Source organism: Pelobates fuscus, chromosome 9, assembly GCF_036172605.1.
Source record: "Pelobates fuscus isolate aPelFus1 chromosome 9, aPelFus1.pri, whole genome shotgun sequence".
Classification (NCBI taxonomy): Eukaryota; Metazoa; Chordata; class Amphibia; order Anura; family Pelobatidae; genus Pelobates; species Pelobates fuscus.
Window position 1 is genome coordinate 164,349,357 of NC_086325.1, and position 65,221 is coordinate 164,414,577.

The 65,221-nt window shown below is 39.5% G+C and overlaps 2 protein-coding genes across 2 annotated transcripts; both read right to left on the reverse strand.

Moving 5' to 3' along the window:
• Window positions 1-7,245: 7,245 nt before the first annotated feature.
• Window positions 7,246-35,635, reverse strand: MAN1B1 (mannosidase alpha class 1B member 1). Its single transcript, XM_063432958.1, has 13 exons — window positions 35,340-35,635; window positions 23,535-23,643; window positions 18,357-18,487; window positions 18,153-18,274; window positions 17,892-18,001; window positions 17,263-17,448; window positions 16,629-16,777; window positions 15,876-16,064; window positions 15,599-15,789; window positions 12,637-12,757; window positions 10,422-10,622; window positions 9,923-10,054; window positions 7,246-9,569 (listed from the first exon to the last, which is right to left on the reverse strand). Exons 1-13 carry the CDS (start codon window positions 35,445-35,447, stop codon window positions 9,369-9,371), a joined length of 1,950 nt encoding a protein of 649 aa, XP_063289028.1. The 5' UTR covers window positions 35,448-35,635; the 3' UTR covers window positions 7,246-9,368.
• Window positions 35,636-37,486: 1,851 nt separating this feature from the next.
• On the reverse strand, window positions 37,487-51,279 carry UAP1L1 (UDP-N-acetylglucosamine pyrophosphorylase 1 like 1). Its single transcript, XM_063432959.1, has 9 exons — window positions 50,773-51,279; window positions 44,629-44,833; window positions 43,674-43,849; window positions 42,970-43,142; window positions 42,475-42,668; window positions 41,880-42,020; window positions 40,090-40,275; window positions 39,353-39,419; window positions 37,487-37,746 (listed from the first exon to the last, which is right to left on the reverse strand). The coding sequence occupies exons 1-9, from the start codon at window positions 51,068-51,070 to the stop codon at window positions 37,663-37,665; spliced, it is 1,524 nt and encodes a 507-aa protein (XP_063289029.1). The 5' UTR covers window positions 51,071-51,279; the 3' UTR covers window positions 37,487-37,662.
• Between the last annotated feature and the right edge of the window lie 13,942 nt (window positions 51,280-65,221).

Consider the following 65,221-nt stretch of genomic DNA (forward strand, 5'->3'; position numbering starts at 1 on the left):
CAATGACGCCCAGAACTGTAATTAGCGAGCCAGGAACTCTTGTACCGGGCTGGAATTATCCTTCTGGCACCAGAGGGGTTAAACTTTCAATGCTAAACACTGCGCATACAGACTCCAAATCATTGAAGTGGTCATGGTGTTTAGAGTAACCCTTTAAAATCAGGTAACACTAACATGCTGAGATTCCTCGTGGTGAAACCTCTACAGAAAATATAATGTTAAAATCAGGTAACAATTGCAAACTTTATAATGTATTTTCTAAGGGTTAGCATTGTATATTTGAGTGGTGAAATGTATGAACGTAGAGGTAATCTCAAGGTTTGCTGTGGAAACCACTTTTTTTTTTAATGTGTCTACGTCGCCAAAATTTATTATCAGGCGTTCCCACACACTTATCACACTGTTTCAGGTTCCCAAAATGGACAATTGCTATTAAGCAGTGAAAGGTTTATTTATCATGAAACAAAAACGTACGGATGGCTTGCTGACCCGTAGCCAGCCCCAGCCATAATCTGGCATGGGAGATATATTTCCACAAAACGTGCAGTTACCTTTTGGGTAAAGTCTATCCCAGTCAGGTGACAAAATATTGACAGAAACCAGAGTTAAACTGTTAACTGGCTTCTGTAGCCATGTGTATCGCCAGGAATGTGACCGCTTTTGTTACATCTTGAATTTCCTTTTCTGTTTGTTGACAATGGACACAGAGCACGTTGCCTTCCACTCAATATCCGAGAGACCAAACAAACAAAACTCAACTCTGTAAGAGCAGAATTTGTGTAGCTGCCATTAAAATATTCAGAATCTTTAAATCACACCACAGTCCTGAGGAAACTGAGGAAACCCAAGACAATGCAGATTTATTCAATAAATAATAATAAAAAAAAAAAACATTTTAGTCCAAACAAGAAAAGCCAGGATGGCAAATTTTTGTCCAACTCAGCAATTGTCTCACTTTGGATATTTTTTGCCTAAATTTCCAATCCCCTTATCAATTCTCCGCAGTTCCCCATCTAGTGCTTAAACCAGTTATTTGAAACAGTGATTTGGCGATGGCCCTCATCCCAGTTAGCAGGTGAGGGGCATTTTGTGCATCCTATTACTTATCTTACTAATAACCTATATCCCATCCCCCTTATTGGAAGATGTCCTAGGAATTTTACATAGGGGCAATTTCATTCCCTTATTAGGTTTTACAGCAGGAGTGTCCCCAGACAGAAGTGGATCTACTTTACGGTTTATGGTACCGTCATAAATTGTCCTCCTAGTCAAAAATGTCCCAGGGCTTTACTGTTAATGACAGCGGCTACTGGAAGGAAAGCTATCCTTGCCAACTGGTTTGAGTTGGATCTTCACGTTTGCTGTTTACACTCGCGTATAACAGTTTTTTACAATGATTAGGTGGAGATGACCCACAATAAGGATAGGAAGGTCAAACAATGTTTTGCTTAGTGGTCGCCTATTATCCCACATGTCCAGGAGGGGCCCGAGATGTCTTGCGCAAATCTTTTCAATTTACATCTCGGTATCTAGAAAATTTGGGGTGTGGACCCCTAAACCAGGGGGTGCAGTTTCTTTTACTTTAAGAAAGTTTCTGGTCAATATGTCGGGATTTGTATTCATTTTGAGGATGCCCTATTTTACTTCCTGTTTTGGCTTTATGACTTACTGATGTAACACTTCCGGGGGCAGAGGGCGGTAAATTAACATTTGAGGTGTATTTCTGGACCATGAAAATAAAATCCCAAATAGGGAAAGAAATATTTCAAGTTACATAGTTCCCATCCTAGAGGTACATTCTGGGATCTCTGTACAGGCACTGTAGAGTGTAGAGTGTAGACTGCTTTTATTAAATAGGTCACGTAAAACCGGGGTCACTAATGCATCACCTGCTAATTCCAGGTATGAAATTTAGGTTCCTGTGAAAAAAGTTAAAGTAGGTCTGTCACTTTGCATGTTTTGCTATTACATTAAAGTAACACTATAGGGTCATGAACACAAACATGTATTTCTGACCCTATAGTGTTTAAATCACCATCTAGTCCTCCAAACCTCCCCCTTTAATAGAGTAAAATCTTACCTTTACTTCAGTATGCTGGTGCTGGCTCTGCCCATGATCTGCCTGCTTGGCTGATATCATCAGTGATGTTGATCTGAGCCAATCACAATGCTTTCACATAGGAAAGCATTGGATTGGCTGAGCTTGTCAATGAGGCAAGTCAGGGGCAGAGCCAGCACAAGCCAAACACAGCCCTGGCCAATCAGCATCTCCTCATAGAGATACATTGAATCAATGCATTTCTATGAGGAAAGTTCAGTGTCTGCATGCAGAGGGAGGAGACACTGAATGTCGGTCACACTGTGCAGCACTGCCCCAGGAAGAATCTCTAGCAGCCATCTGAGGAGTGGCCAGTGGAGTGATCACTAGGCTGTAATGTAAACACTGCATTTTCTCTGAACAAAACTGTGTTTACTACAAAAAGTCTGAAGGGAATGATTCTACTCACCAGAACAAATGAAATAAGCTGTAGTTATTCTGGGACTATAGCGTCCCATCAGTCTATTTGTGTCCCTCTATTTAAATATGTTTATTTTTCTGAAATCCACCTTAATTTTTTTTTTAGTTATACATTAGATAATGTAGGGACTAATTTTTCTCATGGGGAGTGTGATCTTTGGCAATGGGCAGAGATTATGCAATGTCCCACTATGGTGGCTTAGCGAATTAACCCACAATCCACCAGCCAGAAGAATGCCGTAGAAAGGCAAACTGCAGGCATCATGAACAGAGAGGAGAAAAATGGAGACGCCCAGGTATCATGACCTGGCAAAAAAAAAAAGGAAAGACAATAAATATAAATAAAGGCGGCAGCGATGAGGGAATGTAATCATTGAGATACAAAGGGCGTTAGGAAAGCAAAACTTAAAAATAAAAAGCCATGACAGTGCAACTTTAAGAACCACGAATATATATAAAAACCATTATAAATTGGAAGCTTGTTTGGGCATCAAATGTTTTGTTAGAATTGATCTTTAACCTATTGTACAGCGCTGTGGAATAGGTTGGCGTTATATAAATATTTGTAATTCATATGCTCAAACTCAAGAACTGGAAGACAGGGAAATGCTTACAGAGACATTTAATGAGACAGGTTGGAATTTACAATAAATCATGTGTTTGTCATTTCAAAATATTGTTACAGTATATTGGGATTTAAGCAGTTTTAAAGAAAAATAAATGACAGGAGACAATCTGCAGTGATGTTTCTTGTCAAAGAGAAAGTATTTCACAGGAACGTGAACCCTTATAAGCACACGTAATGGAATGAATCTTTTGATTATTGATGAGCTTTAACCCAATTTTTGGAAGAACGCAAAAAAGACAAAATAAGCGAAAACTTCACAGCTAACCTTAGATGGCAGTGACTGGTTTTTATTTAATTAAAATCACCCCAAGAAACGCACAAAGAAACAGAAAACCAATTATCGCTGATTTTCAGAATGTGTGTTACGTACAAATGTCTTTGAATTCCAATTCACGCATTCTCTACAGGAGAATCCCTGCCGTAAAGGAAAAAGCCTTCTTCAGCTGAATTTTATACACTCCATATCGGCGTTTGCCTGTGCTAACCATTTTTAAAGAACCATGGTTGCATTTCGGAAAGTTACCCTGTTGCTTTAACTGGACTGAAAGTTGAATAATTCTCGGTGTATATGTAATTGGAAGGCAGCACAGTTACACATACACAGAGTAAGGCAGAACACGGAGGACAGTTGGGACACAGGCACCTGGAAACCAAATCCTTTTGGGCAAGATTACAATCCCAAGGCATTGCTGTCATTTAAATGTCACTGAGTAAACCCAAAGGGCAGTTACAGTAAACTGCATACTGTAGGTTACACTGAATAGGTGTGTCCGATTTATTACAATGAATTAACACAAGACAAAACACACTCCACAGGGGTGAGATTTATTACACAGTTACAAAACTCAGTGTACACCAACTTCTCCGTTCCTTTAAGTCACAAAATACAGATTGTAGGAAAACTAGCCATCTCATTAAAGGGACACTGTCGGCACTCAGACCACTTCAGCCCATTGAAGTGGTCTTGGTGTCAACTCCATGCACCCTGAGCATGTAATTATTGCAGTTTTTATAAAGTGCAATAAGTACCTTGCAGGATTAAGTACTCCTCTAGTGGCTGTCTACCAGATGCTTAGACGCTATGCATAAGGACCTCCAGCGTCGCCAGAAATCACATAGGGAAGCATTGAATAATGCTTTCCTATGGGGAGATCTTAATGCAAGCTGCAACTATTGTTATTAATATATCTCAACTACTACTATTCCCAAACTCTGAATTATAGGAACAATGTAGGCTAAAGAGCCAAACTGTGACTACAGTAGAGTTGGAGAATTTATCCAAAATCAGCTACTTTAGCCTAATGAGTAACATTTGGATTTGAATTCAGTACAATTTGCAGTTTAGTGGATAACCCTGATTATAAGAGATTATAAATCGATGTTGTGTTGACATAAATTGTTCTGGAAGGGAATACCACTGTGGCTGAAGAGAAGTCGGAAGCCATTTCTAATCCGCTTACTGTATGCTGTATCTCGACCCCACCATGTAAACCCCCGTTGGCATGTTCCCTATCAAATACCATTGCGGTTAAATGTGTATGAAGTTAACCAGTGACATGAATATAAATTACTTGCGGGTTTACTATCAAAGGATTTAGTAAGGGAACGGTGGAAAACTGACAGTTGTGAGTTCTAGCTGAAAGTATTGGGAATTGGAGAAAGACTTCAATTTGGCGACTTGGCGTATAATCTGCATCTAGTTTGTAATTTCTCCCTAATCTCCCCATATCTGCAAATAAAACCTGACAGTTGGAGAAACCGTGCCCTAGAGCAGCAATTTCTTACTTTTTTAAAGCACGTTTTGTAAAAAAAAAAAAAAAAAAAAAAACATATCGTTAGTCGAGCATCATGGGAAATGTAGTTATTCTAACATCTGCACTATGAGGATTAACGATGACTGCCACAGTTAATTACATGGTACATGTATAACTTCAGACATGTTCATTACACATACTCAGTTGCACTTTAAAAACAATGTACAGTATATATATATATATATATATATATATATATACATTAAGCCCCACAAAATAAATGCCAGTTTTGTTTTTCATTCAAAGATATTTTTTTTTAAGGCCCCAAGAGTCAAAGGTTAACAATGCATTCAATTTTAGGTGATAGGTCGGACCAGTACCGAGCAGATTTCTGTGGGAGGAAGTCGACCAGGGAGCTGAAGAAGACAAATCTGCTCTAAAAAGCTAAATAATAACAATTGACACATTGTTCTATAACAATCAATAACTAATACATGCATATGTCTAAAATTATTTCATTTTAGATAATTGCCAAGAAATATTGCTAGAATGTGGGAGCCAATTTTGAATATTCCACTAACTGGAGATACTATCATGAGGTTGCACAGTGAACACGCATACATTATTAGTAAAAGGAAGCCATGGTTTTTAACCCCTTAAGGACACATTATATGTCATGATTCCCTTTATTCCAGAAGTTTGGTCCTTAAGGGATTAAAACAGTTAAAACCTTAGAGTACGGGAACATACCTGCACCCAAAATGCACCTTATAGAGAGTCTCTTGTAATACATGCATTTATTAGTAAGCTGTTTTAGAACAAAATCATTTCGTCATGACAGGTGCATTTTAAATTACTAGGACGCTAAAAGCCTAACTGTGCTAGAGGGAACGACAAAGCATGTAAGAACTCATCTATTATCCCTCTAGCACTTTAGGAACGTAGAAATACTAACCCCAATAAGCTCGCATACGATGTATATTAATAGGGAGCTGTTACAATGTGCCCATCCCAAAGATGCCCATTAAACCGATAATTGATCAATTAATGATAAAGCCACATTAGAGTCAGGAAAAGTTTGCTTAGAATGTTTTTTCTTTAAGCTCTATACATCTATAACCGGTTTAATGAAGGGTGTGCTAGTTCTTTCCCCCCCCAGGGAAGTTATGTATGTTATATTTATATATACACAGACACACACAATGGAGGGATCTGGATAAGTGTTGAAGGCTGTTCAAGAAAGCCTATCTAGGTCAGAATCTTGATAGGAGGCCAAAATGTTGAGCCCAACTTTAAAAGAACTACAGACCGCATGATGCTTTGTCAGCCAGTAGTGTACAACAGCCTGGGAAAGGCAACATTTGGGTCTCCACTGGGTTACACACACACAAAAATAATGACAATGTTCACCAGTCAATCCTGTCTCAATATATGGAAAAACTGGTGAGTATAAGTGCTCAATATCTATAATTAGCAGCAAATCACCAACAAGGGGTTCTCTCCACCCTTGTGAAGTGGATAGTCAAGAGAACAGACATGAGGTGATCAGCGCTTAAGATTATATAAACATACGATACAGATGATATTCTTAGTATGTGAATCTATAAGTACAAAGCAAGACACAGATTATGGTGCAGTACAGTACATGTTTGTGAAGGGAATACAAATGGGCAAAAGTGCACACTCACACTTGTTAGAGCAGTCTCGGCTCTATTATGAAGGCCTGGACGGAATAACCCCCGTCTATGGAGGTCACCCTGGGCAATGTCCTGCTCTGGTATGAAGAACTGGAGGTGGAACAATCCCCACCTAGAGATATATGCTGGAACCGGAAGGATGATGAGGGCTGTATAAAGGATGTACTCCACAGGTAATGATGTATAAAATAATAGGTTTATTAAATAAAAAGCTGGAAACAACAGCTCTATAAGTAAAAACAAATAAACTGTGGATAAAAGAAGTCCTCACTTCTCAGAAGTGGCTGCCAGTGAGGACTTTTTATCCACAGTTTATTTGTTTTTACTTATAGAGCTGTTGTTTCCAGCTTTTTATTTAATAAACCTATTATTTTATACATCATTACCTGTGGAGTACATCCTTCATACAGCCCTCATCATCCTTCCGGTTCCAGCATATATCTCTAGGTGGGGATTGTTCCACCTCCAGTTCTTCATTGCCCTGGGTGACCTACCATAGACGGGGATTATTCCGTCCAGGCCTTCATAATAGAGCTGAGACTGCTCTAACAAGTGTGAGTGTGCACTTTTGCCCATTTGTATTCCCTTCACAAACATGTACTGTACTGCACCATAATCTGTGTCTTGCTTTGTACTTATAGATTCATATACTAAGAATATCATCTGTATCGTATGTTTATATAATCGTATGTGCTGATCACCTCCTGTCTGTAATCCGGTCTCAATGACGGCTAATCGACTGGTTTTTAACCACTTAAGGACCAACGATGCAATAAGTCCATTATAACAAACCAGACTTTAAAATTCTATTTCAAACTTGAATGTCGCACTTAACAAAAACAGGAATAAAAGATGCAAACAAGATTGCCATCATAGGATATGCAGGAATTAAAATAAAAACCAGTCACTACAGGAATAATGCAGTCAGAGTGCAAACACAGCAAAAAGAACTGACTGCATCTTACTCTAGAACTCCCCCGGTGACCATTGATGGAACTACAAGTAAAAAAAAAAAAACTCTTCAGCTCAAAGCAGCACAAAGGGACGACCACTCCCCATATTTGACACCAATGTCTCTGACCACTCAAAGCAGCTGCAAATTCTCCACTTTAAAACCAATACTGGCCCTTTGAAATGAAGCGCAAAGCTATGAAATTGTACTGTCTAGCTACCAATGCTCAATGCTTAAATTTCAGAACCAATGTCTATAAAATATACAAAATATACACAAAAGAGAAAAATAAATTCACTTCACAAAGCCTTAGCCCCTGCTGAACGTGAAATAAAATTTGATATATATTTATATATATATATTTCACAAAGTATATATTATTTTAAAATCATATTCATAATTACCCGATTATAAGAAAAAAACATTAACACATCCATTAAAAAATAAAATAAAGTGTTCCGATGGCCAGACTGCAAGCATCGTACACAAGATGCTCATGGCCCACACACATATGACATAGCAATGGGTTCAGTTTGTCTGTTCCTGTGCCTCCATCATCAAAAAGGTTCAAATTAATCAACAGAAAAGATCAAAATTCAGATTTAACATCATCCACGCAGTCTGTCTTTATTTTACACAGTAGAACCTGGAAAAATGATCAAGGGCTGGATATAAATCAGTCGTGTATGTGGAATTAATTTTCTAACACTGCGGAAACTGAACATACTTATAGATTCATCCGGGTCAGATCGGATTTAATTCGCACTCCAGATAATTCCTGGAACAAAGAATAATAATAAAACGCCCACAAATCCCTGTATTCAATTCTTCAGACACCAGGTTCTTTAATCAATGACTAGCAGAGAGAGAAAGCGCTAGGGCCTGATGACATGTTTCCCCAGTGTTGTTACAGAAATGTGGTGCCTTATGAACTTGTCTGGGTGCCATACACACACGTTTCACAATGTGTGGACTACCAGCTAGGATGGTAGAAGTACAACTGCTGGCAGAAAAAAAGGGGATAATTCTACATTACACATGGAAACGTATTTACATTCCCAAAGAGTGTTTGTGGCAGGTTAATGAGATGTGCAGTAACAGACGTTGTAGAAGTTATTCACAGTGTTCCCATTTAAGATAAGCGGGACGGCTACAGGTCCTGGACAGGAGAGTCAGGGTGTGGATCAGGCCAGTGCCGAAGGTCTATTGCCCTTCAGTGCTTGATTATCCGAAAGCACGGCGTTGGCCCCAGTTGATATGACATCGTTCAGAGGGCTCAGATAAAGCTAATCATTTTCCTAATCCCTCTATCCCTGAGTTGAACCTCATCATAAAAGTTTCTGAAGGCTGGCAGCTCTGATACGTTACCCGACGGTACAGTAGAGACCGTTTTCACGTTGGTCAATTCTTGAAACTTAACTGCTCTTGGTCAGCAGGCAGATGTTGGGAGAAAAGAAGTAAATTCAAATATCTGGTGATGATTCTTCTCCTGTAAATAGCTGCCCCATGGAAGAGCCCTCTATAAATGCTCAGATAAGGGCCACAGTGGAGCCTTGTACTGAGCACCGGATAAAAGACTTTTAGTCTGGTCAGCCACATTTGCATGGAGCAGATTCAATATTTTGCCTACTGTAATATAAATATGAAAAGAAAAATCTTAAATCATGAATCATGATTCTGTCAGTGATCGACCAGCAGCTGAAACAGAAGCCAGGGCTCCTAGAGAGATCACCGGTGGGACTACCTGGATTCTCCTTTCTTATGTAGCTTGTCACTGACCAAAAGCTTTCTAATTAATCAGAGAAGACCACAACATTTGCTAAGATGCCCAGATGGGCAGTGGATGAGCCTCTGTATTAAAGACAAACTTGTCCAAGTTGAGTAGGTCCACATCATCTGAGAAGAGCAGGAAAAAATACTTGAGTGTCTCTCCGAGAAAGAAGCTTTCCATCTTGTCTCGAGGTTCAGGGCTGCCGGTATTCTGCACATTGTTAATAGAGGTGAAACCGCCGGACGATACCTGAAAAGAAAAATCAAGTTTAGCCATATCAAAGTAAATTAAAGTTTTGTTATTTAAAAACAACAAACTCTCCTGTTTTCAAGTGAAAGAAAAATTAAATGGGAGAAAAGTGATTAGCATGAGGCAAAACATATTCTTGGTTATAGATTGCCATCAAATCCAAATACAATTCATTAATTTAGCAAAGAAGATATTACTGGCTGCCGAATGTCAGCCCTTCAAGAGGGATATTTACTCTCAACTGCCAGTTTTAACAGTTTAACACGTCGAGGGGTAGAAAGAAATTAAAAAAGTACCATAAAAACAAAAACGCAAAAATAGAGCCTAACGTGGCCTGTCACAATTTGCGTTACCCTTGTATATTTGTTGAAGCTCTGTAGGATATCCCAGCCCCAGTCCTGATATTTGGTGTTACCAGTGAACCGATACAGATAGAAAAGGCTCTCCACCGTCTCTGGCCTCAGGAGATTGTGCCGGTCGGCAGGCTGTGGGAATAAAGGTTAAGAATTTACAGAGAAAATGGCTGCATCACAATTCAATAACTATGTTAAAGGGGCAAACACACAGAGGGAGAACATTCACATTCTTAGAACATTAAATGACACTTAGGAAACAAATCCACTGCTCCAGCAAAGGAAGGGGAGGATGGAAGGAGAAGAAGAGATACCAATAGTAATCAAAAACACCATCGGGGAAAGGCTACATACCCTCCCGGCACCTAAAAAATAAATAAAAAAAGAACACAAACCAAACAAATGTAACAAAATATTACACATTTAGTAAATCTAATCTATTCCAATGAGCAATGTTCACTCATTTATACCCTTACTCAGGGCTCATGCTGCAGGATACCTTTACATCAATGTCCTTTCCTCCCTTCAGCTGATCATGTATGTGGAAGTGAGATATTTCAGGACTCAGGCCAGTCTCCATTTGCTTGTACATCTGGTAACAGGTGTCCATTAGAGCAATAGCTATATCCATGTGACCAGCAGTCAAGCCGTTGTGGGCCCCCAGAGCCAGGGTTCCAGGCAGAAAGCACACTAGGTGATCCTGTGAAGATAAATGGTGAGGACCACGATTATAATATGAATTATTAATATTGCATCACATCCTGCAGCAAGTTCTGCCTAGACACCCGGCAGCCAATACTATCCCTTCCTACTGGTTTTCAATTGGAGTGCTCCCATAAAACCCTGCTCACTAGGGCAGGGGAAGGCAACCTTTGGCACTCCAAATGCTGTGGACTACATCTCCCCTGATGCTTTGCCAGTATTATGGCTGCAAGAGCATTATGGGAGATGCTGTCCAGAACATCTAGAGTGCTGGCAGTTCCCTATTATGGGATATGTATTTTGAATTGTGTATGGAACTTCTGCTCAGGCGGATTATTTATAGATTTTATTTTCACAGAAAACACAGAATCCGTTTAAAGGGTTACACCAAGCACCATAACAACTACAGCCTGCTTTACAGGTTATGATGCCAGGGGTATCATTCATGGTCCGATTCCTGGTAATAAGGCAAACTGTGTAGCTATGGTATGCCCAACTACCTGGGTTCCTAGTGGGCTATAGTGATACTTGGTGGAGCTTCTGCAGAAGTTGGGGCTGTCACCATTATTTGTCTGAGAGCATCAGCTGACCGCTGACAGCCAATAACGGATCTTCTGTTTAATTAAAGTTACACAGAAATTATATTAGCCGGCCAAGTTACACTTCCTGCAGAAGAGGGGTTACCCTCCGTATGTGCTGCGTACTCCAGGCATCCAATTCGAATCACTGGAGCTGTCCTGGTGCTTGGAGCAAACCTTTAAGGAAGTGAGAACTTTCATGCCACGGACAAGGGACAGCGAAACAACTTACACTGTAACACGTGCAAGGAACCTACATTGTTGTAGTGTCAGAGTGCCCCTTGAAGATAAAACATCCTCTGAGTGTGAAAACAAATTCCCATTTTACTAGAGTTGCGCCTTCCACCCCAGAGTTTTGGGGAATTCTGCTCAATCCAAGTGAGGTTAGAGTCCATAACTCTGACTCCCCTCGATGTGAAGTCATGAAGGATATTTAATAAATAAATGAATACAAGTGGTTCTGTTTTAGATCAGGGATATAATTCTGCATATAATAATACTAGTTCGTGCCTTTTTAATAACACCTCTGCATGCTTTAGTTTCTACAATGATGTACTGCAAGCATGTCAAACTTGCGGCCCACGGGCCGAGTTTGCCATGCTTACTAAAGCAGAGTAGACACCTGCTCTCCCCACATTGCAGGTGCCTACTTTGCCAAAATTACCTGGCCGGAGAGGATGCCGAAATTTGACGTCATTCCGGCACCCGGCATCACTAAACTGCGCGCGTGAGGAGCAGGAAGACTGAGCTCCTGAGAGAAGATCAGGAGCAATAAATAAAATGATGTGAGTGTGTGCAAGATTGTGTAAATGTGTGTCTGTCAGTGAGTGAGAGTGAGTGTGTGTGTCAGAGAGTGACTGTGTGTCTGTCAGTGTGTGTTGGTCAGTGTTGCGATGGCCAGGGCTGGACAGTGGGGTACCTGGAGGTGCAGGGAGGCACGCAACACCACGTCACATTCCAACGTGACGTCAACATGCTCCACCCTCACAGGTTTTCAAGGAGTAGTGGTAGAATCCGTTTGGCACAGGATGCGGACGGCGCCATTGGGTGTATACCAGAGGCTGGACTCCAGAGTCGCATACTGGCAGCGGCAATGTGAGTTGAGTCTCCTTGTTGGCTAATATTGTTTTTGGGTTTAACAAGGGCTGGGGCTGGGGTTTAGTATAAAGGGGGGAACAGGGATTTAGTACAGAGGGGGGGGGGGGGGACTGTGAATTAGTACAGAGCGGTGGGGGTACTGGGATTTAGTACAGTGGGGGGGAGAAAGAAAGAAACCAAAAGAAAATCATTTAAAGTTTGAAACTAAATGTGTTGCCATCAATTGATAGACAGTGGATGAGACTAATACCAGGCAACATAAAAGTCAATAAATTAATTGCCAATAACCATTAATAGTAATTATATATTGAACAGATAAACAAAGCAGCATCTTACCATCTTGGGACTGAAATGTCCATGTGACAGCTCGCCAACAAACGTCAGCTGATTAGGTGAAGATTTTCGGAGGAGATTTTTCTTCACTCCCTCAATGGCCTGGTTATAATCTTCCAAAAACCTACGGCAAATCACAAAACAGGTCAAGCCATTTTACTCGTTAAGTGCCAACAGGCAGTCTATCAAAGCAGGTGTAATCGCTAGTTTAGCTGTATTCTGCAAAGAAATCCTCTAGGCACCAAAACACTGTTAGCTTGTTTAAGTGGTTTTGGTTTATAGATAATGCCCCTACATTTTAACTGCTCATTAATCTACCATTTAGGAGTTAATCACTTTCAGGCACAGCCTCCAAACACACCTTTATTTAGAATTTCTTATCTCCTGCTGTGTTAATAGCCGGTTAATGCCTGCAGCAGACTACTGGATTTGATTAAAGTTCAATAAATAGAGCAAGATATAAGAACTTCTAAAGTAAACACACTGGACTGTAAGATCTGATTGAAAACATTTTTTTTTCTCATGTAGGCTGTGTGAGTCACAGCCAGGGGAGGTGTGACTAGGACTGCATAAACAGAAATAAAAGTGATGTAACTCCTAAATAATAATGGATAATGGAGCAGATGATGGAGCAGGGAAACTGCATGAGCATAGTCTATACACCAAAACTGCCTTATTAAGCTAAAGTTGTTTACAGTGTCCCTTTAATCTGTTAAGGGCCAATGACTTTCAATAACATGATTCTTTGAGAATCCCCACTCACATAGAATGTACCATTTATGTTACATTATTGGGCTTTGAAGGCAAATAGATAGTACATTTGATGATGGCTATATTATGGCTATGGCAGTTTAGCGTAAAAGATATTTGGAATTTTATCCCCCCCTACAGACGCTCTATTGTCAGTGAATGAAGATCTGTGTCTTTCCCTAAGCAGTGCAAATCAGGTTGCCACTGATCCAAATACCGTATATACTCGAGTATAAGCCGACCCGAATATAAGCCGAGGCCCCTAATTTTATCCCAAAAAACTGGGAAAACTTATTGACTCGAGTATAAGACTAGGGTGGGAAATGCAGCAGCTACTGGTAAATTTCTAAATAAAATTAGATCCTAAAAAAAATATATTAATTGAATATTTATTTACAGTGTGTGTATAATGAATGCAGTGTGTGCGTATGTGTGTGTGTATGAGTGCAGCGTGTGTGTATGAGTGCAGCGTGTGTGCGAGTGCAGTGTGTGTGCGAGTGCAGTGTGTGTGCGAGTGCAGTGTGTGTGCGAGTGCAGTGTGTGTGCGAGTGCAGTGTGTGTGCGAGTGCAGTGTGTGTGTGCATGAATGCAGTGTGTGTGTATGAATGCAGTGTGTGAATGTAGTGTGTGCAGGGCCGGTGCAAGGATATTTGCCGCCGTAGGCAAAAAACATTTTGCCGCCCCCTCCGACCCATATGTCCTGACTTCCCCTCCTCCTCCCTCAGTGGTCCTTACCTCCCCACCCCCGTGTTCCTTCACCCCCCCCCCAGTGGTCCTGACTCACCCCTCCCCTAGTGGTCCTTACCCTCCCCTCCCCTAGTGGTCCTTATCCCACCCCCTCCCTCTCATAGTGGTCCTTATCCCCCCCCATCCCTCCCATAGTGGTCCATATCCCCCCCCATCCCTCCCATAGTGGTCCATATCCCCCCCCATCCCTCCCATAGTGGTCCATATCCCCCCCCATCCCTCCCATAGTGGTCCTTATACCCCCCCTCCCTCCCATAGTGGTCCTTATACCCCCCCCCCTCCCATAGTGGTCCTTATCCCCCCCTCTCCCTCCCATAGTGGTCCTTATCCCCCCCTCTCCCTCCCATAGTGGTCCTTATACCCCCCCTCCCTCCCATAGTGGTCCTTATACCCCCCCTCCCTCCCATAGTGGTCCTTATCCCCCCCCCTCCCTCCCATAGTGGTCCTTATCCCCCCCCCTCCCTCCCATAGTGGTCCTTATACCCCCCCTCCCTCCCATAGTGGTCCTTATACCCCCCCTCCCTCCCATAGTGGTCCTTATCCCACCCCCTCCCTCCCATAGTGGTCCTTATCCCCCCCTCCCTCCCATAGTGGTCCTTATCCCCCCCCCCCTCCCATAGTGGTCCTTATACCCCCCTCCCTCCCATAGTTGTCCTTATACCTCTTTTTTTTTGTTATTATTAATTTTTTATTATTATTTCTTATTTTTTTTTCGTCCCCCCTCCCTGCTTGATACATAGCAGGGAGGGGGGCTCCTTCCCTGGTGGTCCAGTGGCAGTTCAGTGAGGGGAGAGGGGGGCTGGCAGAGCTGTACTTACCTTTCCTGCAGCTCCTGTCAGCTCTCTCCTCCTCCGCGCCGTCCGTGCAGCTCCCTCTGTCAGCTCACAGTGTAAGTCTCGCGAGAGCCGCGGCTCTCGCGAGACTTACACTGGGAGCTGACCGAGGTGCTGAACGGACGGCGCGGAGGAGGAGAGAGCTGACAGGAGCTGCAGGAAAGGTAAGTACAGCTCTGCCAGCCCCCCTCTCCCCCAGTCTGTATTATGGCAATGCAAATTGCCATAATACAGACTCTGACTCGAGTATAGGCCGAGTTGGGGTTTTTCAGCCCAAAAAATGGGCTGAAAAACTCGGCTTATACTCGAGTATATACGGTAGTTACATAGACTGACAGTCCAGGGAACACAGCAGCTTACACCGGAGGAAGCAATTAACTAAAAATACCAATATCATTTACATTACAACAAGTAATACATAAAAACACATTGCAGTGGGAATATAAGCAATATATAAGATACTTGTACATATACAAGTCAGTAGAATCTGCCCAGTGGCTGCTTTTAACATTCACAAGCCATTTCAGGTGTATGGTATACACACAGTGTTTTAAAGACATCAATGAAGAAAAATAATGAGGGCCAAAGGGTTTCCTACAGAACATGTCTAATAATTGAATTATTTAAGAACATACGTGTTCTCTTTCTTCCCACTCTGGATCCACTGCTTGAGCAAATATTCATAGTAACTATCAGCACGGGCTCCTAAAGTAAAGACCCCAGGGTGAGTGAACTGCCCAGTGTTAGTGTTGATGAACATGGGCACCAAGCCATCTCGTTTCCCGGAGAGATTGTGGACATGCTGAGTTACTTGATCGACAGCTTTCTGGAAGGGATTGGAAATAAAGAATGTCATCTGCTGGCCTGGTCCAGAAAAAAAGTTATGCTGTTGTAAGGAACAAATCTCATTACCTGGTACCGGTCATCTCCTGTAACGCGGGACAACTCCCTAAACTCCAGCTGGACACTGGTCACCTCAGCCACCGTGCTGTCAGATGTCCAACGTGGCGCATGAGCCGTACCTCGCCCAATATTCACATCAGAGAAAGGGATCTTGGAAGGGGTGTTAAAAGCAGGAAGCAGGCGGGTACCAATGTCTTTCTAGGAATAGAAACATGGAACTTCAATCTGGACAACAGGCAAGTTAACCAAGACGTTCAGAATATTCCAAGACAAAATCACTAGATATAAGATAACGAGTAGACAAAGCAATGTATTGCTTGGAAAGCTTCAAGGGACATTTTATTATATAAAAAATAAATAAAAAAATCCAACCACTTTTTAGTAAATATAGTCCCAACGAATCTGTATTCGCTGGAGGTGTAAATCAAGTAATCCCTTGCTCTAGGTGACCATGTATTATGCCTCCTGCCTGCACACCGCTCCCATCACACACACATACACACACACATTTTGTGCTCTCACTCACCTACAACTACCGTCACACACATACAGACCCAGCATGCACTTGCAGCTGTATGCATGGAAGAAGATGAGTAACAGTAACGGACGGGAGATGTGAAAGGCAGAGGAAGGCAAACTGGAAAGTTGATTCAAAGCAGTGGAAATCCTGGCACTGGCCCCGACTGGGACAAAATTCATGGCTGAACAGAAGATAAACAATTAGTTTTTTCTGTAACAGTGTTGCACGGAGAGAGAACGCACCGCTTTGTCTAAGAACATTGGGTCCTGTGTCAGGTGATACGTGCTCAGCAAACTTCCAAGGATCCGGATTGTGCTTTCAAACAGGTTAACATCTACATTTTTATTGAAGTCTAGCTTGGTGGCAACCCACTCCTTCGCTTCTTCAAACTCTGCAAAACAGGTAATTTTAGAGCATGAAATGCCTTGACATTTACTCCATTATCAGCTGTGATAAAATGAGTGGACATACTATTTTAACATAGGATCTGTATAGACTGGATTGATATGATAAAATTAATCCATCACTAATGCTTTGTTAACAATCAAGCTATCCAATGCTAAATTTTAGCCCCATCATGGAACCTTTATAAATTACCAACCTTCTGTCTGCAATTTTGTCTGATATTAAAAGTGATGTTTTATCCCAGCAATTATAACCCTTCTCAGTCAGCAAAAAAATTAAATCCCCAAATAAATCTGCATCGAGTTTGCGACTATGTATATTGTAGCCTTAGGTTTTTTGGTTTTTTTTTTTTTTTTTGCTTAAGCTGCAAATGTCTAAAGAAAAAATGCCAAATAATTGCTAAACATTAAGAACTGTGATTTCCACAATGCTTTACCGATGGAAGCGTGAAGCACATGCAGGGTAAATTACCTTCTTTTAATCCCATGATCCACATGGTGTCCAACGCATCTATGAGGGTGAGCCCCAGGCCGAACCATTCATTGTAAGATTTGGAGATTGGCTTCAGTTCATCATGACCCCAGGCAAATGCTTTGTACCCCTTCCAGGCATGGCGGAATGCCTCGATTACTGCCTCCTGCCGTTCATTAATAGGCACTAAAAAAAGATTGTGCATTTAAGGCATTTTTTATAAAAGCACCTACAGGATCCCCATGCCAGTACTTTAACATATATTACAGAGTAGACCAATACATTTATACTGGCTGGAATACCTTCCAACAGTCCCAACCTGTCATGATAAATGGGTCCCTGTCACACTGTCTGCAGATGTGGGACACCAGAGAAATGGGACAGCATTGGGGGGTCTGTCAAAGCAGCAAAGCGCTAGGCATCACTGACACCAGGAATACTAATAGAACATCGCCTATATCACATTATGGAGGCTTTTGGACAGCTTTGTGTAGCACTTTGTAAGCGTATTGGATACTATTATAGAACGGGAAACAACAATTTCACACATCAGATTAGGAACATGTGTATGGAGAGACAAAGAGTCGACAAATATCAAATGGGCAATCAATACCAATTCCAAATAGTACCTGGCTCTTTTTGGTCCCCGCCATCCTGCAGCTCCACTTTAGATGGTTCTTGTTGCTTATTGGAAGATGGTTCAGTAATTTGGTCTGGTTCGATCACTGCTCCTCGCCAGCTAAACGCACAGAACACCAAACAAATTATTTCAAGATAATAACCATCTTGCTGCATACGTTCACAAATACATATTTTAAGCAAAGTCTTCAAGTCAACCTCTTCAAGCATGTGTACTATGCCAACAACATATTGTTGTGCAATGACGTTACCTGATGACTGGCTGGTTGTTGTACGCTTGCTCCGGCCTCAGCTCATTGTCTTCTGGTTTTTGACCCTGTGGAGGTGGTGTTTTCAAGATGGGGGGACCTCGCTTGTTTGGCCTTTTAGGTTTCTAAACAAAACATCAAAATGGTTCGTTTACCTTTCAGCCATCACAAGTAAAAGATAAAAGGAATATCTATGCTGGCAGATACCTGTACAGGGGGCTTTGGTAACATCTGCTCTCGCTCCTTTTCTCTCTGAGGTACCGGTAGAACAGCGTTATTAGCAGGATGCAACCCTGGCGGCTCTTCTTCATCACGGGCCTCCATTTGTTTTGTCAGAGCTACACAAACATACCGGAACATCAGTTACATATTGGAAATGAGTAGGCCAATCTTTAGATACATATCTATACGATGACTGAGAATAAACGGATTATACAAATTACATTTATTGCATACTGACTAATAATGAATGGACTATTCCCTACATGGCCAGAGGGTAGACCTCGGGTGTTGCCGAACTACAACTCCCATGATGCTCTGGCAGTGTTACAATGGTCAGCGTATCAAGGGGTTTGTAGGTTTGCATCTACCTTTTAATTATGGCATGAAAGAAAGAAAACTTAAACACACACACACATATATATATATATATATATATATATATATTAAAAAAAATATTTTAATGCGAAAACAATATACTTTACATTATGTGCAGGGCATACTCACTGACTGACATTTTGACCCCTCTAGGTCTTATACACACTGATCAGCCACAGCATTAAAACTACCTGTCTGATATCATGTAGGTCCCCCTCGTACTGCCAATACAGGTCTGCTGCGTCAATGTGTCCTGTGGTATCTGACACAAAGACATTAGCAGCAGATCCATTAACCACTTAACAACCACATGACGGTCTGTGCTCAACAACCACGTGACGGTCTGTGCTGTCATGTAGTGCAAGGCTTTAATGTGACGGTCAAGTAATACAGTTGCAAGAAAAAGTATGTGAACCCTTTGGAATGATATGGATTTCTGCACAAATTGGTCCTAAAATGTGATCTGATCATCATCTAAGTCACAACAATGGACAATCACAGTCTGCTTAAACTAATAACACACAAAGAATGAAATGTTGCCATGTTTTTATTGAACACACCATGTAACAGTCTGTTGCCAACCATAAGCACAAGAGACTGATGATGAAATAGGAAATGTAAATGTGTTAAAAATGGTAGAAAAAAAAATTTTGTATATGGTTTATTTACTTAACACCAAACTGTAGTGAATATAAAAATGAACTGTAAAATTTAGACAATATCGGATCGTGAAGAATTTTATAACATGACAGGTCTCTCTTTACTAGAGAAAAACAACCAATTAGAAAAAAGTAAGGAACCTTAAAGTCCCCTCCCAACCAAATATGTCCTCTTTCTTTGCTGCTCCACATCAAGCACAGGTCAGAGTACCACTGCCTCCTATTGCTGTATGGGTGGTTGTGGGATATACATTTTGTTAGGATTGATTTTATGATTTGATGTCATGTATTTTGCCTTATTCTGGTATTTCTTTATTGCCTGCTTTGTCTAACCCCCTTTTCTGTGGGGTCTGTAGGGGTGCATTCCTCCACCCCTTTCCCTCTGCTTTCCCTACTCTCCCTTGCTGTCCTGCAGTTTGGTTTTCGTTCCATTTTTTCTAGTGGTCGGCGGGGAGCGTTTCAGTGCCGTCTCCCGTTCTATTCCGACTGCCGGGACCACCTGACTCCCTCCCACGCTCACCGAGCCACTGGAAAGCCGTTTAAGCTTTCGCGACCGTGGGCGGGATGACCGGCCACGTGGGAGTGATGGCTCCCGGCCTCTATTGGCTTCCCCACTCTGCAGGGCCCCTCTGTCTGGGCACCCGTGGGGAGGCATGTTACACACCCCGTTTTCCACTCACGGTTTCTTAGTGACTTTCCAATATTTGAATCCCTGTTTATACACAGATGCTGCAAGGGGTTGCTTATGGTGTCTCACACTGTCTTCAGTGTTACTTAGTTACTCAGAAGAGTGTAATGTTTTAGGGAACCCAGGGGTTGTTCTGTGTTTTCTTCCCTGGGTCATTGTTTTTGGCCTACTATCTCAGAGATCACACCCCACACCCCTTTTTTCTTACCTGTTGTGCCTGCAATTCCTGGCATGCTTTTTCTACACCAGTTTTAGCCTGCTTTATCTGTGCATCACTGATGGGCCTGACTTGTCTGTGCCCCTTGACTTGGCCTGCTCTGTCTGTGCCATTGCCTCTGGATGCCTGGCCCAACGGTTACATACTCACGCTTGTGCTATCCAACTTGCCTCTGCCATTATATGGGGTGCTGCCCAGATTGCTCAGCTAGTGACACTTGTCCTTTGTGTCCCTTGGTGTTGCATTGCCTATGTCTCCCAATTATGGAGCCCTCTACTCAGGAGCAGAGTTTACAGGCAATGATCAATGCAGCGGTGGCTGCCTCTGTGGTCAAAGCCTTGGCTAGGGCTATCCCTCAAACACAACTGGAGTGGGGCTCTGGAGGAACCCCTCACACGGCAGACGACTCGGCTGAGTCAGACCAAGTGCACAGAAGCGCTAGTGCAAGATCAGGCAAGTGCACAGAAACGCTATTGGAAGGGTGAAGGCCCTGAACCACGCTTCCAGAGGGTAAGGCTCCGGCGAAGCGACAAGGCCCGGTGCTGACGGACTCACCTGCCCGACGATGTCGCCTCTCAGGCGCTGGGGAGGAGGTCTCCATACCTCCCCCGACCATGGCCATCCTAGATGAATGGCGAGCAGACCAGTCCTCAGAGGAGGATGTTTGGGCAAAGACTATGAAGACGACTCCGGGTGACACTGTGGTAGCGTCCACGCCAGGAGCGACACCTCTCCTAGTGGATGTCAACGTCTTCAGACGCTATGGGCGAACCCGTTTCAACCCTCGATCCATTTGGCACCCCAGATCCTCCGAATGGTTTCTACCCGACCACCTAGTACAGTTCGTGCACTACTGGTTCCGCAAGCCTCTGGATTGGGAAGTCCGCAGGAAACTACGGGCGGAATGTCCCCGACCTGTTCTCCCAGACATGGTTTCCATGACCCTGGAGTTCGACCCTCCTGGTCGCCACATATAAGATGCGCACCGGACGAGACCCTAAGTAAGAGGTCGAGCGCAGCCTCCGTCTTGCGCAGGACGAAGTGCTGGACATGCTGGGCCCCCTAACCAGGATTCTCATGCTGGAAGACAAGGCCTATTCGCAGGGTGCAGCCCTAGACCCTGCTTCCATACGGGACTAGGCCCTGCGCTCTATTTGCCTGCTGGGCAATACTAATGTAGCACTCCTTCCGTGCATGGACAACAAACTTCTGACTTGGGGTCGAAGGAATTGGGTCCCCTGGCTAAGGGTCTTCTCTTCAGGGAACCTTTCATAAAGGAGCTTCCTAAACATGTGAATTTATTCACCTCCCTGAGCAAAGCACAGACCTTCATGAAGAGGGTCTTTCGCCCTCAGACTTCTCGGGTTTTTGGCAGGGCTGGACGACAGCGGGGTCGTATCTCCAGCCACTTCTGGCCATCTGGTCACCGAGGATCCCATGGGCCCTGCTCCTTTCCAACCTACCAACCACGGTCCTTCAACTCCCAGAGATCGGACAGAGGTAGAGGAAGTCGAGCCCGAGGACGTACAAGGCTGTCTTCAGGTGAGAACAAATACTACCTATTGAACTAGCCGGAGAGAGAGGAAGTGTTAGCCTACTCAGGCATGGATGTACTATGTGTGTCATTGAAGTATGTTGAGTGTACCAAGGATGGATTCCCATTTATTAAGTATGGATATGACTGGACCGTCGAAATAGGGATGTGATTAGGAGGCATAGGACGCAAGGTCATGATTGGGATTATTGTTAGAATTACAAACTGATTATAAGTTATCTCTTGATTTAATATGTAAATGGGCCTTTTGAAACTAATCAGGAAGTGTTTCCCAATCCCGATACCCGAGCTATTTACTTACAAGTGCGGGTTTTATAAGTCACTAATGCTGTCAACGTGAGGGGATGACATGTCTACACAGTCATGGCCCTCACTCAGAGTATCCCCAGATGTGCTTTTTTCCTCAAATATGAGTTTTTGCCACTGGGGTTTTTGACCTGGTCCCAGTTCACTTGGTGGACTGGTAATCCAAGACCCTGGTCCAAAGAGGGGGATAGATATTATTCCCGGTTTGACTATATGAGCTTACATTATGAATTATAATAATAATAATATTCCCGTTGTTGGGAATAATACACTTTGCCTATATTGACCCAAGGCTCAAGATACAGATAACATGATGTTTAGTCTGTTTAAAAATGGTTAACATGTCAGCTGTTTGAAATATTTAACTTGTACGCTTAAAAGATGTATTCAACAGATAATTGAAAAAGCTGAAATCAACAGCTCGAACTCCTCTTAAAGGGAAAACCTACGGCACAGAGCAAATGGGGGGAAATCGAGGTGAAGAAATAATGAAAGTCCCGCAGACGTGATTAGCACGTCTGAATATACCTCCTTTTGTTTCTCTGCCGCAAGCCTCCCATGGATATTTACCGTAAGATAGATCATGATATGATCTAAGAGGGGAATTGTAGATACAAATATCCATTTTGCCATCTATCCTAGCAGTTCATATAAGGGTTAATTTGAACCAAGAATAAATTTGCCATTTTATCTCCTATTCTTGGAAATAGGATTTATATAAAATCCTAGTTACGGGAAAAGTACTGATTTCGAAATAACTTGTTAATTGTCCAAGATATCGGTATTTGTAAATATCTGGTTTTAATCAAATATGTAATGCGTTATATAACGAAAGATTACAACTAGAAACAGCTGTTTATAACTTGTGAAAAACAAATTTCGTAATTAATGCTCATGACCCCCACCGACATGAAAATGGGGTATAAATGCTACTGACGTTTAATTAAACATTGAATTGGTTATTGAACAAGTCTGTGCTATTCATTTCCAATTTCCAGAGCTCTGAATGATTTGGCAAATATCCATCATCCACAAAGGGTCCAGGGGGGATTTAATCCCCAACAGTTGGGAGGGGTCGTTTATGGTTCCTTACTTTTTTCTGATTGGTTGTTTTTCTCTGTGTTAATGTGCTGCTGTGGAGTTCTAGTAAAAATAGTCTTAAGCAAACATTCGCCTCCTGTCATTAATAAAATTAAGATTATAGTTACACTAAAGCTAGTATAATCTTCAATTCTCTAACCAAGCTATTGTAGCTTAAATTTTAATTTGGCTTAAAATTATTTTCAAATAAACCCTAGAGTCTGTTATAGGATGGTAAAGAAAGCTTCGCAATAACACATTATGAATAATCTGCGTTACATACTTCTCCAGTACTCTCCCAGATTGGAAAATGACATCACGGCGGTGACGGCAAACACAGCGCACATTAAAAGGATGATCAGGCGCTGTAACCTCGATAGCTGCTTCCATTTCTAAGAAGGAAGGAGAGAGGTGCATTATTGGCAAGCAAACGGCAAGGGTCATTCAGAGTTTAACACAAAGCTCATAGCAGCTTCCTCTATAATCGCATTTCTCATGGACACTTGTAATAGTTGGGTTTCTTATTTGTTTTTGGTTATTTTCCCATTTTTTTTATAGTAAAGTCCTGCAGAATGTGTTGGCTGGGTATACAAATGCCAATAACAATGTAAGAATTGGTGTAATTACAATGCTAGTGGAATCTATGGTGCCATTCCCTCTCAGTGCCAGCAGGGGGCAGAGAAATACACATCAGATACCCCTCCATCGGCTGACGTCGGCAGAGTCCGACACATTGCCAAGGGTAAGGTAAGGGTCAGGTAAGAATCAAGAGTTTTTGGAACGTTTAGGCTATAACTTTCGTTGCTACGCTTATATTTGCAAATATGAAAAACAATAAAAAAAATAACAATTTAACAGTAAAAATCCTATGAACATAACTGTCCTTAACATATCAACCAATCACAGCGTAGAATGTTCTTCCCCTTTCTTTGCTGCTAAGTGATAAATATAATTACCTCTACTATTTTAAATATTCTATTAACTTTAATATTTCTATTTCACATATATCTGGCTCTGTTATTTATTTATTTTTGTAAGTCCGTCCTAATTGCGGGTACTCTTCAGCAAAAATTAATTTATTTTTGTTCTTTCATTTTTTTTCTCTCTTTCACAAATTTTATTGTTCAATAATTATTTTTTATTTACATAATACTAGTTTCCGGTCGTTAATAAAATTGTGAAAACAAGGGGCTGGCTGCACTCACCTAAACATGCATAAATAGGGTGCTGCTGGGAGCCAGTAAGTACAATAAAAATCAAGCGCACTGCCCTATTCACTAAACAGCAACTTTGATGCTGACAAATTTTGTTAAATATATATTGCTTACTCATCTATATAACAAAATTTGTCAGCAAAGTTGATGTTTAGTTAATAAAATTGTGACTTTTCATCCCCAAAGTTAGAAAAATCTGGAATTTCAAATGAGTCTGACTAGTATTTATATGTACTGATTGCAGTCCCACTGCTTGTGTGTCAAATTGCCGTTTTAAGCCTTCTAAAAGATGAACAACAGATCTAAGTAGTATGTGTCAAAAGTTCAGCTTGATCAACTTCAGTAATATGAGTAGCACCCGGGTTTATCCCTAAACTCTAAATTATAGATAACCGAAATTCAAATTGCAAAATCTAGGCTAAAAACAGGCACATTTGCCATTTGGGTTTTAATTGAGACAGTCAAAATATTTATTGAATGTTTGTATTTATTGAATACCTACATGCAACTATGAAAAAAGATAGTGTGTGTGCAGACAGCAGCCTATTTGCATAATTATACCAGGGAGCGCCTGGATTATTACGTGAGAAAAGGCAAAACTACAAAAAAACTAAAATATCTAACGTGGGAGTGGAAAGTCTACTTATAGCGGTCATGCAATGGCGTTCCTTTCCTACAAGCTAGACAAACTACATTTCAGTAAAGTCATACAATAATTACCTTTAAATCAAACATTAGCACAAAGCACCAACATATCTAACCACTAAACAAGCATTATTGAAATACAGACCTCAGCCATGTCTCACAGAGGCTGCTCAGACAGTAAAATGTGTTTTTTTCGTTTTCACCAGTTATAACTCAACATCCACCTGATCCCCCCCCCTCTCCTCCCCCCCATGAGATGTAAATATAGTATTTGCCTCCTGCCTCAGGTGGGATTCCCTGGTAATCTTATACTCCCTGTGCTTAGGGGAACGAACCACTCCTGTGCTACATACAAAAATAAATTTCACCTGAAGAAATACAGATCAGTGTTTATATGTACCATTTCTATCAACTATTATTATTATAGCTTATTTAGTTTGGACCAAAAATTAAAGGGACACTATAGTCACCAGAACACCTACAGCTTGTTGAATTTGTTCTGGTGAGTAGAATCGTGGTGTTTTTAACACAATAGGATCAAGAATACATGTTTGTTTTTCTGACACTATAGTGTTCCTTTAAATTTGAAAATAACTTTAACCCCTTAAGGACCGGACTGTTTTTGCGATGTTGTACATTTGCGACCAGGCATCTTTTTACACTTTTGTGGTGTTTGTGTTTAGCTGTAATTTTCCGCTCTCTCATTTACTGTTCCCATACAAATTATATTTTTTTTTTTTCATGACAAAAGGGGCTTTCTTTACATACCATTATTTATATAATCTCATGCAATTTAATTTTTAAAAAATGAAAAAATATGATGAAAAATTGAAAAAAATACATGTTTTTTGACTTTTATGTAAAAAATCTTTTACTCATCTACAAAAGCGAATGAAAAAAAAACTGCTAAATAGATTCAAAATTTTGTCCTGAGTTTAAAAATACCCAGTGTTTACATGCTTTTTGCTATTTTTTTTGCATGTTATAGGGCTATAGGTACAAGTAGGATATTGCGGTTTCAAAACCTATATTTTTAAAATGTATCAATAGTGACATTGTAACACTATTATCTGTCATAAATCGCTAAATAACCCCCCACATGTACATATTTTTTTTAAAGTAGACAACCCAGGGTATTCAATATGGGGTATGTCCAAACTTTTTTAGTAGCCACTTAGTCACAAACACTGGCCAAAGTTAGCGTTCATATTTGTTTGTGTGTGAAAAAAGTAAAAAACTAAATTGAACGCTAATTTTTGCCAGTGTTTGTGACTAAGTGGTTACTAAAAAAGACTGGACATACCCCATTTGCAATACCTTGGGTTGTCTTCTTTTGCAAATGGTATGCCATCATGGGGGTAATTCTCATTCCTGAGCTACCATACGCTCTCAAAGGCATCGTAACCAACCTGGCCATTTTCAATGTAAAAATATGACCCATATATTTGACCCTGTAACTTTCAAAAACGCTATAAAACCTGTACATGGGGGGTACTGTTATACTCAGGAGACTTTGCTGAACACAAATATTAGTGTTTCAAAACTGGAAAATGTATCACAACAATTATATCATCAGTAAAAGTGCTGTTTGTGTGTGAAAAATGCAAAAAAAAGTCACTTTCACTGACAATATCATCGCTGTGATATGTTTTACTGTTTTGAATCACTAATATTTGTGTTCAGCGAAGTCTCCCGAGTAAAACAGTACCCCCCATGTACAGGTTTTAGGGTGTCGTAGAACGTTACAGGGTAAAATACAGTGATAGCAAATTAAATTCTCTGGACTTTCGGCCTGGGTTGGCAGGCAGGTCCCTTAAATTGCAATCAATAAAATAACTTAATTATGTAAAAATATTACATAAATACGCAGGTAGAATTTAAATATATATGCATATTTATATATTTGAAGTCTACGTGTATATTTATATAATTTTGTATATGGACATATGAATAGTTCGTATTCTTTTTATTTATTTATATATACATAGATATATATACAATTTCATTCTAAGGGTATTTTGAAATAAATACATATATATTAATATCAAAATACAATTAGAATAAAATTTCGTATAGACATAATTTTTATTAAATTTTTATTATTATTTTTAATTTTTTAAGTTTAATTTAAATTACTTATTATTTGTAGTTTATAATAATATATATACAATATATATAGTTATTATATATATTATATATATACACGTGTGTAATTTAATTATAAGTGTATTTTTATATTAATATATGTACATATTAATATAAAAATACACTTAGTATGACATTATATATATGATATTTAGACGTATATTATATATATATATATATATATATATAATATACGTCTATATATCATATATATATATATATATACACATATATAATTATTATTTTTATTTATTAACTTTAAACTTTAATTTTTTTTTTTTATGATTTTACACTAAGCAGGGAGACTGCCTGTCAGCACAGACAGTCCCCCTGCAGGCAGAGACTAGGACACCTATTGTGACCATGTGGTCGCCCTGTTGAGCGATCACATGGCCACAGGGGTCCTAATCCGCCATGGGGAGACTGTCTGGGCTGCAGGCAGTCTCCCCACAACGGGAGCACCGCCGATCGCCGCCGGGGGAACGACGGCGATCGGGTAAGTACATTGGACCGTTAGGACGGTTCAGGACCGTCCTCGGTCGGCAATGCAAAAATGCCGATGACGGTCCTGAACCGTCCTCGGTCCTTAAGGGGTTAAAGGAACACTATAGTCACCAAAACAACATTAGCTTGAATGAAGCGGTTTTTGGGTATAGATCATGTCCCTGTTTCACTTCTCAATTCACTGCCATTTAGAAGTTAAATCACTTTTGTTTCTGTCAGGGGCGTACCTAGAGCACTTGGGGCACCTCCCCCTTCCCAAATGTAAAAAAACACCCACACAATTTTTAAAATATTTTCTTTTTTTATAATGTATTGCACAAATTTGTAACGTCATAAAACCCCTGTCCTGCCTTCCCTTCTACAAACCCCTGTACTGCCCCCTTCTATAAAACTCCTACACCCCCCTACCACAAATCCCATGCTCAGCCCCCCTTATACAAGACTCCTGCCACCTTTTACAAAATCCCTGCACTCCCACACAGTTACAGGCATACAGTCACACACAGTTACAGGCATACAATCACACACACACAGTCAGAGACAGACAATCACAAATACACACACAGTTACAGGCAGCATCACACAATCACAAGCAGTCACACACACATAGTTACATCCAGATAGTCACACATACAGTTACAGGCAGACAGTCACACACACACACACACACACACACAGACAGTTACAGGCAGTCACACATAGTTGCAGCCAGACAGTCATGCACATAGTTACAGGCAGACAGTTACATATACATTTACACACACAGTCACGGGCAGATCGTCTCACACACACACACACACAGTCACATGCAGACAATCACATATACAGTCACAGGCAGACTCTCACACACACACACAGTTAGAGGCAGACTGTCTCACACACACAGTTACAGGCAGACAGTCACACATACACACACCGTTACAGGCAGATGGTCAGACATAAACACACCGTTACAGGCAGATGGTCAGACATAAACACACCGTTACAGGCAGATGGTCAGACATAAACACACCGTTACAGGCAGACTGTCACACACAGTTACAGGCAGACATATTATTATTATTATTGACATTTATATAGTGCCAACGGATTCTGTAGCGCTTTACAATATTATTTGAGAAGAATTTAACTATAAATAGGACAATTACAAGAAAACTTACAGAAACTATAGCTTGAAGAGGGCCCTGCTTAAAGGACCACTCTAGGCACCCAGACCACTTCAGCTTAATGAAGTGGTCTGGGTGCCAGGTCCAGCTAGGGTTAACTAATTGTTTTATAAACATAGCAGTTTCAGAGAAACTGCTATGTTTATCAATTAGTTAAGCCTTCCCCTTTTTCCTCTAGTGGCTGTCTAACTGACAGCCACTAGAGGCGCTTGCGTGATTCTCACTGTGAAAATCACAGTGAGAGCACGCAAGCGTCCATAGGAAAGCATTATGAATGCTTTCCTATGTGACCGGCTGAATGCGCGCGCAGCTCTTGCCGCGCGTGCGCATTCAGCCGACGGGGAGGAGAAGAGGCGGATCGGAGGAGGAGAGCTCTCCGCCCAGCGCTGGAAAAAGGTAAGATTTAACCCCTTTCCCCTTTCCAGATCCGGGCGGGAGGGGGTCCCTGAGGGTGGGGGCACCCTCAGGGCACTCTAGTGCCAGGAAAACGAGTATGCTTTCCTGGCACTAGAGTGGTCCTTTAAACGAGCTTACAGTCTATACACACAGTTACAGGCAGACGGTCACACACATGCAGTTACAGGCAGACGGTCAGACATATATACACACACCCTCACATGCAGACAGTCCCACACACACCCTCACATGCAGACAGTCCCACACACACACAGGCCAACAGTCCCACACATATACAAACACAGTTACAGGCAGACAAACACACATACACTCACACAGTTACAGACAGGCAGGCAGACAGACACACACACACCCTCACATGCAAACAGGAAAACACACACACTGTCTTTCCCTCTCTCACTTACTTACAGTATGGGCTGGAGGAGGAGTGGATTCTCTTAAGTCCCTCCCTGAAGTCTGCTAGTTGGGGAAGCAGGGACTCCTTGCTTCCCCTCCATGTGCAGCAGTAACAGCAGAGTTAAGCTCGGCTCCCGCTGTCAATTTGACACTTTCCTTTTGTGCGGCCAGTTTTGAATTGGCTGCATTGCTGGTCTCTGCATGTGTGAACTGTGTTGGCCACCCGGCGCCCCAGCTGCCATATCAATTATATCAAAATATTGTACTGGTTCTGTACTGGTTCGGTTTATTCTATGCCCAGGTTCTGTACTGGCTGTGCGGTGGAGGTGGCCTCCTGCCCAAGGACAGCCCCCGTGCCCAATTTCCATGGATGTATTTGCCCTTTGTGCCCAGTCTACACAAGGCAGTTACACCCCAGTGCCATAGCCATAGAGCAATATTAATCTTTAGCACCCTGACAGTGCTGCAATATTAACCCTTAGCACCCTGGCAGTGCTGCAATATTAACCCTTAGCACCCTGGCAGTGCTGTAATATGACTCCCTAGCGCCCTGGCACTGCTGTAATATTAACCCTTAGCACCCTGGCAGTGCTGTAATATGACACCAACACAAAGAGAACACACCGCTGAGGTGGTAAATAGTGCAGACAAACTGGTTAAATGTTGCCACTCTAAAAGAGAACTCATGCTCCAAAAAAAAACCACACACAATATATATGAGGGTGTCATATCCCAGTTAAAATAAATGCATACCAATTAAACAAAGTTAAATGCGCAAATACAGATGGGAAAAAGAGCGGAAAAGAAAATCAAGACATACATTTATTACACAACATAAATAAACAAACAATAACACTCACAAGCAAAAATGCACACAAATATGAAATATGTGTAAAGCGAGCATATCAGCCTTTAGAGGCTAAAAAGTTCCACCTCCAATGTCCAGGAATCCGGTCTGCAACTTCAAGGGTTGCGACTTTCAAGAATTTCCTGTTCCTATTTAATGTACACTAGCTCTGGGCAGTGACTGTGATAAATAACCAGCTCAACGCGTTTCGCCCCCACAATCCACCATTCAATGTGCTCCCGTTATTCATGCCTTGATTTTCTTGTCTGCTCTTTTTCTTTTCTATATTTTTGCCCATTTAACCTGACCTAATAAGTATGTATTTATTTTAACTGAGATTTGGGGCCCGCATGTACATTGTAAGTACTGTAATATTAACCCCTAGTGGCAGTGCTGTGGGTTTAACCTCTTGCTATCACACAGTACAGAGCAGAAGGTAGATAAGGATAAGGATATAGGACTCTGTTACAGATACTATGTATCCCATGGAACCAGCTCCTCTCTGAGTTCTCACCGCCAGCTGGACTTCTTCCTCCGGCTCCTTATAATCAAACAGTGCAGGAAGTGGCTGTAATATGCTATATATATTATTATTACATCTTACCCTCCAGCAGGTTCGCCTCCCCCAGCTCTTGCTGTTATTATATATTACATTATATTATTATTATTATTATTTTTATTATTATATCTCACCCTCCAGCAAGTTCTCCTCCCCCAGCTCTGGCTGTTATTATATATTAATTATTATTATTATTATTATATCTCACCCTCCAGCAGGTTCTCTTCCCCCAGCTCTTGCTGTTATTATATATTACATTATATTATTATTATTATTATTATTATATCTCACCCTCCAGCAGGTTCTCCTCCTCCAGCTCTTGCAGTTATTATACATTACATTATATTATTATTATTATTTTATCTCACCCTCCAGCAGGTTCTCCTCCTCCAGCTCTTGCTGTTATTATATATTACATTATATTATTATTATTATTATTATTATTTTATCTCACCCTCCGGCAGGTTCTCCTCCTCCAGCTCTTGCAGTTATTATATATTACATTATATTATTATTATTATTATTTGATCTCACCCTCCAGCAGGTTCTCCTCCTCCAGCTCTTGCAGTTATTATTTATTACATTATTATTATTATTATATCTCACCCTCCAGCAGGTTCTCCTCCTCCAGCGCTTGCTTTTATTATATATTACATTATATTATTATTATTATTATTATATCTCACCCTCCAGCAGGTTCTCCTCCTCCAGCTCTTGTTGCTAATATATATTACATTATATTATTATTATTATTATTATTATTATATCTCACCCTCCAACAGGTTCTCCTCCGCCAGCTCTTGCAGTTATTATATATTACATTATATTATTATTATTATATCTCACCCTCCAGCAGGTTCTCCTCCTCCAGCTCTTGCTGTTATTATATATTACATTATATTATTATTATTATTATTATTATTATTATATCTCACCCTCCAGCAGGTTCTCCTCCGCCAGCTCTTGCAGTTATTATATATTACATTATATTATTATTATTATTATTATTATTATATCTCACCCTCCAGCAGGTTCTCCTCCTCCAGCTCTTGCTGTTATTATATATTACATTATATTATTATTATTATTATATCTCACCCTCCAGCAGGTTCTCCCCCAGCTCTTGCTGTTATATTACATTATATTATTATTATTATATCCCACCCTCCAGCAGGTTCTCCTCCTCCAGCTCTTGCAGTTATTATATATTACATTATATTATTATTATTATTATTATTATATCTCACCCTCCAGCAGGTTCTCCTCCTCCAGCTCTTGCTGTTATTATATATTACATTATATTATTATTATTATTATATCTCACCCTCCAGCAGGTTCTCCTCCCCCAGCTCTTGCTGTTATTATATATTACATTATTATTATTATTATTATTATTATTATTATTATAGCTCACCCTCCAGCTCTTGCTGTTATTATATATTACATTATATTATTATTATTATATCTCACCCTCCAGCAGGTTCTCCTCCCCCAGCTCTTGCTGTTATTATATATTACATTATATTATTATTGTTATTATAGCTCACCCTCCAGCAGGTTCTCCTCCTCCAGCTCTTGCTGTTATTATATATTACATTATATTATTATTATTATTATTGTATCTCACCCTCCAGCAGGTTCTCCTCCCCCAGCTCTTGCTGTTATTATATATTATTACATTATATTATTATTATATCTCACCCTCCAGCAGGTTCTCCTCCTCCAGCTCTTGCTGTTATTATATATTAGATTATATTAATATTATTATTATTATTGTATCTCACCCTCCAGCAGGTTCTCCTCCCCCAGCTCTTGCTGTTATTATATATTATTACATTATATTATTATTATATCTCACCCTCCAGCAGGTTCTCCTCCCCCAGCTCTTGCTGTTATTATATATTACATTATATTATTATTATTATTATATCTCACCCTCCAGCAGGTTCTCCTCCCCCAGCTCTTGCTGTTATTATATATTATTACATTATATTATTATTATTATATCTCACCCTCCAGCAGGTTCTCCTCCTCCAGCTCTTGCTGTTATTATATATTACATTATATTATTATTATTATTATATCTCACCCTCCAGCAGGTTCTCCTCCCCCAGCTCTTGCTGTTATTATATATTACATTATATTATTATTATTATATCTCACCCTCCAGCAGGTTCTCCTCCTCCAGCTCTTGCTGTTATTATATATTACATTATATTATTATTATTATTATATCTCACCCTCCAGCAGGTTCTCCTCCCCCAGCTCTTGCTGTTATTATATATTACATTATATTATTATTATTATTATTATTATATCTCACCCTCCAGCAGGTTCTCCTCCTCCAGCTCTTGCTGTTATTATATATTACATTATATTATTATTATTATTATATCTCACCCTCCAGCAGGTTCTCCTCCCCCAGCTCTTGCTGTTATTATATATTACATTATATTATTATTATTATTATATCTCACCCTCCAGCAGGTTCTCCTCCTCCAGCTCTTGCTGTTATTATATATTACATTATATTATTATTATTATTATTATTATATCTCACCCTCCAGCAGGTTCTCCTCCCCCAGCTCTTGCTGTTATTATATATTACATTATATTATTATTATTATTATTATTATATCTCACCCTCCAGCAGGTTCTCCTCCTCCAGCTCTTGCTGTTATTATATATTACATTATATTATTATTATTATTATTATATCTCACCCTCCAGCAGGTTCTCCTCCTCCAGCTCTTGCTGTTATGATATATTACATTATATTATTATTATTATTATATCTCACCCTCCAGCAGGTTCTCCTCCTCCAGCTCTTGCTGTTATTATATATTACATTATATTATTATTATTATATCTCACCCTCCAGCAGGTTCTCCTCCTCCAGCTCTTGCTGTTATTATATATTACATTATTATTATTATATCTCACCCTCCAGCAGGTTCTCCTCCTCCAGCTCTTGCTGTTATTATATATTACATTATTATTATTATTATTATTATTATTATATCTCACCCTCCAGCAGGTTCTCCTCCTCCAGCTCTTGCTGTTATTATATATTACATTATTATTATTATTATTATTATTATATCTCACCCTCCAGCAGGTTCTCCTCCTCCAGCTCTTGCTGTTATTATATATTACATTATTATTATTATTATTATTATTATATCTCACCCTCCAGCAGGTTCTCCTCCTCCAGCTCTTGCTGTTATTATATATTACATTATTATTATTATTATTATTATTATATCTCACCCTCCAGCAGGTTCTCCTCCTCCAGCTCTTGCTGTTATTATATATTACATTATATTATTATTATTATTATTATATCTCACCCTCCAGCAGGTTCTCCTCCTCCAGCTCTTGCTGTTATTATATATTACATTATATTATTATTATTATATCTCACCCTCCAGCAGGTTCTCCTCCTCCAGCTCTTGCTGTTATTATATATTACATTATATTATTATTATTATTATATCTCACCCTCCAGCAGGTTCTCCTCCTCCAGCTCTTGCTGTTATTATATATTACATTATATTATTATTATAATATCTCACCCTCCAGCAGGTTCTCCTCCTCCAGCTCTTGCTGTTGTTGTATATTACATTATATTATTATTATTATAATATCTCACCCTCCAGCAGGTTCTCCTCCTCCAGCTCTTGCTGTTATTATATATTACATTATATTATTATTATATCTCACCCTCCAGCAGGTTCTCACCCTCCAGCTCTTGCAGTTATTATATATTACATTATATTATTATTATTATTATTATTATTATTATATCTCACCCTCCAGCAGGTTCTCCTCCTCCAGCTCTTGCTGTTATTATATATTACATTATATTATTATTATTATTATTATATCTCACCCTCCAGCAGGTTCTCCTCCTCCAGCTCTTGCTGTTATTATATATTACATTATATTATTATTATTATTTTATCTCACCCTCCAGCAGGTTCTCCTCCTCCAGCTCTTGCTGTTATTATATATTACATTATATTATTATTATTATTATTATATCTCACCCTCCAGCAGGTTCTCCTCCTCCAGCTCTTGCTATTATATATTACATTATATTATTATTATTATTATTATATCTCACCCTCCAGCAGGTTCTCCTCCCCCAGCTCTTGCTGTTATTATATATTATATTATTATTATTATATCTCACCCTCCAGCAGGTTCTCCTCCTCCAGCTCTTGCTGTTGTTGTATCCGCCTCCCCCGTCCGGTTGGATCAGGGTGACCGACATAAAGTCCCGGCGTTGCGGGGAGTACATGGCACCGGGCTGCTATCCTTTCCCCATAGCAGGAAGAGCGAGCGGGCGGGAGGCGGAGCGGTAAATCCAGCCCGCGGCTGCGGCCTAGCCCTCCCTGTAAACAAGCTGCCAAAGTCCATGCGGCCGCACCGCGCATGCGCAGCACCACAGAGCAACCCCCGGAGCGGGAGAGAGCGGCCGTCAGGGTGTGATAGAGAGGCGACTCTCTCTCGGAGACCAAAGGAATGAGCTGTCACTAACTGGGCGGCCATCTTTGATTTGGGCATTATCCTCCTTCCAACCAAAATCATGTGACCACCTGCCGCGGCCATGATTGATTAGGGATTCCCTTACATGCAGAATAATGAAATGGGATTTATATTTTAACCATTTACACTTCCTAATCTTCTTTGTAGACACATAGTCTTTGCCTTTGGAATTTCAGATGATTTTATACTAAACTTGTTAGACATTTTCAATAAATTCAAGTGGTTTGTTTGAATTGATTGATATATATATTTATTTATTATTAGTTCATTAACTCCTTATAATAATATATTGACTTTTAAATGGTTTTTCAATGTTTAGCTTTCTTTGTTGGAAAAACATTTAAACTTGTCCTGTTTTTCTGAATTAAAAATAACAATTATGTTGTTCTAAAGTTTAAAATGACCAGGTATTAATAGGTATTAATCTCACAGTGTAATCAGTGATGAAGGTTACATTGTTACACATGGGTCCAGGTTCACAAGTCTTCAAACCCCAGTCTATTAATAAACTGATTAACAATGGCAGGATAGATAATTATAGTTCTGGTAATTTAGATGTCTTCTTGAAGGCATGGAGTGTTTCGGGTGTCACTAATAGATACAAGATAACACATTATTCTGTAACAGGCAAAGCAGGTTTTTTGGTTCTTTTTAAGCCCATGTTTTAGTTATTTCAACCAACAGAATCACTGTCCAGTGATGTATGTGAGATAGCAAGCAGTTTAACAAGGTAGCTTTCTGGTCAGTTTGTTAGGAGGACAGATATAGAGAAAGGAGACAACACACCTCTGTTAACATAACAGTCAGGTATTTGTAAATCATGCTCCTAAATATTGTACGTACCAGGGGTGCCCAAAATGTAGATCTCCAGAAGTATTAAAACTACAGCTTCCATACTTATTGCACAATATATTTTTATGACATCAGTGGCTGGATTAATCACTGGGCGATATGATTGTAAACAGTGAGGTAATCAAAGCAGCATTTGAAATATTACAGCAAAACAGAATCTATCCGTCATTTCCCAAATTGTGCTAAAAGCATTACAGCGGGTTTAACCACTTTCCATCCCACAGAGAATGAAGAAACAGACTAGGATCACCGAACCACCAGGAGCTCAGACCTGTACTTCTGTCCAACTCATTCGTGGTTGTAAACAAACTGGTTTTAGATCAACCGAAGAAAGGACTGCAAGTTGTTTAAGCCAGACTCTATGATCCAATGCCAAGATGTTCCATTTTTAATCCAGCAGTCTGCTTTAAGGAGCCAATTATCGTTTTCTGTCCTAAAAAAACAAACTTGTATTTTCTAAAACTGGGACACACAGTCACTTAGTGGAGAGGCAGGAGCACCAGTTACAGGCCAATCCAAAACACACACATACTGGATTTCATTGTATATTTTACTGTTACAATTGCATAGAAGCAGCAATTCACTTCACCATCTACTACGGCTTTGGAATAATTAAGGCCTTTCATTACGGATTCTTGAAATTACCCAGGACAAGTTTTCATATAAAGCACTTTCGGTTACTATCTAAAGAGCATATTATTTGCTTAAAATTCTGCCCTATCTGTCCTATGCTCAGGTCATCACAGCTCTGTTCAAATCTCCGATCTATTCCAGTATCCTCCCACCATAGCTGTAGATGTGATCGATATAGGTCACTGCAAAGCACAGGGGAACCTGCAGTATTTGAGATCTAGAAGCAATTGTCTATCGGAGAACTTGCATCATCAATGGAAAATCGGAACATACAGAATATTTGAAGAACATTTAACAGAGACTTCATCATAATAAAAAAATAATATTATTTCAAGTGAAAATCATGTTACACAGAATGATTCCTAGCCACATTGTTTGGTGGGAGACGCTGGAGGTGCAGTATATCCAACAATACGATACTGCCAGATATTTACTGGCAAACTCTGTAAATCTTCTCTCGGCCTTGATGTCCTCATCTTCATTTAAACCAATAGTTCTTTGGCCTTCTCTGGGTCCAGTACAAACGGCGAAGAGAAGGCCTTGTTTTTCACATAGCTTCCCAAACCCTGTGAACATAATGGGGGTTATATTTACATGGCTATTTTCCCGAAATGACCATCTATACACTTCTCTACAGCAGGAATAAAACATGAAAAGTTAGCAACGGTGTTCAGGGTGGAACATTAGATTGCCCGACTTTATATTACACTACAACACCAGTTTAATAATGATTTTTACCCTTCAAAGTAGTGATTGGATTTTCTGATATAATAGAGCTCTATTGCGTTATGGAAAGTTCGAGTGATGTCTTCACAATGGACCAAATCAATAAAATATTTTCAGTTGAAATCACTACTTAAGATTTACAAGCGTAATAATTATAAATATTAACCACCTACATACTACGCTTTCTGACACACACACACGTCAAAAAAAATAAATATATATTTTTTTTTAATTGAATTCAGGGTTGTTTTTTTTTAAAAGCTACATACACATTTTTTACACTGGAGATGTATATGGTTGGCAGTTTCCCAACAATTTAAACCAGATGTCAGTCTAGCTGCCTAAATAGCCAATACCAGTAAAAGGCATTAGCACAGTATCATAAATATCCAAAACTAGGTGTGTTTTAACAATTACATCCTAGAACAGTTCCATTGATTTTCCATGATATATATTTTAGCAAATTTCTTCTGTACTATTCTCATGGTTTAGTTAGATGGTTTCAATTTCGCTGTAGCATTAACAATACAAGAGCTGGCCAAGCTCATTTGGTCCCACTATATTTTTAGTTTATACGTCACAAAAATAAAAGGTCCCAACAACAGACATACATTTGTGACAAGTACAGAGATATGCTATTCCTTCCATGTGGTATTAAAGGGACACTCCAAGGCCCAAATACAAAATACCAAAAAAATATATAAATAAAACTATTTAGTATACATACTCACAATGAAAATATTAATCATTTTTTTAATTCTTGTAAAAGCTGTAGATCTTTTGTCTGCAACCTTTGCAAGCCCTCCCCTTCTAACCACGCCCAGACTCTTTGGCTGTCCAATCAGAGGCACTCCAATAAACAGGTGTACTTGCCCGGTGCTTGTCAGCATAAGAGAGAAATTGCAGTAAGAAAGCACTCCAAGGACTTTGAAAAAAATAAGTAAAACTTAACTTGTATTAGCTAAAAAAATTTTTTTTAAAAAAATCAGCATGTAATCCAAACTCTCTCATATCTCTATCTCCATTCAATTACTATTGAAATCTGCACTGTAAAATAGGATATTGAAGAAAGAAAAAACAAAAAAAAACAAAAAACAGCCTTTAGCCCACAGTATAGATTACCCCGCATATTTACACACACACACACAAACAATAATAATTCTTGAAAACATGAAAAATCTGAATGGAATGTATGTATATTTGTATTTAGTGCACTTACCACCTAGACAAAACTGGTAATCCATAAATCGTGGACTGGTTTGGGAACCACTGGTGAATTTTCAAACATGTTCTAATATATATACACATATATATATATATATATATATATATATATATATATATATATATATATATATATATATATATATATATATATATACATATACATACATACATACATACATACATACATACATATTTCCCCCCCCATTAATATAGGCTCACCTCTCCAAAGTAAGAAACCAGAGGAGATATTTCACACACAGCTGGTGGGTCCTCTGTTTCAGAAAAGCTGTAACAAAGAAAAGAGGAAAATATGATAAAGTTCCTGCACCTAATCCCCATAGTTAGAAGGCATGTATATTAAGTGCAGGACAGGTCTGAATACTCCAATCAAAGTGAACAAAACAGAAATAAAACAAAGGCTTGGGGTGTATTTTGAAATCAGCTACGGCATTTTAAGGGACACTTCACCTCTCAAATATAATATATAGATCATAATTTAAAAGATATAGCTAGATAAAACCATTCATTTAATTGTGCATTTTTCTTTGGGGTTATATCTAAAAACCACATGCAAAAGCTGCAGGTTTCTTTTTAGCAGCCTTTGCTGACCCTCCCATACTTTTTGTGTCTGTCCCATCACAGACTTCCCAATGCAGCTCAATGAGAGGTCTTTGCAAGGCAGGAGATCTGAGCAATTGCTGCCTCTTGGGTTTAGCTCCACTGAGCTAAACAAACCAGGAAGTAACAGGACCGATTTGTCTGGCAGCCAGGAGGTATAACAAGTAAAGGGGAAAAAAAAAGTAAAGAAAGAAAGAAAAAAACAAAACACTTAACACAAGAAGCACACCGCAAGCTAAAGTGTGCTTTAACTGTGTGGACTATTCCTTTAACAAGCATAAGACTGTTCATCCTTTTTTCTGTTACACGGTGACCAGCATTTATATTAAGAGACGTACCCGTAATTTGCAACTACCTGGCAGCCATTCACATCTATTAACCGACCGCCAGCCTTCCGTATCCAGCGGTAATGCTGCCAGAGGATCGCACGTCTTGCCGTAGTTCGGGTATCCTTATTGGCACTATCTGCGTTCTTCAAAGGAGAAAATTCATCTTCTCGCAAGACCTCAAATGCCACAAATTTCCTGTGAACAGAACACATCAAGTGAGTTTCATCATCCAAAATGGACTTCAACAAATTAGTTTCCACTAAATCTGTTTTAGCACCTCCTAGTAGGTCAAAATGATAGGAGCACAGTTACCCCGCAGTAAAAGGACCCAACTGACATAAGAAAATATAATTTACATAAATAGTTTTAACCAAAATATAGGACACGATATTTAACTGTTGTGGCTATAAACAACTGAAAAAAACTTGCTTTTACATTGGACCTTTGTTGCTGCAGTTTTGTTTTTTTCAAATTGATGGACAAAAAAAGTAAATAAAAGTAAAATCATCTTAGAACTGTGATGTCAAGGGATTCTTTCATACCATTGCCGTTTCTAGATCACTCATGTAAAATGATACATAACCATAGTCTATATTAAAAGATTAGGGTTGGTGCCTAATGTATCCAGGTGCATTAGCTCACCTCTCATTTATCAATATAAGTTCACTTAGTAGGTGTCAAAATGAATGCACAAAAATAAAGAGATTAACTGTCAGCCTTTTCATGTTCCCATGCTAATGGCTTTATGGCGTGCATCACTTTCTCAGCTAAACTTGCTCTTTTGTATCCATTCCTTGGTTAACCCAGACTCATCCTAAGTATGTAGAATGATATACGGAGCTTAAAGGGACATTGTAAACTCTGTAACTGCTTAATTTCATTGAAGTAGCTATAGTCTCTGGAGTACCCTGGTTCTCTCCTTCCATTTCGAGTTTACAGCTTTGATACTAAACAAGAGTCCTCAGCAGCCCATCCACTCTGTGCTGCTTTGACTAATGAAGCACAAGTCTAAGCAGCAATGATAGGCTGAGAGTGTCAACTGACTGCTTTCAGACTATCACAGCGCCCACTGGTGTTATGAATTGGTATGGATAAAAGGAAGTGTGTAATCTATGCCTTAGCCATATCTAAATTAAAGGACAACTATAGTGCCAGGAAAACAAACTTGTTTTCCTGGCACTATAGTGTTAATAGGTCCCCCATCCTCAAGGCCCCCCTTCCGCTGGGCTCAAGAGGTGTTAAGGGGTTAAACACTCCCTCGGCGCTGGGGGCTCTCCTCCCTCTTCCGACGTCATCTGCCGAATGCGCATGCAATCAGTCCATAGGAAAGCATTACTCAATGCTTTCCTATGGACGTCAGCGTCTTCTCACTGTGAAAATCACAGTGAGAAGCGCGGAAGCACCTCTAGTGGCTGTCAGTGAGACAGCCACTAGAGGCTGGATTAACCCCAGCTGCAGGGTTAAACCTAGATGGACCTGGCACCCAGACTACTTAATTGAGCTGAAGTGGTCTGGATGCCTATAGTGGTCCTTTAAGGGCAAAGCTATGGGTGCCGGAGACCATTGTTTAATCTTAAACTGCTCAATAATGGTTTAACACTGAATGGAGAGACAATGACTATAATCACTTTAATGTGATGAAACTGGCATAGTGTATACAGTTTCCCTTTTTATGTGGCTAAATCAAATGCAGAATGTATCCTGCGCCATCTGCTGCTCTTAGCATGTTAATGGAACATCAGTACGGTTTGTGTATTGTGCCATGTCTTCACATTACCCAGCAAACAGAGGACACTAACTTGGCAAATTGGAAAACATCAAAAACAAACTTCTCCATCTTTATTGCATTTGGTCGCGACGGTTTCAACTGGATTCCTTCCTTGGAAACATATGGAACCTTTTTAATGGCGATGTGGTAGCCCAACAGTGGCTCCAATGTCCTGAGAGAAAAAAAAGATATGATACCTTAAAGTATGTAGTCTGTCAGATCTGCCGTATATGACATAATTATAATTTAATACTAATGAGTCCAATATGTGAGAAGGCTCCTTTTTCTTTTGATTAGATTATTAATGTCTGTATGAAAGTCTGAGTGGATCAGGTTATCAAATCAGGAAAGACAGGGATGATCTCATCCAGACTAATTAATAGCCTAGTGGACTGTCAGTATGGATGATTTGTTTTCATAGTTATGGATTAAGTTTGCCCCATTAAGATGGCATGAACGCTTCGATTGTAATATTTTAAAATAAAAGGGCCATGTGAAAGGACGTCAATGCTCGATGCCCACCGACTGATGCAGGCACACCTACAAAGGACCACACTCAGGAAACACTAACAGTGTCTGAATATCCAATTTATGCACCTCAAAATCCAAACCCATAGAATACTCACGTTGCTACAGTCTTGAGGAACTCCAAAGTGAAAAAGTGATTGCAGATGTTGCCAGTACTATATACAAGGCTCCCGTCAGGATTGCGTTTCTCTGCTGTTTCTTGACTGATCTCACTATATTCCACCACCTGGTAGATGCCATCTACTTGGCACACCACCCCCACCGGCTCAGAGGGATAAGCTTTTTCTACTACCTGGCATTAAACAGAGAAAATATCAGGTTCCCGATTTAAACACAACTTCTAACAGGATCCTGAAGAACCCAAAGGAGTGTGAGCTTTGGGGCACAATAACTCAATGGTGTACTGTAGACAAACCATTCTTAAACACACCAGCAGCAAATTGACCATCTAGGTTTTGTGCAATAAATATGTGAAGTCTGGCACAAGTGCTATTCAGCTACAAACAAAGACATTAAAATACAATGCTTCTTGGAATAAACAGAAAGCTTACAATTCCTTTCACACTTATGTTGCTTGTCTTTTATCTGCTTACCTTGGCACCACAATCTGCGCCTTTGGAGACACAGAACCCAATAAATACTGGATCAGCCATCTTCACCAGGATATTGTCCACGCAGTACACATGGATGTATGCGATGCCTCTTCTTTCCATGTCCTGCAATACCTGGTTATCAGTCAACGCTCGGTACAGGCCGCCATTCCCATCTAGAGACAGAAAACAAAATTGCTGCTCATAGGGCTCGCTCAGAAATCAGATTCCCCTCCTCGAGATCTCTGCAGGCCATTCGAAAACCTAATCTTTATTTTAGGGTGCTATTACTATGCAATATAGAGCCTCTAAATATGTTGCGTGTCCTCCCAAAACTGGACAGTGAAGATAGGCTTTGAGCACTGGGCTAATCCCCCAAACTTGGAGAAGACACCCAAAGATTTATGGCACTGTAACAATCAACTTTTTTGGTTATGATGCCCAAAGTGCTCTTTTAACCCCTTAAGGACCAAACTTCTGGAATAAAAGGGAATCATGACGTGTCAGACATGTCATGTGTCCTTAAGGGGTTAAAATAATAAGACAAAAATAGAAATAAACTGCACTGGCACAATAGCTTTAATAGAAAGGGGAGTCTGTACACATACATTTACCATGGCAACATCATTTGCACTCACGCAAGACTAGAAGTATTACAATGATGGCTGCTTTACTCTATTTATAAGAGTAGTTACTGGAGATAATACCTGGAGCCATGGCCAGCTTGTCTTTACGCTCCAAAACAGCCTTTCCATCAAACCCAACAGCTGGGATCATTCTCTGTTCAAACATGATCACGTCTGATCTCTCCAAACCAAAGAAGTTGTTTTCTTCAAAGAATTTTTGTGTTGGGTACAATGTAAATTCACTTGTCATGATATACCTGAGGGGACAAATTACAAAAAATAAATGGGACGATCCCCGTCAACTGAACACAGAACACAGGAATTGTACGCTACAAATAGTTTGCATGAATCATCAAAAAAAATAAAAACATAAAACACAAACAATCTACAGGTTTCTTGAACAACTTATGGCGTCTAAATTTTGGGTTAAACTCATGGCAGACAATCTTTTAAAAACTATTAAATAAATTAAGGTCTTTGTTAAAACAAGTAAAGATGAGGAGTATAGCTTTTCCTCAATATCTAAGAATTGTGATAATAAAAGGACATAAATCTACAAACTACAATCAGACCAAGCTTCTTAGGACAATGATTGCACAAGCACTGTTTAAAATGTATCATTATGTCTCTTAAGTTGGCCTTTGCACAGGCCCTGTTTATCGATTGCGGACAGTAACCGCTAAGAAGGCTTCTGCGCAAGCCAGGTTTCTCACTCACAGACTCAACCACCAAAGGGCCACGTTACGCATTCCAAGACGGCTTCTGCGTAAGCCTTAATGTTTTCATTGTTTATGATACCGCATACTATGATACCAAAAATAAAGAATTATAAAAAAAAAAAAAAAGGACATAAATCTAAACAAACACTGATCTGTTGATAATCTTGGCAACCTATAGTGAAAAGACAACTATCTTAAGAACAGTGTGAGCAGACAATTATGGAGAATGCTTTGTAGTACACTTCAATCTGTACAGAAGCTTGCCTACAAACACTGGTCACAGCCTACAGCAGATAGGCTTTGAACATGGTCCTTACCAAGGCACTGTGCACTTGGTGGAATATTTATCTTTAGCCAACTGCTGCACTCGGAGTATTCGTTCGGCCTGGATCTGGTACAAGGTTTTGCCACTGGGAAGTCCAACACTGTACATTCCTTTAGGATAAGAAACACCCAGGCGAGTCCCCTGACCCCCAGCTAGTAGCAGCACTGCCACCTTGTTCTGGGAAATCTGATGAAAGCCTAAATAAATGCATAAAGATACAAAGATTACGCACGGTTTGTGTTTTCCCCACTTCAAGCATATTTATATGGAAACGGCTAAGGCTGTTTGGGGTAAGAACACATGTAGATGTCCCCCACTAGATACTACCGTCCACACAAGGACAGAGAGATCACAGAGTACAATTTTATCGAAACATAAGATGTAAACAGGTTAATACATGCTCTCTTTAAAACAGTGCTCCTTAATCTTTTTTTTAAATGGACCCAACTTATTTACACAGCAGTATCTTCATCACCTATTCTCTAACTGTAATCTTAGCTCAGGGACATATTCCTCCATTGTAACAAAGTTTTTAACAATATAGATTCTGAAGAAGAACTCAATTAGATGCTTCTTCATGTGAAAATGGCTTCCACTACAGTCAGAAAGGCAGTGACACTGCAAAGGAAGTTGCCTGGGCTGTGATAAATATAATGTATTTGTGAGATTTATTGGGGACCTACTGGAACAGCATGGGGATCCAAATTTAGGTAGCAAAGAACTACTGCTCTAGAATACTTCTCACAATCTGTATCTTAACAAAAGAAATTAATAGTGATACAACAAGTCTTAATGGTCAGTATTTTTAGACAATACTACCTTCTACAACAAGCCAGCACTTTCACATTATGAAGAAATCACAATGTTAATTTAAACTAAAATATTCACAGTGAAGGGAAAAAAAAAGTTTATTTGGAATGTTTACAATTTGTCTATTCTTGTCTAAAAATAGCAATTCATTTATAAAATATTTTACCAGGAAGAATACATTGAGATTTATCTCGTTTTCAAGTGTTTCCCTAAGCATTCCTTTGACCCTGTGTTTGCAATCCTCTGATCAATTTTCCAGAATTCACAATTTAGTCAATAATCCAACTTGTGAACAATTGAAGGAAGGAAACAGGACAGAACGTTAACCTGTGAAGACCTAGCTGTAGGAATCAAAGTCCGCCCCAAAGCTCAGCACTGAATGAGGCTTGTAATAGCATATTTAATACAATCCCGGTTTTGGCATCTCTCAATGAACTGGTGTTAAGCTTTTATAGTGTGACCTGCCAGTTAAACACATAGATAAAGCCGAATAGATTGACACGTGTGGCAGTAAGTACCACGCTGCCTTGGATACTGAACATATAGTAATATGGATGGTACTTAATAAACATTCAGTTTGTATATTAACCCCCAGCATTACATACATTAATACCCTATACTACTAGCTTCCTGTACATTAATACCCTATACCCCCACCACTAGCTTCCTGTACATTAATACCCTATACCCCCACCACTAGCTTCCTGTACATTAATACCCTATACCCCCACCACCAGCTTCCTGTACATTAATACCCTATACCCCCCACCACCAGCTTCCTGTACATTAATACCCTATACCCCCACCACTAGCTTCCTGTACATTAATACCCTATACCCCCACCACTAGCTTCCTGTACATTATTACCCTATACCCCCACCACTAGCTTCCTGTACATTAATACCCTATACCCCCACCACTAGCTTCCTGTACATTAATACCCTATACCCCCACCACTAGCTTCCTGTACATTAATACCCTATACCCCCACCACTAGCTTCCTGTACATTAATACCCTATACCCCCACCACTAGCTTCCTGTACATTAATACCCTATACTCCCACCACTAGCTTCCTGTACATTAATACCCTATACCCCCACCACTAGCTTCCTGTACATTAATACCCTATACCCCCACCACTAGCTTCCTGTACATTAATACCCTATACCCCCACCACTAGCTTCCTGTACATTAATACCCTATACCCCCACCACTAGCTTCCTGTACATTAATACCCTATACCCCCACCACTAGCTTCCTGTACATTAATACCCTATACCCCCACCACTAGCTTCCTGTACATTAATACCCTATACCCCCACCACTAGCTTCCTGTACATTATTACCCTATACCCCCACCACTAGCTTCCTGTACATTAATACCCTATACCCCCACCACTAGCTTCCTGTACATTAATACCCTATACCCCCACCACTAGCTTCCTGTACATTAATACCCTATACCCCCACCACTAGCTTCCTGTACATTAATACCCTATACCCCCACCACTAGCTTCCTGTACATTAATACCCTATACCCCCACCACTAGCTTCCTGTACATTAATACCCTATACCCCCACCACTAGCTTCCTGTACATTAATACCCTATACCCCCACCACTAGCTTCCTGTACATTAATACCCTATACCCCCACCACTAGCTTCCTGTACATTATTACCCTATACCCCCACCACTAGCTTCCTGTACATTAATACCCTATACCCCCACCACTAGCTTCCTGTACATTAATACCCTATACCCCCACCACTAGCTTCCTGTACATTAATACCCTATACCCCCACCACTAGCTTCCTGTACATTAATACCCTATACCCCCACCACTAGCTTCCTGTACATTAATACCCTATACCCCCACCACTAGCTTCCTGTACATTAATACCCTATACCCCCACCACTAGCTTCCTGTACATTAATACCCTATACCCCGACCACTAGCTTCCTGTACATTAATACCCTATACCCCCACCACTAGCTTCCTGTACATTAATACCCTATACCCCCACCACTAGCTTCCTGTACATTAATACCCTATACCCCCACCACTAGCTTCCTGTACATTAATACCCTATACCCCCACCACTAGCTTCCTGTACATTAATACCCTATACCCCCACCACTAGCTTCCTGTACATTAATACCCTATACCCCCACCACTAGCTTCCTGTACATTAATACCCTATACCCCCACCACTAGCTTCCTGTACATTAATACCCTATACCCCCACCACTAGCTTCCTGTACATTAATACCCTATACCCCCACCACTAGCTTCCTGTACATTAATACCCTATACCCCCACCACTAGCTTCCTGTACATTAATACCCTATACCCCCACCACTAGCTTCCTGTACATTAATACCCTATACCCCCACCAGTAGCTTCCTGTACATTAATACCCTATACCCTGTCCCTAGCTTCCTGTACATTATTACCCTATACCCTGTCCCTAGCATCCTGTACATTATTACCCTATACCCTGATCCTAGCATCCTGTACATTATTACCCTATACCCTGATCCTAGCATCCTGTACATTATTACCCTATACCCTGATCCTAGCATCCTGTACATTATTACCCTATACCCGTCCCTAGCATCCTGTACATTATTACCCTATACCCTGATCCTAGCATCCTGTACATTATTACCCTATACCCTGATCCTAGCATCCTGTACATTATTACCCTATACCCTGATCCTAGCATCCTGTACATTATTACCCTATACCCGTCCCTAGCATCCTGTACATTATTACCCTATACCCTGATCCTAGCATCCTGTACATTATTACCCTATACCCCGTCCCTAGCATCCTGTACATTATTACCCTATACCCTGATCCTAGCATCCTGTACATTATTACCCTATACCCTGATCCTAGCATCCTGTACATTATTACCCTATACCCTGTCCCTAGCATCCTGTACATTATTACCCTATACCCTGATCCTAGCATCCTGTACATTATTACCCTATACCCTGTCCCTAGCATCCTGTACATTATTACCCTATACCCTGATCCTAGCATCCTGTACATTATTACCCTATACCCTGTCCCTAGCATCCTGTACATTATTACCCTATACCCTGATCCTAGCATCCTGTTCATTATTACCCTATACCCCCACCACCAGCTTCCTGTACATTAATACCCTAACCCCCCCCCTCCCCCCCCCCGCCCAGTAACCAAGACACAATGTTATAACCATATACCTAATGCCTGTTTTATCCTGGTATCCCCATGTAGCAATTACCCGTCTGTCCTATGTACATAATCATGTAACTATACAGGTCTGTAATTACCCAGTGCCTCCATGTTTGTAATTACCTTCCCTCACCATATACTTCATGATACCCTGTACCCTTTGTATTTGATAACTATATACTATACCAGATGGTATATTATCACTCTGTACTCCCCACATCATTGCATCACTATGCAGAGTAATATTACCCTGTACTCCCATGCATATGTATTGTATTATCCATAACCATAAGTAAATACACATGTGTATAATAATCCATACGTATGTAAATATCCCTGTACCCTCATGTATATAAAAACCTTGTACCCCCCCATGTACATATAATACCCCATGTGTGATACCCCTGTACCTCCATGTATATTATAATAACCCTGAAGCTCATGTATATATTATAATACCCCTGTACCCTAGGTATATTATAATACCCCTGTACCCCCACTGTATATTATAATACCCCAGTATATTGTAATACGCCTGCCCTCCCCCTGTATAATATAACACCCCTGTCCCCCCCTAGGTATATTATAATACCCCTGTCCCCTCCCTGTATATTATAATACCCCTGTCTCCTCCTAGGTATATTATAATACCCCTGTCCCCTCCCTGTATATTATAATACCACTGTCCCCCCCTAGGGATATTTAAATACCCCTGTATATTATAATACCCCTGGCCCCCCCTGTATATTATAATACCCCTGTCCATTATAAAACCCCTGTCCCCCCCCTGTATATTATAATACCTCTGTATATTATAATACCCACCCCCCTTTGTATATTATAATATCCCTGTCCCCCCTGTATATTAGAATACTCCTGTATAGTATAATACCCCTGCCCCCCCTGTATATTAGAATACCCCTGTCCACCCCTTTATATTATAATACCCCCCCCGTATATTATAATACCCCTGTCCCCCCCTTTATATTATAATACCCCCCTGTATATTATAATACCCCCCGTCCCCCTTTATATTATAATACCCCCCGTATATTATAATACCCCTGTCCCCCCCTTTATATTATAATACTCCCCCGTATATTATAATACCCCTGTCCCCCCTTTATATTATAATACCCCCGTATATTATAATACCCCTGTCCCCCCCTTTATATTATAATACCCCCGTATATTATAATACCCCTGTCCCCCCCTTTATATTATAATACCCCCCGTATATTATAATACCCCTGTCCCCCCCTGTATATTATAATACCCCTGTCCCCCCTGTATATTATAATACCCCCCCCGTCCCCCCTTTATATTATAATATCCCCCGTATATTATAATACCCCTATCCCCCCCTTTATATTATAATACCCCCCTGTATATTATAATACCCCCCGTCCCCCTTTATATTATAATACCCCCCGTATATTATAATACCCCTGTCCCCCCCTTTATATTATAATACTCCCCCGTATATTATAATACCCCTGTCCCCCCTTTATATTATAATACCCCCGTATATTATAATACCCCTGTCCCCCCCTTTATATTATAATACCCCCGTATATTATAATACCCCTGTCCCCCCCTTTATATTATAATACCCCCCGTATATTATAATACCCCTGTCCCCCCCTGTATATTATAATACCCCTGTCCCCCCTGTATATTATAATACCCCTGTCCCCCCCTGTATATTATAATACCCCTGTCCCCCCCTGTATATTATAATACCCCTGTCCCCCCCTGTATATTATAATACCCCTGTCCCCCCCTGTATATTATAATACCCCCGTATATTATAATACCCCTGTCCCCCCCTCTATATTATAATATCCCCCGTATATTATAATACCCCTGTCCCCCCCTGTATATTATAATACCCCTGTCCCCCCTGTATATTATAATACCCCCGTATATTATAATACCCCTGTCCCCCCCTCTATATTATAATATCCCCCGTATATTATAATACCCCTGTCCCCCCCTGTATATTATACCCCTGTCCCCCCCTGTATATTATAATACCCCTGTCCCCCCCTGTATATTATAATACCCCCCCTGTATATTACAATGCAGCCCTCTCACCCTCCTCCTCCCATGCACACAGCTCCCCCTGCTGGCTCCGGCTGACGCTGCCCAGGAAGGCTGGCGGCACGGGGCTCATGCTGTGGTCCGGCCGCTGGGGGGCGCTGCTCTCCTGTTTGTAGGCCAGCTGTGCCCACAGGCAGTGCTCTCTCAGCTCCCGGGGATCCAGCTGCCGGAGCTCCCCGAGCAGGGCTTCCCGACCGGCCGGCTCCAAGTCCTCCCAGAACCGCAGCAACTGCTCCTGGCCGGCCTCCTGCAGCCGGCGGCGGATACCGGTGATCCCGGCCTCGGCCTCCATGTCCCCGCTTACTATAGAGACTGGGCCGCTCTATCCGCACAGCTCCGGGGTTCCTATGGTAACCGGGCCGCTCTAATCGCACTGCTCCGGGGTTCCTATGGTAACCGGGCCGCTCTATCCGCACTGCTCCGGGGTTACTATGGTAACCGGGCCGCTCTATCCGCACTGCTCCGGGGTTACTATGGAGACAGACGAGCCAGCAGCATCTTAAAAGTGTAAGGCTCAACGGGGCGTGCCCAGCGCGTGATACTCGAGGGCGTGGTCTGCCCGATCACATGACACAGCGCTATAAATACACAGAGCGGGAAACTTGCTCTTCAGTCACGAGTCAGCTCTGACCAGCTGTAAGACCACACACAGCTAATAACTCCTAATATAACTCCATGTACTGGGATTAATAACTATATACACACAGTAACTCCATGTACCGGGATTAATAACTATGTACACACAGTAACTCCATGTACTGAGATTAATATCTATATACACACAGTAACTCCATGTACCGGGATTAATAACTATATACACACAGTAACTCCATGTACTGGGATTAATAACTATATACACACAGTAACTCCATGTACTGGGATTAATAACTATATACACACAGTAACTCCATGTACTGAGATTAATAACTATATACACACAGTAACTCCATGTACTGAGATTAATAACTATATACACACAGTAACTCCATGTACTGAGATTAATAACTATATACACACAGTAACTCCATGTACTGGGATTAATAACTATATACACACAGTAACTCCATGTACTGGGATTAATATCTATATACACACAGTAACTCCATGTACTGAGATTAATAACTATGTACACACAGTAACTCCATGTACTGAGATTAATAACTATATACACACAGTAACTCCATGTACTGAGATTAATAACTATATACACACAGTAACTCCATGTACTGAGATTAATAACTATATACACAGTAACTCCATGTACTGAGATTAATAACTATATACACACAGTAACTCCATGTACTGGGATTAATAACTATATATACACACAGTAACTCCATGTACTGAGATTAATAACTATATACACACAGTAACTCCATGTACTGAGATTAATAACTATATATACACACAGTAACTCCATGTACTGGGATTAATAACTATATACACACACAGTAACTCCATGTACTGAGATTAATAACTATATACACACAGTAACTCCATGTACTGAGATTAATAACTATATACACACAGTAACTCCATGTACCGGTATTAATAACTATATACACACAGTAACTCCATGTACTGGGATTAATAACTATATACACACACAGTAACTCCATGTACTGAGATTAATAACTATATACACACAGTAACTCCATGTACTGAGATTAATAACTATATATACACACAGTAACACCATGTACCGGGATTAATAACTATATACACACAGTAACTCCATGTACCGGGATTAATAACTATATACACACAGTAACTCCATGTACTGAGATTAATAACTATATACACACAGTAACTCCATGTACTGGGATTAATAACTATATACACACAGTAACTCCATGTACTGGGATTAATAACTATATACACACACAGTAACTCCATGTACTGAGATTAATAACTATATACACACAGTAACTCCATGTACTGAGATTAATAACTATATATACACACAGTAACACCATGTACCGGGATTAATAACTATATACACACAGTAACTCCATGTACAGAGATTAATAACTATATACACACAGTAACTCCATGTACTGAGATTAATAACTATATACACACAGTAACTCCATGTACTGGGATTAATAACTATATACACACAGTAACTCCATGTACTGGGATTAATAACTATATACACACAGTAACTCCCTGTACTGAGATTAATAACTATATACACACAGTAACTCCATGTACTGAGATTAATAACTATATATACACACAGTAACTCCATGTACTGAGATTAATAACTCTATACACACAGTAACTCCATTTACTGGGATTAATAACTATATACACACAGTAACTCCATGTACTGGGATTAATAACTATATACACACAGTAACTCCATGTACTGAGATTAATAACTTTATACACATACAGTAACTCCATGTACCGGGATTAATAACTATATACACACAGTAACTCCATGTACTGGGATTAATAACTATATACACACAGTAACTCCATGTACTGGGATTAATAACTATATACACACAGTAACTCCATGTACTGGGATTAATAACTATATACACACAGTAACTCCATGTACTGAGATTAATGACTATATACACAGTAACTCCATGTACTGAGATTAATAACTATATACACACAGTAACTCCATGTACTGGTATTAATAACTATATATACACACAGTAACTCCATGTACTGAGATTATTAACTATATACACACAGTAACTCCATGTACTGAGATTAATAACTATATATACACACAGTAACTCCATGTACTGGGATTAATAACTATATACACACACAGTAACTCCATGTACTGAGATTAATAACTATATACACACAGTAACTCCATGTACTGAGATTAATAACTATATACACACAGTAACTCCATGTACTGAGATTAATAACTATATACACACAGTAACTCCATGTACTGGGATTAATAACTATATATACACAGTTACTCCATGTACTGAGAGTAATAACTATATACACACAGTAACTCCATGTACTGGGATTAATAACTATATACACACAGTAACTCCATGTACTGGGATTAATAACTATATACACACAGTAACTCCATGTACTGGGATTAATAACTATATACACACAGTAACTCCATGTACCGGTATTAATAACTATATACACACAGTAACTCCATGTACTGGGATTAATAACTATATACACACACAGTAACTCCATGTACTGAGATTAATAACTATATACACACAGTAACTCCATGTACTGAGATTAATAACTATATATACACACAGTAACACCATGTACCGGGATTAATAACTATATACACACAGTAACTCCATGTACCGGGATTAATAACTATATACACACAGTAACTCCATGTACTGAGATTAATAACTATATACACACAGTAACTCCATGTACTGGGATTAATAACTATATACACACACAGTAACTCCATGTACTGAGATTAATAACTATATACACACAGTAACTGCATGTACTGAGATTAATAACTATATATACACACAGTAACACCATGTACCGGGATTAATAACTATATACACACAGTAACTCCATGTACCGAGATTAATAACTATATACACACAGTAACTCCATGTACTGAGATTAATAACTATATACACACAGTAACTCCATGTACTGGGATTAATAACTATATACACACAGTAACTCCATGTACTGGGATTAATAACTATATACACACAGTAACTCCCTGTACTGAGATTAATAACTATATACACACAGTAACTCCATGTACTGAGATTAATAACTATATACACACAGTAACTCCATGTACCGGTATTAATAACTATATACACACAGTAACTCCATGTACTGAGATTAATAACTCTATACACACAGTAACTCCATTTACTGGGACTAATAACTATATACACACAGTAACTCCATGTACTGGGATTAATACCTATATACACACAGTAACTCCATGTACTGAGATTAATAACTTTATACACACACAGTAACTCCATGTACCGGGATTAATAACTATATACACACAGTAACTCCATGTACTGGGATTAATAACTATATACACACAGTAACTCCATGTACTGGGATTAATAACTATATACACACAGTAACTCCATGTACTGGGATTAATAACTATATACACACAGTAACTCCATGTACTGAGATTAATAACTATATACACACAGTAACTCCATGTACTGAGATTAATAACTATATATACACACAGTAACACCATGTACCGGGATTAATAACTATATACACACAGTAACTCCATGTACCGGGATTAATAACTATATACACACAGTAACTCCATGTACTGAGATTAATAACTATATACACACAGTAACTCCATGTACTGGGATTAATAACTATATACACACAGTAACTCCATGTACCGGTATTAATAACTATATACACACAGTAACTCCATGTACTGGGATTAATAACTATATACACACACAGTAACTCCATGTACTGAGATTAATAACTATATACACACAGTAACTCCATGTACTGAGATTAATAACTATATATACACACAGTAACACCATGTACCGGAATTAATAACTATATACACACAGTAACTCCATGTACCAAGATTAATAACTATATACACACAGTAACTCCATGTACTGAGATTAATAACTATATACACACAGTAACTCCATGTACTGGGATTAATAACTATATACACACAGTAACTCCATGTACTGGGATTAATAACTATATACACACAGTAACTCCCTGTACTGAGATTAATAACTATATACACACAGTAACTCCATGTACTGAGATTAATAACTATATATACACACAGTAACTCCATGTACTGAGATTAATAACTCTATACACACAGTAACTCCATTTACTGGGATTAATAACTATATACACACAGTAACTCCATGTTCTGGGATTAATAACTATATACACACAGTAACTCCATGTACTGAGATTAATAACTTTATACACACACAGTAACTCCATGTACCGGGATTAATAACTATATACACACAGTAACTCCATGTACTGGGATTAATAACTATATACACACAGTAACTCCATGTACTGGGATTAATAACTATATACACACAGTAACTCCATGTACTGGGATTAATAACTATATACACACAGTAACTCCATGTACTGAGATTAATAACTATATACACACAGTAACTCCATGTACTGAGATTAATAACTATATATACACACAGTAACACCATGTACCGGGATTAATAACTATATACACACAGTAACTCCATGTACCGGGATTAATAACTATATACACACAGTAACTCCATGTACTGAGATTAATAACTATATACACACAGTAACTCCATGTACTGGGATTAATAACTATATACACACAGTAACTCCATGTACTGGGATTAATAACTATATACACACACAGTAACTCCATGTACTGAGATTAATAACTATATACACACAGTAACTCCATGTACTGAGATTAATAACTATATATACACACAGTAACACCATGTACCGGGATTAATAACTATATACACACAGTAACTCCATGTACCGAGATTAATAACTATATACACACAGTAACTCCATGTACTGAGATTAATAACTATATACACACAGTAACTCCATGTACTGGGATTAATAACTATATACACACAGTAACTCCATGTACTGGGATTAATAACTATATACACACAGTAACTCCCTGTACTGAGATTAATAACTATATACACACAGTAACTCCATGTACTGAGATTAATAACTATATATACACACAGTAACTCCATGTACTGAGATTAATAACTCTATACACACAGTAACTCCATTTACTGGGATTAATAACTATATACACACAGTAACTCCATGTACTGGGATTAATAACTATATACACACAGTAACTCCATGTACTGAGATTAATAACTATATACACACAGTAACTCCATGTACTGGGATTAATAACTATATACACACAGTAACTCCATGTACTGGGATTAATAACTATATACACACAGTAACTCCCTGTACTGAGATTAATAACTATATACACACAGTAACTCCATGTACTGAGATTAATAACTATATATACACACAGTAACTCCATGTACTGAGATTAATAACTCTATACACACAGTAACTCCATTTACTGGGATTAATAACTATATACACACAGTAACTCCATGTACTGGGATTAATAACTATATACACACAGTAACTCCATGTACTGAGATTAATAACTTTATACACACACAGTAACTCCATGTACTGGGATTAATAACTATATACACACAGTAACTCCATGTACTGGGATTAATAACTATATACACACAGTAACTCCATGTACTGGGATTAATAACTATATACACACAGTAACTCCATGTACTGGGATTAATAACTATATACACACAGTAACTCCATATACTGAAATTAATAACTATATACACACAGTAACTCCATGTACTGAGATTAATAACTATATATACACACAGTAACTCCATGTACTGAGATTAATAACTATATACACACAGTAACTCCATGTACTGAGATTAATAACTATATATACACAGTTACTCCATGTACTGAGATTAATAACTATATACACACAGTAACTCCATGTACTGGGATTAATAACTATATACACACAGTAACTCCATATACTGGGATTAATAACTATATACACACAGTAACTCCATGTACTGAGATGAATAACTATATACACACAGTAACTCCATGTACTGAGATTAATAACTATATACACACAGTAACTCCATGTACTGGGATTAATAACTATATACACACAGTAACTCCATGTACTGGGATTAATAACTATATACACACAGTAACTCCATGTACTGAGATTAATAACTATATACACACAGTAACTCCATGTACCGAGATTAATAACTATATACACACAGTAACTCCATGTACCGAGATTAATAACTATATACACACAGTAACTCCATGTACTGAGATTAATAACTATATACACACAGTAACTCCATGTACTGAGATTAATAACTATATACACACAGTAACTCCATGTACTGAGATTAATAACTATATACACACAGTAACTCCATGTACTGGGATTAATAATTATATACACACAGTAACTCCATGTACTGGGATTAATAACTATATACACACAGTAACTCCATGTACGGAGATGAATAACTATACACACACAGTAACTCCATGTACTGGGATTAATACCTATATACACACAGTAACTCCATGTACTGAGATTAATAACTATATACACACAGTAACTCCATGTACTCAGATTAATAACTATATACACACAGTAACTCCATGTACTGGGATTAATAACTATATACACACAGTAACTCCATGTACCGAGATTAATAACTATATACACACAGTAACTCCATGTACCGGGATTAATAACTATATACACACAGTAACTCCATGTACTGGGATTAATAACTATATACACACAGTAACTCCATGTACTGGGATTAATAACTATGTACACACAGTAACTCCATGTACTGGGATTAATAACTATATACACACAGTAACTCTATGTACTGAGATTAATAACTATATACACACAGTAACTCCATGTACTGAGATTAATAACTATATACACACAGTAACTCCATGTACCGGGATTAATAACTATATACACACAGTAACTCCATGTACTGAGATTAATAACTATATACACACAGTAACTCCATGTACTGGGATTAATAACTATATACACACACAGTAACTCCATGTACTGAGATTAATAACTATATACACACAGTAACTGCATGTACTGAGATTAATAACTATATATACACACAGTAACACCATGTACCGGGATTAATAACTATATACACACAGTAACTCCATGTACCGAGATTAATAACTATATACACACAGTAACTCCATGTACTGAGATTAATAACTATATACACACAGTAACTCCATGTACTGGGATTAATAACTATATACACACAGTAACTCCATGTACTGGGATTAATAACTATATACACACAGTAACTCCCTGTACTGAGATTAATAACTATATACACACAGTAACTCCATGTACTGAGATTAATAACTATATACACACAGTAACTCCATGTACCGGTATTAATAACTATATACACACAGTAACTCCATGTACTGAGATTAATAACTCTATACACACAGTAACTCCATTTACTGGGACTAATAACTATATACACACAGTAACTCCATGTACTGAGATTAATAACTATACACACACAGTAACTCCATGTACTGGGATTAATAACTATATACACACAGTAACCCCATGTACTGAGATTAATAACTATATACACACAGTAACTCCATGTACTGAGATTAATAACTATATACACACAGTAACTCCATGTACTGAGATTAATAACTATATACACACAGTAACTCCATGTACTGGGATTAATAACTATATACACACAGTAACTCCATGTACTAGGATTAATAACTATATATACACAGTAACTCCATGTACTGAGACAGCAGGCGTACAATAACTATATATACACAGTACCTGTATGTACAGCGACAGCAGACGTATAATAACTATATATACATAGTAACTTCATGTACTGCGACAGCAGGAGTATAATAACTATATATACACAGTAACTCTTTGTACTGGGAGAGCAGGAGTATAATAACTATATATACACAGTAACTCCATGTACTGGGATAGCAGCAGTATAATAACTATATATACACAGCAACTCCATGTACTGGGAGAGCAGGAGTATAATAGCTACATATACACAGTAACTCCATGTACTAGGAGAGCAGGAGTATAATAGCTATATATACACAGTAACTCCATGTACTGGGAGAGCAGGCGTACAATAACTATATATACACAGTAACGGCATGTACTGTGGCAGCAGACGTATAATAACTATATATACACAGTAACTTCATGTACTGCGACAGCAGGAGTATAATAACTATATATACACAGTAACTCCATGTACTGAGATTAATAACTATATACACACAGTAACTCCATGTACTGGGATTAATAACTATATACACACAGTAACTCCATGTACTGAGATTAATAACTATATACACACAGTAACTCCATGCACTGAGATTAATAACTATATACACACAGTAACTCCATGTACCGAGATTAATAACTATATACACACAGTAACTCCATGTACCGAGATTAATAACTATACACACACAGTAACTCCATGTACTAAGATTAATAACTATATACACACAGTAACTCCATGTACTGGGATTAATAACTATATATACACAGTAACTCCATGTACTGGGAGAGCAGGAGTATAATAACTATATATACACAGTAACTCCATGTACCGGGAGAGCAGGATTCTGATAACTATATATACACAGTAACTCCATGTACTGGGAGAGCAGGAGTATAATAACTATATATACACAGTAGCTCCATGTACTGGGAGAGCAGGAGTATAATAGCTATATATACACAGTAACTTCATGTACTGGGAGAGCAGGATTATAATAACTATATATACACAGTAACTCCATGTACTGTGACATCAGGAGTATAACAGCTATATATACACAGTAACTCCATGTACTGGGAGAGCAGGAGTATAATAACTATATATACACAGTAACTCCATGCCCTGGGAGAGCAGGAGTATAATAACTATATATACACAGTAACTCCATGTACTGGGAGAGCAGGATTATAATAACTATATATACACAGTAACTCCATGTACTGTGACATCAGGAGTATAATAACTATATATACACAGTAACTCCATGTACTGGGATAGCAGGAGTATAACAGCTATATATACACAGTAACTCCATGTACTGGGAGAGCAGGAGTATAATAACTATATATACACAGTAACTCCATGCCCTGGGAGAGCAGGAGTATAATAACTATATATACACAGTAACTCCATGTACTGGGATAGCAGATTCTTATAACTATATATACAGAGTAACTCCATGTACTGGGAAAGCAGTAGTATAATAACTATATATACACAGTAACTCCATGTACTGGGAGAGCAGGAGTATAATAACTTTATATACACAGTAACTCCATGTACTGGGATAGCAGGAGTATAATAGCTATATATACAGGGAGTGCAGAATTATTAGGCAAGTTGTATTTTTGAGGATTAATTTTATTATTGAACAACAACCATGTTCTCAATGAACCCAAAAAACTCATTACCGTGTTTCTCCGAAAATAAGACCGGGTCTTATATTAATTTTAGTCACACAAAACACACTAGGGCTTATTTTCAGGGTAGGGCTTATTTATTTACGGTACCGGTATGTACATTGAACCCCCCCCTTTAATTAATCCACCCCCCCTTTAATTAATCCACCCCCTCTAATTAATCCACCCCCCTTTAATAAATCCACCCCCCTTTAATAAATCCACCCCCCTCTAATTAATCCACCCCGCTCTAATTAATCCACCCCCCTCTTTAATTAATCCACCCCCCTCTTTAATTAATCCACCCCCCTCTTTAATAAATCCACCCCCTTTAATTAATCCACACCCCCCTCTAATTGATCCACCACCCCTTTAATTAATCCACCCCCTTTAATTAATCCACCCCCCTCTAATTAATCCACCCCCTCTAATTAATCCACCCCCTCTAATTAATCCACACCCCCCTCTAATTAATCCACACCCCCCTCTAATCCACACACCCCATCTAATTAATCCACACACCCCCTCTAATCCACCCCCCCCTCTAATTAATCCACACCCCCTCTAATTAATCCACCCCCTCTAATTAATCCACACCCCCTCTAATTAATCCACCCCCTCTAATTAATCCACACCCCCCTCTAATTAATCCACACCCCCCTCTAATTAATCCACACACCCCTCTAATTAATCCACACACCCCTCTAATTAATCCACACACCCCTCTAATTAATCCACCCCCCCTTTAATTAATCCACCCCCCTTTAATTAATTCACCACCCCTTTAATTAATTCACCCCCTTTAATTAATTCACCCCCCCTTTAATTAATTCACCCCCCCCCCCTTAATTAATTAAGTCCCGGACATAAAATACCGGTATCTACTCACAGTTCCACTGGGTGCCTCACCGCCCGGAATGGATCCTTCCGCTGAAGATCCGTGAAGGCAGACTGACGGCGCTGCGCACGTCGTCATCACGCTGCGCACGTCGTCATCACGCTGCGCGATGCCGCGGCCCACAACGCTCCTCCCCCTCCTCATAGAAGAAGGAAGTCCCGCCGGGCCGCAAAGGTAAAATGCCTAGGTCTTATTTTCGGGGTAGGGCTTATATTGCAGCCCACCCCGAAAATTCGGCTAGGGCTTATTTTCGGGGTAGGTCCTATTTTCGGGGAAACACGGTAATATCAAAGCTGAATATTTTTGGAAGTAGTTTTTAGTTTGTTTTTAGTTATAGCTATTTTAGGGGGATATCTGTGTGTGCAGGTGACTATTACTGTGCATAATTATTAGGCAACTTAACAAAAAACAAATATATACCCATTTCAATTATTTATTTTTACCAGTGAAACCAATATAACATCTCAACATTCACAAATATAAATTTCTTACATTCAAAAACATAACAAAAACAAATCAGTGACCAATATAGTCACCTTTCTTTGCAAGGACACTCAAAAGCCTGCCATCCATGGATTCTGTCAGTGTTTTGATCTGTTCACCATCAACATTGCGTGCAGCAACAACCACAGCCTCCCAGACACTGTTCAGAGAGGTGTACTGTTTTCCCTCCTTGTAAATCTCACATTTGATGATGGACCACAGGTTCTCAATGGGGTTCAGATCAGGTGAACAAGGAGGCCATGTCATTAGATTTTCTTCTTTTATACCCTTTCTTGCCAGCCACGCTGTGGAGTACTTGGACGCGTGTGATGGAGCATTGTCCTGCATGAAAATCATGTTTTTCTTGAAGGATGCAGACTTCTTCCTGTACCACTGCTTGAAGAAGGTGTCTTCCAGAAACTGGGAGTTGAGCTTGACTCCATCCTCAACCCGAAAAGGCCCCACAAGCTCATCTTTGATGATACCAGCCCAAACCAGTACTCCCCCTCCACCTTGCTGGCGTCTGAGTCGGACTGGAGCTCTCTGCCCTTTACCAATCCATTCATCTGGCCCATCAAGACTCACTCTCATTTCATCAGTCCATAAAACCTTAGAAAAATCAGTCTTGAGATATTTCTTGGCCCAGTCTTGACGTTTCAGCTTGTGTGTCTTGTTCAGTGGTGGTCGTCTTCCAGCCTTTCTTACCTTGGCCATGTCTCTGAGTATTGCACACCTTGTGCTTTCGGGCACTCCAGTGATGTTGCAGCTCTGAAATATGGTCAAACTGGTGGCAAGTGGCATCTTGGCAGCTGCACGCTTGACTTTTCTCAGTTCATGGGCAGTTATTTTGCGCCTTGGTTTTTCCACACGCTTCTTGCGACCCTGTTGACTATTTTGAATGAAACGCTTGATTGTTCGATGATCACGCTTCAGAAGCTTTGCAATTTTAAGAGTGCTGCATCCCTCTGCAAGATATCTCACTATTTTTGACTTTTCTGAGCCTGTCAAGTCCTTCTTTTGACCCATTTTGCCAAAGGAAAGGAAGTTGCCTAATAATTATGCACACCTGATATAGGGTGTTGATGTCATTAGACCACACCCCTTCTCATTACAGAGATGCACATCACCTAATATGCTTAATTGGTAGTAGGCTTTCGAGCCTATACAGCTTGGAGTAAGACAACATGCATAAAGAGGATGATGTGGTCAAAATACTCATTTGCCTAATAATTCTGCACACAGTGTACACAGTAACTCCATGTACTGGGATAGCAGGAGTATAATAGCTATATATACACAGTAACTCCATGTACTGGGATAGCAGGAGTATAATAGCTATATATACACAGTAACTCCATGTACTGGGAGAGCAGGAGTATGATAACTATATATACACAGTAACTTCGTGTACTGGGAGAGCAGGGGTATAATAACTATATATACACAGTAACTCCATATACTGGGACAGAGGAGAAACCTTTTTTTTTTTGCTTCCTCTGTTTTTTAATAATCCAAGTGTTGTTGAAGATCTCGTCGTTACATTTTTGTAAAATTGCTGCTGATATAAACAGGTTCTTACCAACACTATGTTTTCCTTCCGTTTTGAAGGAAATGTACGAATACTTGTTTACCCAAGAGCTGGGCACAAAATGTACAACGTTTGAAAAACTGCCAAAATCAACAATTATCATTTTATATCGTCTTAGGCCGTGACTTTATTTATTGCTCAAACTAAAGGGAGGGTTGTGCAAGAAGGGAGGAGATAAAAGAAAGGGATTTTTTGTAGTATTCGACCTTGCGATTTCTGGTATTGGAAATTCAGTTTCACATAAAATACCATTAATGTAAGAAAAAGCAAGCTTGCATATGGGTTGTGTGTTTTGTTGAAAGGTAACTGTTGTAAATCTATTTTATGATGAGGATAGTAATTAAAGGGACAGCTTAATGTCGTTGTTCTGGTGTCGATAGCCTGTCCCTGCAGGCTTTTCAATATAAACACTGCTTTTTCAAAGAAATATTTTATTTTCAGAAATGAGAATGCCTATTAATAAATACATATCTTTATTTCTATAAATCCATGGAATATTCTACATTTTATAGATCAAACAGATAACCATACATATAAGAAATATAATATCACACAGGAGAGAAGATTTGAAACAAAATGGGTTAGCGTCTGTCTCAAAGAGCTCACAATCTAATATCTCAGCATCATCATGGGTATTAAGGTGTTGCTCTATAAAAATAGCATGTTTCAGTGTAATGATGGCTAACATGATCACCACAGTTACTACTGAACTACATTTAAAATTCACAGCACACAGTGCTACATAAGTGAATTCCATTCCTGTAGTGTTTGCTCTTTCTTGTGTTTTTTATTTTCTGTGACCTAACTACCAGAGCATCCCTAAGGGCATGTAAAGGAGCATAGAAAATGTATGTTCTGAGGACTGAAAACGGTTCATATTTTACTAAACATCTCCACTGTGATTGCAAAATGAACATAATCCGTACTGCAGTCAGCACAATGCAAATGATACAGCTTTTAAAGGAACACTATAGTCACCTAAATTACTTTAGCTAAATAAAGCAGTTTTAGTGTATAGATCATTCCCCTGCAATTTCACTGCTCAATTCACTGTCATTTAGGAGTTAAATCACGTTGTTTCTGTTTATGCAGCCCTAGCCACACCTCCCCTGGCTATGATTGACAGAGCCTGCATGAAAAAAAAAACTGGTTTCACTTTCAAACAGATGTAATTTACCTTAAATAATTGTATCTCAATCTCTAAATTGAACTTTAATCACATACAGGAGGCTCTTGCAGGGTCTAGCAAGCTATTAACATAGCAGGGGATAAGAAAATCTTAATTAAACAGAACTTGCAATAAAGAAAGCCT

What these genes read in the sequence shown, in the direction of transcription:
- MAN1B1 (XM_063432958.1), bottom strand. Translation starts at nt 35,447, where the DNA reads ATGTACTCCCCGCAACGCCGGGACTTTATGTCGGTCACCCTGATCCAA. An exon ending in GATCATGGGATTAAAAGAAG is followed by an intron (nt 16,778 to 17,262) that starts GTAATTTACCCT and finishes CCTGTTTTGCAG; the next exon opens with AGTTTGAAGAAGCGAAGGAG. An exon ending in CAATGTTCTTAGACAAAGCG is followed by an intron (nt 16,065 to 16,628) that starts GTGCGTTCTCTC and finishes TTCTATTCCTAG; the next exon opens with AAAGACATTGGTACCCGCCT.
- UAP1L1 (XM_063432959.1), bottom strand. Translation starts at nt 51,070, where the DNA reads ATGGAGGCCGAGGCCGGGATCACCGGTATCCGCCGCCGGCTGCAGGAG. An exon ending in GTGTGCATGGGAGGAGGAGG is followed by an intron (nt 44,834 to 50,772) that starts GTGAGAGGGCTG and finishes GCATTTATTTAG; the next exon opens with GCTTTCATCAGATTTCCCAG. An exon ending in GCGCAGATTGTGGTGCCAAG is followed by an intron (nt 42,669 to 42,969) that starts GTAAGCAGATAA and finishes GTTTAATGCCAG; the next exon opens with GTAGTAGAAAAAGCTTATCC.